Source organism: Stenella coeruleoalba (assembly GCF_951394435.1).
Source record: "Stenella coeruleoalba genome assembly, chromosome: 19".
Taxonomy (NCBI): Eukaryota; Metazoa; Chordata; class Mammalia; order Artiodactyla; family Delphinidae; genus Stenella; species Stenella coeruleoalba.
Genome location: NC_137165.1, coordinates 44,271,827 through 44,325,477, shown reverse-complemented (window position 1 = coordinate 44,325,477; position 53,651 = coordinate 44,271,827). Strand labels below are relative to the sequence as shown.

At 42.3% G+C, this 53,651-nt stretch overlaps 4 protein-coding genes across 4 annotated transcripts; all 4 read left to right on the top strand.

Annotated features, from left to right (window-relative positions):
• Positions 1–747: 747 nt before the first annotated feature.
• LOC307178011 (NADH dehydrogenase [ubiquinone] 1 beta subcomplex subunit 1-like) lies at positions 748–1,033 on the top strand. The gene has a single exon (XM_079905605.1). It carries the CDS (start codon positions 777–779, stop codon positions 951–953), a length of 177 nt encoding a protein of 58 aa, XP_079761731.1. The 5' UTR covers positions 748–776; the 3' UTR covers positions 954–1,033.
• Positions 1,034–9,224: 8,191 nt separating this feature from the next.
• On the top strand, positions 9,225–12,858 carry LYZL6 (lysozyme like 6; the record flags this gene model as incomplete). Its single annotated transcript, XM_079904694.1, has 4 exons — positions 9,225–9,449; positions 10,675–10,833; positions 11,740–11,818; positions 12,789–12,858. Exons 1-4 carry the CDS (start codon positions 9,311–9,313, stop codon positions 12,856–12,858), a joined length of 447 nt encoding a protein of 148 aa, XP_079760820.1. The 5' UTR covers positions 9,225–9,310.
• Positions 12,859–14,086: 1,228 nt separating this feature from the next.
• Positions 14,087–23,377, top strand: LOC307177761 (RAD52 motif-containing protein 1-like; the record flags this gene model as incomplete). Its single annotated transcript, XM_079905193.1, is given in 5 exon segments — positions 14,087–14,182; positions 14,563–14,576; positions 14,578–14,740; positions 17,781–17,903; positions 23,236–23,377. Coding segments are annotated over 5 exon segments (432 nt in total). The 3' UTR covers positions 23,272–23,377.
• A 94-nt stretch (positions 23,378–23,471) lies between these two features.
• On the top strand, positions 23,472–44,208 carry LOC307177760 (leucine-rich repeat-containing protein 37A2-like). Its single transcript, XM_079905192.1, has 9 exons — positions 23,472–25,246; positions 27,631–27,702; positions 31,966–32,084; positions 34,090–35,900; positions 36,320–36,424; positions 41,074–41,123; positions 42,541–42,595; positions 42,677–42,819; positions 42,903–44,208. Exons 1-9 carry the CDS (start codon positions 23,871–23,873, stop codon positions 43,075–43,077), a joined length of 3,906 nt encoding a protein of 1,301 aa, XP_079761318.1. The 5' UTR covers positions 23,472–23,870; the 3' UTR covers positions 43,078–44,208.
• The last annotated feature ends 9,443 nt before the right edge of the window (positions 44,209–53,651 follow it).

The window sequence follows — 53,651 nt, the reverse complement described above, 5'->3', positions numbered from 1 at the left end:
CGCAGGCTGCAGTAGTTGTGGCATGTGGACTCAGTAGTTGTGACTGGCAGGCTCTAGAGCGCAGGCTCAGTAGTTGTGGTGCACGGGCTTAGTTGCTCCGCGGCATCTGGGATCTTCCCGGACCAGGGCTCGAACCCGTGCCCCCTGCATTGGCAGGCGGATTCTTAACTACTGCGCCACCAGGGAAGTCCTCCTTGTTTCATAATAGGAGGGTTTCAGGCAAGGTGGAAGGCCAATACAGAGGGTACCTTGAGCCTGAGCGGCCTTCTAAAGGCACCTTGAGAATCACAACTCTTTGATGCCACCTCCAACTACTCCATGTCACTTCTGTGGATGACAGACCTGGAGCTCAGGCTGCTGCCTCACTGGAGATAGGACATATGGTAGCACAGGGAGGGCTCTTGATGTTGAGGGACCAACAAAGTGGAATCAGGAGCCAGAGAGACCACAACCCAAATCCCGGCTCTACCACTGCATAAATCTGGGGTATTAATGCCCAGCTCCCAGGCTGGCGAGCATAGAGGAGGGAATACTTTTACGTGTTGGTGTCCCCGCAGCCCCTGCCTTCCTGTACCTGGACCTCTGCTGGCCTCTAGTGGCCACTTGGATAAATTGCACAGAGAGTTGGCCTGAAAACCGGCATGTGGGAGAAACTTTGCCCCAACTTCTGAATTTTCCTAATACTGGGATTCTCAGCCATGACAGACCCATAACTCCCTTTCCACAAAATATATTTTGTGTGTAGTGTCGTTGTTGCTTCCGAGGCTTCAGCATTCATGATGAACTTACTTCAGATTGTGTGTGACCGCTGGGTACATATACTTGTCCCTGTGGGATTTGTCGTTGGATGTTATCGAGACAGAAAGAATGATGAAAAGCTAATTGCCTTCCGGAACAAGAGTCTGTTATATAAAAGGGAATTAAGACCCAATGAAGAAGTCACCAGGAAGTAAAAGTTGCTGCTGAATTACAGAATGTTCACATTTTTTAAAATATAAGAGAAATAAAAACACATTCATCACTTAAATATATATATATAGTGTAATGATAGTAATTTTTAAAGATTTTAAGCACTTTATTGACATATTTATAGTGTACAATTTGCTAATTTTTGATTTATGTAAATTCTCATGAAGCCATCATCTCAATCACCCCCCAAAATTTCCTTGTGCCCCTTTCTACTCCCTAATCCTCCAAAAAACTACTGATCTGTTTTGTCATTATAGATTAGTTTACACTTTCTAGAGTTTTCTATAAATGGACTCATACAGTATATACTCTTTTTTTGGTCTGGCTTCTTTCACTCAGCATAATTATTTTGAAATTTATCCACGTTGTTGTGTGTACCAGTCATTCATTCCTTTTTTTTTTTTTTTTTCTTTGCGGTACGCAGGCCTCTCACTGCTGTGGCCTCTCCCGTTGCGGAGCACAGGCTCCGTCTGGACGCGCAGGCTCAGCGGCCATGGCTCACGGGCCCAGCCGCTCTGTGGCATGTGGGATCTTCCCGGACCGGGGCACGAACCCATGCCCCCTGCATTGGCAGGCGGACTCTCAACCACTGCGCCACCAGGGAAGCCCCATTCATTCCTTTTTATTGATTTGTTTAATCCATTCATAATGATGGTAAATTTAAAAATCAGCATAATGCTTTAACCATAATATAAAAGAGAAACTGGGGGAAAGTAATAAAATAATAGGTAAGTTCTATGAAGATGCACAGGTATGATTACACTAAAACATATAATGATGTAGTCACACGATTTACCTATACATGCAGTTATATGAGCCCAGTTCTTTGCCAGGAATTTTGGTTTGACTCCAAAGGCCAGCAATTGGCCACCCAATGCAAGAGGGTCCGAAGCTGGGTGGATGACGTGTGGGGACTGAGTTTAAGCAGAGAAAGTGGACACAGGCAAATTTTAGCTCAGTGGAAAGATTCACTTCTCGAAGGGCTGACCATCAGGGTGGCATGCTTCTTTTTGAACTATGTGAATGATGTGTCTGGACTGGACCACCGTGGAATTTCTCCAGTCTATTAATTACTCAGACTCATGGACCTGCTAAGGTCCATATTTGATTTTTCAAAGGCAGGTGTGTATTTCACTCATCTTGCATTTCACAGCACAATCTAGGAGCTTCCATTGCACTTTCCTGAGCAGAGACATGTCTCCCTCCTTGCTCCCAGGTCCAGCAGCAGGCAGTGGTACTTCTCAGACCTGCTGGGGGTCCCCCCTTGGGACAAAATATGATTTTATGGGAGAAAGTGTTTGGCAATGCTTTGGGGTATCAAGGCTTTAGAACCTTCAGTTATATTTACTTTCTTGGATAATCTACCCACTGTGTTTTTATTAAAGAAATCTGTTGCTTGCTGGTAACCCTTGGCTTCCGAGTGGCCAGTCCTTGCAAGGAATTCACTCCAGAAACTTTGAAATATTTAGTTTACACAACACTAATGCTACAGAGAAGGATCCAAAGTCCACAGTGGGACACGTAATATTCAGGTTCTCTAGTCTTTGCTTCTTAACTTCGTTTTTAACTCGTCACCCAATATTTCCCCCTGAAGCCAATTAAACACGTTACACTTTCATTCTTATGTTTCGCTTCCTTCTGTTTTCCTTGGGAATGTTTTTCTTCTACTTTTTCTAAGTTCTTGAGTTGAATGCTCAGTTTGCTTGTTTTATGTGAATGAAAGCAGTTAAGGTTATGAATTTACTTCTAAATAAATTTCAGACACTTAATATATTAATGTCAGTTTCATTGTTATGCAAACCTGTTATTCCAGATTTTAATTTGCCTTTGACTCAATAATTATTCAGAGGGGAAAAAGTGTGTGTGTGTGTGTGTGTGTGTGTGTGAGTGTGAGTGTGTGTGTGTGTGTGTGTGTGTGTGTGTGTGTGTGTATGTATGTTTCTGTTAAAGTTATAAGAAACTGAGGTTTTTAAATTATAGCCAGAGTACGGAGCTTACGTAATTCCTCCTTTGGGGACAAATTGTGGTATTATTTGTAGCCTAGTTTATAATCAATTTCGTCACTTTTCCTGAAGTATTTGAGAAGGTATATGTTCTGTGGGGTAAAGTACAGGCCTAAAAGTAAAGTCAAAAATTCAGTCTTATGAATATATGGTTTGAATATGTCTCAGTAGTGACTGTCTTTTCATGTATTTTTCCTGGAACACAGGTTACCTGTCAGATCTGCAAACTCACCTTTTTCAGCTCTGGTGTCTTTGTCCCAGTTTAAGGCTCTAATCTTTATCATCCGTATCCATCCTTTTTTTGTCCCATTGTTTTCCACACGTCTTTCTGCTCTGCATTTGAAGAACTTCCCACGTGTGTGATTCCAGCCTTGATTGACTCTTCTGCCCTGTGGATTCTGTTCTTCCTGCCTTCAATACAGATTTCATTTCTGTCACTGGATTTTAGTTCCTTGTATTCTGCATTTCAGCCAGCGATATCATTTGGGGGTTTTCTCATATTTTATTGAAAACTCAAAGCAGACACTTCCTTAACTTTTCCTCTGGTTTCTATAGCAATTTATTGCCAGAGCATACTTTTCCAGTATTGCCATTAAAACTGACAAGTGGAGCCCCTAGCTGGGCCTGTGCTTAGTGCACCTGCAGACAAGATAATTAAATTAAACCACAGGATGCCTCTGTTACTCCAGATCTGGCACTCAGCACTGGCACAGCACGACTTAACCCGAAACATCCACTCTCTTGACTAACAATGTTTAGGCCCTGGGGAGATGCTTCTTTACATCTTACCCTATGTTCATGGGGAAAAATGCAACTGCGTCTAAAGGTTTGATGAAAGCTTAATGACTCCTGCTTGGTACAATTTCAGAGTCCAGAGACGCTTTGAGCAGAAAAGAACTTAGGAAAGAGAAAAGACTAACTTGTCAGAGCTTTCCTCTCAGGTAGCTTGAACGCAATAGATTTGAACACAATGAAATATCATTTTCTAGTAGTGCTGAGTGGTACCATTCTTATTTTCATGTTTCTACTCATGGTTCCGGAAGTACACAGGAATTAGTACAGTATTTGCCTCGGTTGTAAAAAGCTGAGGAAATTTTTGTAATATTGCATAAATCACATTACATATTACTCTTAAATTTTTATATATGTTTAGACTTCAGACATAACATGATACTAATTCTTTACATTAGCAACAAGATGGACATTGAATGCTAGACTTATGAATTGTAACATTTTCATTTTAAAAGTTTTAAATTAAAAATAGTTTTAAAATTAATTTATAATTTAAATAAAATTTAAGTTAAATTTTAAAATTAAAAGTTACTTAATAAAATTTAATTAAGCTTTCAGAGAGTAAAAGAAAGTGTTTGGATTTATATAAATAATTTGATATAAAAATTTAATATTCATTCATTTTAATTTGTATTTTGCCTTTTGAATTATTAGATACCTTTCAATATTTTAAAACTAATTTTTGGAAAACAGAAAATTAATACATTTTTCACATAAATTTATATTTTTGATGAAAATATATTTAAAATTTTGTACTTTGAATATAATTATGTTTTAAATTCTTAAATATATTGAAAAATCTTGATAATAGTAATATAATTAGTGATTGTATTGAAAGGGAGATAAGAAAAATAAATTTCATGGAATAGTTATAATCCTTTATGGATTATGTATCTGTTTATTATTCATCCCAACATTGTCAGCCCATTAACAGAGCATCTAGACATGTGGAATAAAAACTAAATTCATTCATCTTTGACATTTTGCTAACCTTCAGTCATATATAAACCATAGCTTCATACACATTTTAAAATTTTATCCTTTTAAAGGAATGTTTGTCAGAATATGAGGATAGAAAATATTTTAGTTAACAGCTTGTTAGTTTGATTTATAACTTGTAAATATTTATTTAGACCAATGATCTGTGGCTTCCATGTCTTCTTGTCCCAGGTTGCAACATTCAGAATTTATCCTTGGGTCCCAAGTTGGGTCCCAGGTTGGGTCCCAGGTCCTTGAATGGGTAGGAATCCTTTCAGGGCTCATGTCTGTCACAGTTGGGTGGTGGGGGTGGAGGGTCCCTCTGGTCCCCCTTTGAGTGCTGCCATCATCCCCTCTAAGACTTTAAGCTGCAGGGACACCCTCCCCTGGCCCAATTTCCAGCATGTGGTCCTGGGCTATGGAAGCCTCTCCTCCTACCCAGGTCTCTAATTCTACACAGACATGGTAGTTTGGGTCATCTGAGGCACCTGCATATTTTTGGCCCCAAACGATACTTCATAAAGTGGTACCCAGAGAATACCCTCCTCCCAGAGTTCAACCTCCACCAGAGCTCCGGCTGCCTTCACATCCCAAGATGCAATGCGCTGCTGTCCCACTGGGGAGGGAAGTCCAAAGCCAGAGGGTATGGGGCATCACTGCCCACTTAGAAAGCTCTTCCTACTTCCTTTCTGTCAGACCTTATCACCCTGTTTCAGAGGGTGGAGTGAACATCAGTAACAGAATTTTCTCTTGCTTCCTTTTTGCTATAGTTGGTGGAAATGTCTCCCAGACTTCGTTGACAAATGATACTAAGATGTGTGGCCTTCATGGGGAGGTGACAGGTTGTCAGGTCACCACTCCGTGGATGGTTAACCCCATGCTTTCTCTCCTGGATGGTCTCTTTTGGTTGTAAGTGACAGAAACTCAACTCAAACATGTTTACACAAGAAAGGACATTTATTGAATCATAGGGTAGTAGTAAGGGCAAAAGGGTGTTTAGGTTGCAGAAAGGGTGGACCCTGGGGCTGGAATCCTGTCTGGACTCTGATCCCTGTTCAAGGAGGCTTATTCTCTCGGATGGGCCGTATCCACGTGATTCCAAACTGTCCGCCTCTGGCCCCACACCCAAAGTCTACCTGGGAGAAGCTGAGCTGCTCTGCCTAATTTCAGTTCAAGATACACTGGTTGGGGCACGGGCACACCCTGTCACCTGGAGTGCAGGGCCCTGTGACTGTGGCACTAAAGCCCCATGGGGGAAGGAGTTCCCTTAAAGGTGGTACTGTTCCCAGAAGGGAAGGGAGGTGCGCAGACAGAACAACCAGCCCCCTCTACCCTATCCCACAGTTGTCACCAATCCCTCCAGGCCCACCTACCATTTCTGCCTGAAATTTGGCCTCAAGACTGAGCCAATTTGCATGTAAGACCAGAGTATTTCCAGGAGAGTGATGACATCACAGAACTGGGGTTCCAGAAGTTGGGGATGGCTGAGCACTCCCGTCTTCTTTAGAATATGGAGAGCGGTGAGCTGGGCGGGGCCACAGGGTAGTCCATGAGGAAGAGGAGGCTCCTACCCAAACGACTTTGTTCTACAGATTCTTCCAGAAAGCCCTAGGCCGGCTGGGACCTGGGGTCAGAGAGGGATAGGAGAGCGGTAAGCTCGGGAGGGGAAGTTGGGGGTACACCTGCCCGAACCACTTTTTCCCCAGGGAACCCCAAGAGGGGCCTTCATGGGCAGAGATGGAGCTCCCTGCTTTCCGAGGTTCAGTGATACCTGTCTCTGTAGGACCCTACTGAGTCAGGGCAGAGTAAGGTTGCATGAGACACACTTATACTAAAAACTTATTTGTTGTTTGTCTGAAATTCTAATGTAACAGGGCATCCTGTAATTTTATTTGCTAAATCTGGCAACTGTAGGGTGGAAGAGAGAGGCAAAAGAATGGTCGCAAGCTCAGGCTGCAATGGAGTGAGTCTTAGGAGACAAAATAAAACATCCGTGAGGAGACAGGCATCAGGGTAGCCATGTTGTCCAAGAAGCTGCCTGACTCATGAAGCTAGTGGATGGAGGAATCCTCAGGAACATACACCTAGTTTAATGGGAAAGATACACACACACACACACACACACACACACACACACACACACACACTCACACCCCTAGTGATAGAAATAGCCTCATTCTTTGCTTTCATGGCATTGATCATTTTGAAGAACGTAGGCCAGTTATCTTGTAGATTTTCCCTCCATTTGGCTTTGTCTGCTGTTTCCTCAAGATTAGCTACAGGTTATGCATCTCTGGCCAGAGTGCTGCATGAGTGATGTGTGTCCTTCTCAGGGTATCACATCTGGGGGCACATAATCTCTCTCTGTCCCTCACTGGTGGTGTTAATTTTGATTACCAGGTCAAAATACTGTCTGGTTTCTCCACTGTGTTGTTACTGTTTTTCTCATGCAATCAAGGGGAGATACTTTAAGACCATGAACATACTCAGCTCTTCACCAAGCTTCCCACCCCCTCATATTTAGCATCTATTGATGATTATTTCTTGCTCAAACCAGTTTAGGATGGTTTCAAGATGGTGATTTTCAAACTTCATGACTACCAACACTTTTATCAGTCAGCATTTTCTTGTCAAGAAGAGCTCCCCTTTAATCCCCATTATGTATCTATTTATCTATTACTGTTATGAACTCATGGATTCCTATCTCATTCAGTGGGTTATAATCTGTCACTATCATCATTTATTTTGATGGTCAAATTGTTCCAAATTACCTTGGAAACCATTATGCATTGGTTTCACATATATGATACCAAAAGCATATGCAACAAAAGAAAAAAATACATAAATCAGTCTTCATCAAAATTTACAAATTTTGTGTTTCAAACAACACCATCAAGAAAGTGAAAGGCGGGACTTCCCTGGTGGTGCAGTGGTTAAGAAACTGCCTGCCAGTGCAGGGGACACGGGCTTGAGCCCTGGTCCGGGAAGATCCCACATGCCACGGAGAAAAAAAGCCTGTATGCCACAACTACTGAGCCTGCGCTCTAGAGCCCGTGAGCCACAACTACTGAGCCCACATGCCACAACTACTGAAGCGCACGTGCCTGGAGTCCATGCTCCGCAACAAGAGAAGCCACCTCAATGAGAAGCCCACGCACTGCAACCAACAGTAGCCCCCACTCGCCACAACTAGAGAAAGCCCACGCACAGCAACAAACACCCAACGCAGCCAAAAATAAATAAATTTATTAAAAAAGAAAAAGAAAAGAAAGTGAAAGGCAACCCACAGAATGTGAGGAAGTATTTGCAAAGCAAGTATCTGATAAGGTTCTAATACCCAGAATATATAAAGAGCACTTACAACTCAATAATGAAAAGACAAACAACCCAACTGAAAAAGTGGGCAGAGGTTCTGAAAAGACATTGTACCAAAGTTACACAAATAGCCAATGAGCATGTGAAAAGATGATCAACATTATTAGCCATGAGGCAAATGTAAATCAAAATCATAACGTGATACCAGTTCACACCCATTAGGATAGCCTTGGTCAAAAAGACAGTTAATAACTCTGTTGGTGAGGATGTGGAGAAATTGGAACCTCCATACATTGCTGATGGGAATGTAAAATGGTACAGCCGCTTTGGAAGTCAGCAATTCCTCAAAAGTTTAAACTTTAGGTCACCATGTGACCCAGTAATTCCCCTCTTTGGTATGTATCCAAAGGAATGGAAACATTTGTCCACACAAAAACTTGTACACGAATGTTCATAGCAGCATTATTCATAATAGCCAAAAAATAGAAACAACTCAAATGTCCACAAACCGATGAATGCATAACCATATTGTGATATATCCTTACAATGGCATATTATTCAACCGTGAAAGGGCATGAAATATTGGTACATGCTACAAGATGGATGAAACCTTGAAAACATTGTGAAGTGAAAGAAGTCAAACACAGAAGACCAGATATTGTATGACTTCATTTATATGAAATGTTCAGAATATGCAAATCTATAGAGATAGAAGGTAGATTATTGGTTGCCAGAGGCTGGAGGGAAGTGGAACAGACAGTGAGTGCTAACGGATATGGGGTTTCTTTTTGGGTTGATGAAAATATTCTAAAGTTGACTGTGGGATTGGTTGCACAGTTCTGTGAAAAATGATTGAATTGTATACTTTAAATGAATTAAGTGTATGGTATGTGAATTATATATTGTGAATTATATCTCAGTAAAGCTGTTACCCGAAAAATGCTGTCCCAGATTTGGCCAGTGGGTACCCCTTTGAGCTGGCTCTCATTTCTATTTGACATGCCCCAGCATCGTTAATTTTATACTAGGAAAAACAAAAACAGAAACAAAACAACAGGAGACCCCCCCCCAAAAAATGTATTTATAAAATAATACATGAGGGGAAAGAGAAACAGCCAGGAGGGGGGCAGTGAGTAAGCGAGGACATGTGGTTGCTCTCTCCAGATTCCCCAGAAGACTCTCTCTCCTGGGAGACCCTAGGACCCGCAGGCCTTCCTCTGCTCACCCTCCACTGCGTCTCCTCCCCTCTGAGGATGACGACCCTGCTACTCATCTCCTTGGTCAGCTGTCTCATTGCCATGAATCAAGCCAGCCTCATCAACCGATGTGACTTGGCCAATGTGCTGCACCAGGAGGACTTGGATGGCTTTGAGGGCTACTCCCTGAGCGACTGTGAGTGCCGTTTCCTCACACCCTCACACCCCTTTTCTCCTCCTCTCCCGGTCATGCCCTCCGTGGCCATCTTTCTTTTTCTCTCATTTGTTTTTCAAAGTCAAGTTCAAAAAGTAGCCCTCTCCAAGAAGCCTTTCCCAACATTTGATATTTGTTCCATGATTCTTAACTGAGCACTTATTATGTCCCAGGAACTACTTTAGGCGCTGGGGATACAGATATCAACACAGCTCCTTCTCTCATAGTGTTCACATTCTAGGGGAAGAGACAGCAAGAAAGAAACACACAAATATATGAAGTGCTTCCTGGTGGTGATAAATGCTATGCAGAAGAGTAAAGCAGTGGGGAGTGATGGGTGACACTGTTCTAGAGGGGGAAGTCAAGGAAGGCCTCTCTGAGGAGGTGACATTGAGCAGTGCTGAATGGAATAAAGGACCTAGTCCCCCAAACATCTGGCGGAAGAGCATTCCAGGTGGAGGGAACAGCCAGTGCAAAGGTTTCGTCCTACTCCATGGTAGTGATAGCTCCCTCTTGCCCAGAATTGTAAGGCACGACTGCCTTATAACACTCTCTCCTTTCATCTTGCTTTGTGGTTTTTTTAGGTACATATCTTCATTCTTATTCTATAGGCACCTTGAAGGCAACCTCTGCATTTGAGCCAGCTAAAGGTCCCTCACTGGGTTTTGCACAGTTTCTGGCACGCAGTAGGTGATCATTAAGTGCAGAAATCATGCATGGACAGATGGACGGATGAGTGGTTGTACTGATGGGTGGATGGACTGAAGAATGAGAGGAGAAGCTAATGGGTGTTTCTGGCCCACTAGCCCCATCTAGCCTCTTAGGCTTTGTTCTTTTCTTCTTTTTTTTTTAAAAAAAAATTAATTAATTAATTATTGGCTGTGTTGGGTCTTTGTTGCTGCGCGCAGGCTTTCTCTAGTTGTGGCGAGCGGGAGTTACTCTTCGTTGAGTTGTGCAGGCTTCTCATTGCGGTGGCTTCTCTTGTTGTGGAGCATGGGCCCTAGAGTGCGTGGGCTTCAGTACTTGTGGCTCGCTGGCTCTAGAGCGCAGGCTCTGTAGTTGTGGCGCACGGGCTTAGTTGTCTTAACCACTGCACCACCAGGGAAGCCTGTCCCTTTCTTCTGATTCCTCGTCTCCCTTTCTCCTCCGTCTTCCTTGTCCGTCAGCTTGGCCCCCCGTCTAAAAACCCTCTTCTCCCTGTTCTAAGGGCTGTGCCTGGCTTTCGTGGAAAGTCACTTCAACATAACAAAGGTAAATGAAAATACAGATGGCAGCTTTGACTATGGCATCTTCCAGATCAACAGCCACTACTGGTGCAATGATGACAAGAGTCACACGGAAAACATTTGCCAAGTGGACTGTCAAGGTCTGGCCAGGGCCCCAGGGTGGGAGAGGTGAGAGAGATGACCAGGCTCTGCTCACGGGACCAACCTTCCCACACACAGCCTGGAAACAACCCCAGAGGATTGGTTCAAGGAATCAGGGAATCCCTTTACTGAGCAGAGGGTTGACTCGTGTCCCTAAATGCCTATAGGAGGTTCTGCAGTGTGCTAGCAGGGTCCAGAGAAGCTCTGCACAGGCAGTAGCAGTAGAGCAGTGCAGCAGACAGCATTTACTGAGAGCGTATTATATACTCAGTACTTTACATACATAGCTCATTTCATCCAACTTGCCGTGCAGTAGAAACTAGTATGATCCCCACTTTATTGGTGAGCAAACTGAGGCTCATAGAACCAGTGCTGAATGCCCAACTGGTGGCCCTGAAGGCTCAGCTCTCACCACCAAGTAGAGCTGCCTTTGGCTAATGGTCTGACCGAAGGCCAAGTGCAAACTCCCACCTCAGGGCTAATCCAGGAGGCTCCACAGGTCCGTGATTGTGTCCCCCATCTCCTCCTTTATATTCTGATTAATGGCCCTGGGCTCTTCACCTGAAGAGCCTCCCTCCTCAGGCAGGACTTTTCCTTCGTCTCTGTGCTGCCTCTTTTGGCATTTCCTTTCCCTAGAATCCTCCACACTTGGGGTGAACTACCATCCATTAGGAAGTATGGCAGTAAACAGGCTCAAATCTCAGACCTCCTGCCCCTCCTGCCCCACCCCCCAACCATCCCCAACCTCCAGCAGCCATTGTACGGATGTCCAAATGGGCCTCTGAGGGGGAAGACTTGCCTCGTCCGGAAGTTCTCAGCCACTGGGTGGCACATGCCTTGCAGGGAGAGCCAGTCTTCGGGACTGTCCCCTGTGCTCTGACGGGTATTCTCTTTCTCCCTTTCAGAACTGCTGAGCCTCAATCTTCTTTCAAACATCAACTGTGTGAAAAAAATTGTGTCCGGAACAGGGGGGATGAAGAACTGGTAAGGAGGCCATGGTGGGACGAAGTTAGTGGGCGGAGCCTTAAGAAAGATGTAGTGACAGAGAAAGGGACAGTAGGCCAGGACCTGACCTTTTCTACAGCCTAGAAAAATGTGGGATGTGGAAGGGCTTGGAACTCCGACTTAGAAGACCTGGGATCTGGCTCTTCCTCTGACACCGTATTAAACAAAACTCTTTTGGTTGCAGGAATAGAGCAACTTGAGCTAGCTGGGGGAGATTTATTCTGAGAGGACAAGGTGTCTTGCTGAGCCCACACGAGGGGTGCAGCTGGGCCTCAGGAAGAGGGTGGAAGCAGGGCTGGAAACTTTCCTTTGCAGGTTTCTGCTTCTCTTTGTGCATTGGCTTCATTACTCCCTCTGCAGACCAGCTTTCTCTGCTCTACAGTCCACCAGACAGACTATGTCCGCCCTGAATCTATGGGCTAATGTCCTAAGCGACCATAGAGACTAGCTAGGCTCAGTCCCAGTCCAAGTGCCTGGCAGGGAGGATCTGATGGGTTCAGCTTGGACCCTGTGTCCCAGCTCCATTCATTCAGCTACAGGCATGGAAGAAATTAAGCAACATAAACACGGCTGCCACGGGCCCTCTCTACATAATTGGCAGCAACATTTTCTATAAAAAGTGTTGCTGGGCTTCCCTGGTGGCTCATTGGTTAAGAATCCGCCTGCTAATGCAGGGGACACGGGTTCGAACCCTGGTCCGGGAAGATCCCACATGCCGTGGAGCAACAAAGCCCATGTGCCACAACTATTGAGCCCACATGCCTGGAGCCTGTGCTCCGCAACAAGAGAAGCCACCGCAATAAGAAGCCCGCGCACTGCAACAAAGAGTAGTCCCCGCTCACCGCAACTAGAGAAAGCCCGTGTGCAGCAACGAAGACCCAACGCAACCAAAAATAAATAAAATTGATTCTTAATAAAAAAGAAGAACCAATCTTCTTTCTCTCCACAGGGTAAAATGGAGGTTGCACTGTGCAGACCGGCCACTGTCCTACTGGATGACAGGATGCCACCTGGCATGAGACAGGGAGCAGGCCTGTGGTGGAGTCATTCCAGAACTCCTCTCCTCACTTGGGAATTCTTCATTTCTTCTTCCTCTTGCCTCCACCTCATGTTATTTTCTTCCTTTCCCATTTACAAATAAAACTGACCAAAGCCCCAGGAATAAATAGTTTTCTAGGGCTTCCTCCTTGTTCCTATCCAGGCCCAGGCCCCTGGTTCCTGACTGTCATTTGCAAACCAAGAAGACCACGATGAAGAATTTTCTATATTTTTGGAATTATTAAAGCATTCCTTGTGCAAAGAATGTGTTAATTTAGTCGTGATTAATCCCAGGTATATTTGAGTACATAATAGAGTATGAGTGTGCTAAGTACTAGAAAAAGGGTGATAAATCTGTAAATATTGTTCATGAGGTGTTCATAATCTATCTGGAGAAGATTATGGGGATCTTCTCCATACACAGATAATGGATACAATGAATAAATGGATACATACAATGAACGCAATGGATAATGATATGGATAATAAATCTATAATTATTGGTTTGAAACAGTATCAAGATCTAAGTAATTCCTCCAAAGTCACCAATTCTTGAAGTAAAAGAGCTCAGAAGTAGGTAATGGGTGGGGCTAAGTGTCTGCTATATTGAGGTGGAGAAAGTCGTGGTGGGGATGCAGAAATGTGCTGGATGATTTGGTGGTACTTTAGGAAAATGGGCTAGAAACCAGCTTTTTAAGAATTTCATACTAGACTGTTGATGGCTTTAATGTTATGCCTTGATTTGCCTATTTAAGACTCATGCAAACACTCAAGTCGAAGGATTGCATCTTTGGTGGTCATTTCTCACACAGAGTCGGGAAATCTAAGTTTTTAAAGTTCAGTGGATAGTTAGCGCTAACTACTTAGTACTCTAGTCTTCTCTGGGAGTTTGAAGATGAAGCCAGCTGCTGTAAAGATGTCCGCACCATTCGATCCTGTAAACTCACACTTTGGACTCTACGCTAAAAATACACTTGAATAGAAACGCTAAACTTCAAAACTTCTGGGCGCGCGGGTTGCGGAAGGGGAACTAGAGGCAGAGGCAAGCCCGGAGTGGGAGGGGCGAGGGAGAGGTCCGAGCACCGCCCCCGTCCCACTCCCACCGAGCTGGCTCCGCCCCTCAGGCTCCCATTTTTGAAAAAGCGCGGGCGCGCGTGCGCAGGCGCAGTCCGCTTGCGCCCCGAGCCGCGCACGCGCGGTAACGGTAGAATGGTGGAGTTGGTACCTTTTGCGGTTCCCGTCGCGGGTGACAAAACCTTGCTGGTGTGGGAGCCGAGCTCTGGACCCACGGCCGAGGCCTTGCAAGTGAGCCGAGCCGGGGCGGAGGGAGGGGTGGAGGAAGCCGCCCCGCGCCCCAGTAACTGGGCGCCCCGGGGTACTGCTTCAGCACCTCATCTGCCTGTGGTCTCCGCTGAGAGGAATCTTAGTTCTAGAGCCGACCTGAGCAGTCAGCTCGCCCCCAGAGATTTTTGAGAGATAGTTCCCAACAGACGGCATTGCCTCCTAATGCTTCTCGAAGCTTAGGATTTCAGAGGGAAACTTGTTCATAAAATGAGAAGTGTTTGGAGTTGCCGGCTCACCACAGTTGCCTGTGGCGAAGGGCTGGGGGAATATAAGGGAATGGGCGGTTTGTTTTCCTGGGCGTGAAATTTCCTGCACTTACTTAGCATGGGACCACCCTACAGCATTCTGTGTTCAGTCTTCTCCCAGTTTGGCCTTCTGTATTCGGTCCGAGTCTTCCCAAACGCAGCAGTGGCCGGTCCTGGGTTCTATGGCATCATCAAGTTTTATTCAGCAAGGGATGCCCACAGAGCCCAAAAGGCATGCGACCGGAAGCAGCTTTTCCAGACATCTCCAGTGAAGGTGGGTCCAAATGTGGAATTCCTCGCTCTACTGGGATGAAGTGCTGAATTTAAAACTAATAGGCCATCGGGAATTCCCTGGCGGTCCAGTGTTAGGACTCTGCACTTTCACTGCTGAGGGCCCGGGTTCAATCCCTGGTCCGGGAACTAAGATCCCAGCGGCGGGGGCGGGGTCGGGGGGGGAAAGGCCAGCGTTTGTACAGCACTGTGGTGTACAGAATGCTCTCAGATTCACTGCTCCAGTGATCCCCCAGTTCCCCAGATCTTTCTTTCTTTTTTTTAGATGAAGAAACTCGAAATCAGGATGGTTAAGTGACTTACTTAAGGTTCATGACAGTAAAGGTGGAAACTAGAGGCCAAACCCAAACTTAACTGATGTTAAACCCCATGTCATTTTATGCTGCCCCTTAATTTAAGAAATCTTCACAAGAGTCTTCCTTATATTTACTTTTATGTGGATTTCAAATGTGTGAGGTTGACAAACTTTTTCATGAATTAATTAATTAATTTATTTATTTTTGGCTGCGTTGGGTCTTGTTGCTGCGCGCTGGCTTTCTCTAGTTGCAGCGAGCGGGGGATTCCTGTTCCTTGTGGTGTGTGGGCTTCTCATCGCGATGGCTTCTCTTGTTGCGGAGCATGGGTTCTAGGCACGCAGGCTTTAGTAGTTGTGGCATACGGGCTTAGTTGCTCTGCGGCATGTGGGATCTTCCCGGATGAGGGATCGAACCCGTGTCCCCTGCATTGGCAGGCGGACTCTTAACCACCGTGCCACCAGCGAAGTCCGGAGCTTGAGGAACTTTTGTCAGATGTAACATAAAGGAGGCTTCATCATCACTCTCAAACTGCCTATTCAGAACTCCCTTCACATTCCAGAAAATGGTTAAAATATTCTCTCATGCATTGTAGAAACCTTATTCCATATTAACATGCCATCCAATCTTACTTGCCCAGAATTAACATTTCATTATGTGCCTCCATTCAGCCACCATTCCTTTTTCAAGGACCTTTTCAATTCCTCTGAATAAGTGAGTGAGGCTTAGATTTCCAGACCTTTCCCTTTATAATTGTGTGTCTTCTCTGATTGGTTTCTCGCTCTGGCTACTTCCTACTGACCTTGCTGCCTGTTCTCACCCATATTTCTTTACTCACTGAGTTCACCTTTATTGAATCTGAGAACTCTCCTCAGATGTGACTCCAGGTACACTACCTCCCACTTCTGTACCCTGTTTAACACCCTCTTCAATCGTGTACTCCCTGGGATTGAAATGATTTTGTGTCAGGCATTCTTTTGTTTGCACACCCTGCGACCATTTCACATAACCACTCAGATATTACAGATGGTCCTGGAAAGATTATGAAACAGTTACTTGGTGTCAGTTGTGAGTAATGAGTTCTTTTCTCATATTGGACATTAAGACTATTGCATAAGCTTAGGTTCTGAGATTTTCACAGCATAAAGCTAGGGACTGATAGAATGTTCTACAAGTCACTGTAGAGTTGAGAGGAAAGGGCATTCGTATTAGATTTCCTTATTTAATGCAGAGCCTTAGTTTACTGCCCACACGCCCGAAATAGTTACTACTTTAATTATGCGTTCTTTTAAAATTTTATTTATTTATTTACTTGGTTGCACCGGGTCTTAGTTGCAGCAGGCAGGCTCCTTAGTTGTGGCTCGCAGTCTCCTTAACTGTGGTGTGCGAACTCTTAGTTGCAGCATGCATGTGAGACATAGTTCACTGACCAGGGATTGAACCAAGGCCCCCTGCATTGGGAGCATGGAGTCTTAACCACTGCACCAGCAGGGAAGTTCCAATTATGTGTTCTTTTATTCATTGGCAGGTATACATCTTATCTTTTTTCCCCTGTATTTTTTATAAATACAGAAAAGATAATAACATCTTAAAATAAAATGAAGGAAAGGCCTAATGTATCTGAGTTTTTCTCAGTAGCACGAAGGGATATGTTTGCCAGCAAGAACTGTGGCAAGGTTATCCCAGATGTCAACTGTCTCTACTACCCAGGGGCTCGGAGCCCTTCTGAAGCTTCCTAATTGTCCAGGACAGCTCCATTATGACTCACCGTACAGGGCCTAGCCTCCCATGCGACACTCAACATTTAAAAATTAGTCTTCATTTCTCCTTCCCAGCAGGCAGCTTCAGTTGGAGGAAATAATTTCATTTTCTTATGTACTCATTCATTCACTCAGTCAACAGACCATCACTCCCCTATTATATGCCAAGACCTATGCTTGTTTCTGGTAACAAGGAAAGAATAATATACGGTTCCTTCAAGCACTTAAGGAGCTCATAAACTAGTGACGGGGAAGATGCACAAACAAATCAAAGAATTAACAATGCTTTGACTTTCTTTGTATTATTTGAATTTTTATGACTGTATTTATATACTACACGCTGTTCAAAATGGAAATAGACATTTAAGAAAGAACTAGTGATGTAAAAACTCCACAGTAATATGTAAGTTATTGAGAGAGTTAAGACTGGAAATATTTGCACTCTCAAAGAAGCTTGTTAATGCAGATGAACCTCTAATTCTTTTGGTTGCTTTATTTACATTTAGAGAGGTATACGTATTCCCTCTTCTAACAGGGGTTAGTAACTTGGGGAGGGGGTGCTACAGATTAAGGTCCTAATTCAGTGGCAGGTCCATCTTATCTCCTCTTCAGCTCATATTCTCGAGCAGGAGCTACAGGATGAGACGACTAAAACAGTTCACTTCCTTTGCTTACCTCCAGCCCCATAATAGGCTTCTGCTGGGCTTCCTTGGTTGCTTTCATCATCACTTTCACCACCAGCCGTCAGGGAACCTTCCGGTTAATCAGGGGCCCTGGAAATGATGCAGAAAAGTACTGACCTAAAAATAATAAATAACATTTATTTAGGGCTCACTGTGAACTCATTGCCTAAAATGTGCTACTTAATCTGCACAGCCCCTCTATGAAATTGGTATTGATAAATCTCAGGTATATCCAAAATAAGCCTCTATGTAGGGTTGTGATATTTTTAGGTCTTTTATGTCTTTAGGTTCGTCTCGGCACCAGTCATAAGGCGGTTCAACATAATACGCCTGCCCTAAACAGCTCCAGATGCCAAGAATTGGGAAATTACTACTTTGGTTTCAATGGGTGGTCAAAAAGGATCATCAAGGTAAACTCTGTAGACTTTCTTTGACTAACCAGACTCCTTTCAACATTGAACTCCTAGACTTTAGAGGGAAGAATAGAACAGGGCTATGGGGAGGAGATGTGAGAGGCTTCCACATGGAAGTATCTGAGCATTGGCCTGCCACCTAGAATTAGTGATAATCTCAATGACTTGGATGGTGGTGTCCATAATTTTCTCCAGTATTTGCATGGTGTATAATAAAAAATAGTTGACCATATCGAATCATTCATTTGCAAGTCTCACTTGATTTTGAAGCTATAGCATACCTAAACTATTACCTGGGGTTGCTGGAGTTTAGTTTTTATTTCTAACAACAGGATATTTTGAAGTCTAGCCTTTAATTCAAAATCCTAACAGCTTCAGGATCTTTCTAACCTTGAAGAAAGGGAAAAGGAAGATATTGTGACACCACTTCAGAAGCAAAGCCTCAAGTTCTTCTGTGCTTTAGAGGTGGTGTTGCCCTCCCACGAGTGCAGGAGTCCTGGAGTTGGCATGGCTGAGGAACCTTTGGATAAGTTGGAGGAAGGTCTGTTTTCCAGTATGTGTGTGTATGGGGAGGTGAGGGAGTGGGATTTCTCTTTTTTCCTTTCTTTCTGAAACTCAACTTTTCAGATACATCATCACCTTTTCTAAGCAACTAAAGCCCTGGGCAGAATTTTTCTGCCTGACAATATAGGTTTTTATCTTAGGCAATACCTGACAGCACCTTAAACTTTAGAATTTTAGAACTGACTGCCTGCCAAGAAGCTTAGGAGGAGGGAAAATTAGTTAGTTTTTGTGGTTTTTTTTGGTTAATAATTTGTTATGTGCTAAAATAGTCCCTCAAATACAGATGTCTTCTGGCCTCCAGTTATCCCAACAAAACCATTGTCTAAAGATTGAAATAAACTCTTGTGTAAATGTTCAGTCCTTTGCTCCCATAGAAGGGCCTGAGCGGAAAAAGTAAATATAGATCCCTAGAAAGGGGATTCCGATTGGTACTGAGTTTTTTCCTAGAATCCATGGCACTTGGGCTTAGGGTTTTAAGTTAGAGGCAGGGCTGTTAGCGAATAGAGTGGAGGAGGCTACACCCTCCACCTGAGTGGGTGATGCTTGAGGAGAGGCCAGATCATCTGCACTACCACCAAATCTATCTCACTGTATGAATCCAGCCCTTCACGCACAGGAGAGCAGCGTCTGTAGCAGTGTAGCCTCAGCTTGTCCACTTGAAATCTGTGTGTCATATGCGATTTGTGCCACGTTCTTGGTTTGCATTTCCCATCGAGTATTTTAGGAACTTCCAGAATAGATCTGAGCAGTAAAAATGTGCCAAGCCAGGGTATACCTACAGCAGAGACATTCAACCGCACCCCACTGTAGTGCCTGCCCTTGATCACTAAGATAATGATCTAAGAATCACAGATGCATTTTTAGTTTTAAACACATTACCTAGAAATCAGTTATTCAGACAGGCATTTTAAATTCATCTGTTTTGGTTGGATTTAGGGTCATTATCATTCCTTATGAAAAGGAAGGTAACCCAGAAGCTTGCTATTCAGAAGGCTATGACAGATGCATTCCAGAAACTGCTGATTGTGGTTTTAGGTAAGACCTTTCTGATTGTCCTTGAAGTACTTCAGTTTCAGTGAGCAAATAAACTTATTTGAAAAGTTAGTTAGATGGGACTTCCCCGGTGGCGCAGTGGTTGAGAGTCCGCCTGCCGATGCAGGGGATGCGGGTTCGTGCCCCGGTCTAGGAAGATCCCACATGCCGCGGAGCGGCTGGGCCCGTGAGCCATGGCTGCTGAGCCTGTGCGTCCGGAGCCTGTGCTCCGCAATGGGAGAGGCCAGAACAGTGAGAGGCCCGCATACTGCAAAAAAAAACAAAACAAGTGAATTGGATGAAAATAATGGTTATCTAAAACATTACCTATTCTTTCATTCACCAGATGCTTTCACAGCAGCAGTCTTAAATTTGTTCTTTGTGGCATTTATGAGAAAAACGACAGTGAATATTATTGTCCCCAGTGTTTAGATGTAGAATGACTTGCCTCAGTTCATACAGAAAGTGTTTGGTCCAGTTCTTCCTCAATTGCTTGCTTATCATACAGAATAGTGTAGTGATTATAAGCCTTTGACACCTGTGTTTGAGTCCTAACTTTGTCTCTTAGATTTATTTGTTGTTGTTGTTGCAATTTTAGGTTTTTCTAGCCAGAGAAATTTGAAGGTGTTTAATATCTCTAAGCTGCAATTTCTTTATCTGCAACTAGGGTTAGTAATTCAGCTTACCACCTAATGGGGGATATTGTAAGAGTAAATGAGATGATGAATGTAAAAAGCTTAGAACTATGATGAAACATAGTAAGTAGACAAAATATATGGACTATTATCATTGTTGTTTTCTTGTTGAACAGTTTATTAGATTATGTTTTTGGAATCAGTTTAATTTCAGCTTTCATTTCTGATATATTGGGTGAATATGATTCTTATATAATTATCGGATACGTTTCTGTGAGCCTTGAAAGTGGTCATGCTACTGAATAGCGTTGATTGTGTTCCCTATCGAGTTATACAGCAGTGAGAATGTCACAGGCTGTGCCCAAAGGAAACTCTATGATTAGTAGATTCCCGGAACAGAATTGCTCCCCTGCTTCACAGCGCTGCAGGCTTAGAGACTGAGAAATCCTAGCTAAGTTTCAGAGACCTTATTTGCTTGTAAGAGTTGACCCTGCATTGGTCTTGGCCTTTCTGCCTGGGCAGTCCTTCCAATGAAGTTTGACTTCCCTGGTCATCAGGCTGAATCTCCACCAGCTGTCAACTCTGGGTAACAACCTTTAAGAACCAAACTAAATGTCTGGGTTGTTTGTCCCTAATATGCCAAGGTATTCCTTATATGTACTCAAAACTCCTTAGACCAAAAAGCCTGGTGGCTCTAGCTTGCCTTGAGGAAAGCAGTATTGTCCAAAGGGTACATGGGCCAGTTTCTGCCAGTAGAGGGTTCAAATGCTTTCTGTCTCTGTCTCCAAAGCTTTGTTCATTGTATCTGGTAGAATTTTGGTCCCAAGGACTAGGCACTTGCCTTGCTTCTAACATGAAGTATCTATTATAGTCCAGTGGTATCTATCCCAGGTTTGAACTCACTTTGACCCCCACTAATGCCTTCCTATTTCATTGTATTGTGATTGAACATTTTTGTTTCTACAGCTTTTAATTCCTATGTCATTATTCCTTAGTTCTTATTTGTAAGATCATAAAGGTTTTTGAACCAAAGTTGATACTTGTTATATATTTTTTCACAAGTAATTATGATAAAAACGGAAGTGTCAGATGAGGGAACTTCTAGGAAAATGCTCTTATTTTCTGCTTTTGGAAGTCAAAAGAATGTCTAATTATTGGGTGCTACCATTGTATACAGGAAGTTTTAGAACAAGAAACCTTGTGAATTGATCCTTGTTAGCTTTATGTCAGAAAGTGGTAAAGTAGCTGTGGCATATAGACCCTGTGAAGAGGCCACAGATGCTAGAACCGAAGAGGAGCTACAGGATTTCATTCAAGTATGTGGAGATAAAAACTCAAGGGGTACACAGCCAGTGTAGCCGTAATTCAAAGCACCCAGCAGGATTTGGAAGACTTTGGCATGTCTACTCAGCTCTGTCATCCTCAGGAAAAGGTGAAACTCTGAAACTGCTTTTGAGGCAGGGAATTTCTAGGACTTTTCCAAGTCCCGAGCCTTGTCTCTGGCCCCTTATTTGAAGTTTGGAGAGCAGGATTGAGGGCCATCAGTGTACGTCTACAGTTGTGGACACAGGAGAAGACACAGGCCTTTTAGAACTCCCCTCAAATAGAATTGCAGGGATTTGGGAACAAAGTAACGATGGCCTTAAGTGTGATTATGCTACAGTGTTTAAAAACTATTCATGCCGGGCTTCCCTGGTGGCACAGTGGTTGAGAGTCCGCCTTCCGACGCAGGGGACGCAGGTTCGTGCCCCGGTCTGGGAAGATCCCACATGCCGTGGAGTGGCTGGGCCCGTGAGCCATGGCCACTGAGCCTGTGCGTCCGGAGCCTGTGCTCCGCAACGGGAAAGGCCACAACAGTGAGAGGCCCGCGTAATGCAAAAAAAACTACTCATGCCTTTCAAGTAAGGTATATTACCCAGCTCTCAGCATCTCATATATATCCTGTGTTAAATATTTTGCCGAAGAACCTTACTGTAAACCAATTATATGAATGCCTCAAATTAGGGATTAAGTTGTCAACGTAATTTCTAAAAGAAAACATTAATGTACTGCGTATAGGATTTTTATTAAAAAGGAGCAAAAAATGTGTTTCATGTCATTGAGAGCTGAATTTGGGGCTAGATTTCTGATGATTTAACTCACCCCAATGTTGCAAAGTTTGTTCTGAAGGGAAGAAAGTAGAGAAAGAAAAGGTGGTTATGTTCTGAAAAATGTAAAAATTTTGAAAGTTTTTCCTGTACAATATAATTATTTTAATTCAATTTAAATCAGTCAAGGAAACTTCAGACGTATCCATGTTTGGGCTTTAAGAAGTCTAGCTTCCTGTGAAATGTGAGAGGAAAGGATTCCGTATTGATACTAAAGATTTTGGACACCTGATTATAACAACAGATCCATTCCTAAATGAGGCCAATCTTGGAATCAGTTCCATTTAGAAACCATTATGTGCTAGGCACTGGAAAGAAGACGAAGCTCCTTCTCTCTTGGAGTTTAGGTGTTAAAGGTGTACCAGACAATTAAAAAGGACTAAAATCAAATAGATTATGAAAAGGACTGTGAAGAAAGTAAATAGGGTGCTAGTTACAGTAGTTCAAGAAAATTACTTAACATGCTGACTTTAACATTCGAAGTGTCTTCTCCATGTGTGCACACAGGGTTGACCTCTGAAAAGTGACACTGTAGTTTTTTCTAGATTAATGGCTCTGTTGAGACAAGGTGGGATGTGGGAAGTTTCCCCATGCTAATGTAAAGGGCCATTCACTTGGTTTTAGACTCTCTTTCCCAGAATGAATTGCTCACCTGCCCCAAACCCCTCCTCCAGAAGTTCTGGAGTCATCACTGATTCAGTGGTAACCCCTAATAACAGAGTGTTGAATGAATAATGAGACGTGAATACTGAGAGTTTGGAGGAAATGGCAAACATTTTATTTTATTGTTTTTTAGTTTTTTAACATCTTTATTGGAATATATTTGCTTTACAATGGTGTGTTAGTTTCTGTTTTATAACAAAGTAAATCAGTTATACATATACATATGTTCCCATATCTCTTCCCTCTTGCGTCTCCCTCCCTCGCACCCTTCCTATCCCACCCCTCTAGGTGGTCACAAACCACCGAGCTGCTGTGACAAAGTGAGAGAATGGCATGGACATATATACGCAACATTTTCGAATAATTGTAAGGTGTGTTCCCCTCCCGCCACCCAACTGGTGCTCATTTTGCTGGTCAGCAACTCTTCTTGTCAGCCGTGTGGCCAAAGGGAGGAAGAATGTGTCTCAGACTTCAGCTCTGAGGAGGAAGAGTTCAGATTGCCAGAACTGGCTTAGCACTTTTGAATTTCCCAGAATGCTACGTCCTGTGGTTTCCTTGGGAAGCTCTGCATCCTTCCCAACCCCTCTCCACCCCTGGGCTGCTGGAGTTTGGGGCTACTCGGGTCTGCAGCCCAAATCCGGCCTCATTGTTTGGGGCCAGGGAGGGCAGGGAGGGGTTGGGAAGAGGGCCCGGCAGGAGGTAAGTGTCGCCTTTGCAAGGGGAAGGATGGCTTGGGCCCTGGGGACTCTGGGCAAAAGGCCCACTCTGGTGGCGCGGATTGGATCTCCGCACTAACCTAATAAAGGTGGCGTAACTAAAGATGTCATAAATAACGGGTGGAACGTTAGGCGGGGGAGGGGCGCGCGGTTGCTAACCTGAGCGCTCGCGTCGGCGCTGGCATAGCGGTTCAGCTCGGACACAGGATGTGGCTCCGGCTCCTCACTGGCCTGGGTCACTGTGCCTGCGACCCGCCGCACGTTATGTCCCGGCTACGCCTTTGGTTGCCACGGCTCTTCCTCACGTGGCTAAAACTGTGGCTTCAAGTCCAGGCAGTTCAGCCTCCGGAGTGGGCCCTGGGCCCCGTCCAGGTGACCCCCAACCCCCCGCGGCTGACAGAGGCTTGGTCTTCATACGCCTCAGACCCCCCTCCCAAATTGCCCCATGCCCTTACACCCCTGGCAGAAGCCGGGGGCTTTAATTACTTGACGTCCTGGTCTCCATTCGAGATGTTGGCCCCGCCTCATCGGGAGTTGACTGAGACTGAGGCTCCATACCCGGACACGGATTCCGTGACTGTAGTTTTCTCTCTAGAGGATCCTGTGCCGACAGTTTCTCCTCCAGGTCAGGATCAAGCTCAGCTTCTGCAGCGGCCCGATGTCACTGTTAAACCTGTGGGTCTTGCACTGATCGTAACTCCAGCGTTCACTAATGAGCTTGAAACTCCTCCACCCCAACAAGAAACCTCGGCTCAGTCTACAGTGTCCTCTGAGCAGTTGGAACCTTTGTCAGTCTGGCAGGAATTTTCAGAGCAGCATCCAGTCCCCTCTGAAAATGTTGAACTTTTTCCAGTTCACCAAGGAGCCCCAATTCAACCACCATACCCCGAGGTGACATTTCCAAATCCAGAGCCAGTTCAGGCTCGCCACCCAACTTTGATTGAGGTCACGATTCAACCATTGGACCTTGGACTGACCAGAAGGCCAGAACCCACTAAGGAGGGTGAACCTTCTCCAGTCATGCAGGAGACCTTAACCCAGCCTGCAGAACCACCTCAGGAGGTTTTTGTAGCTCAGCCTCCAGTATATCACAATCCAATAGTTCCAACACCACATCAGGATCACACTGAGCCTCCAACATCACCCAGTATCACAGTTAAACCTTTGAACCTGGAGCTGACCACAACTCCAGAACTTACTACAGAGTCTGAACATTCTACAGCCCGGCAGCAGACTACAGCTCCCCCTCCAAAACACCCTGAGGTGACGCTTGCACAACCAAACCTGTCTCAAGTCACAGTTTCACCTGTGGACCTGGGAGTTAACGTATCTCAGCAACCAAGGCCATCTGAGACGGTTCCTTTTCCTTCGACTCAGTATTCAGTATCCACAGGTCTTCCTGGTGTACAATATACCCCAGAAAATAAGCAACCAGGGCAGAATGCCACCACAAACGTCAGCATATGTGAGCTCTGTACCTGCAAAAATGAGACGCTGTCGTGTGTTGGTCTCAGCCCAAAGCAGAAGCTCCACAGAGTGCCTGAGCCAGAGCCTGACGCCTACAACGGCACCTTCACCCTCCTGTAAGAATCCCCTTTCCTCATTTGTTCTCTGCATCCTGCCTGACATGGCAGCCTTTCCTCAGGTCTTCCTGGGTCCTCCTTATCTCCCCAATCCACATTGACTGACTTTCTGTTTCCACCTTTTGTTTGTCAATGATTCCTTATCTTCATTCTCCTTCTTACTATTTTTCCCTCTCCTCCAGTCTTGTAATTGCCCTTATTTTTTCCGTCTCCATTTTTTACCCCATTATTTAATTCCTTAACATCTACTCTTCTCCCATCTTTACTCCATCCTCTTTAGAGCAACATGTCCCTCTCCCCATCTCATTGGTGGTAATACAGAAAAGTCGTTAAGAGTAGAGATTCCGGAGCTAGACTACCTGGGTTTGAACCCAGGTCTGTCAATTATTAGCTTTATGACTCAACTTCCTCATCTGTAAAATGGGGATTATGGTAGTCATCATCTCATAGGATGACTCCTATGGCTGCTAAATCTCCCAATGACTCCAATCTCATTGGGAGATTTAGATGAGTTAATATTGGTAAAGCTCTTCTATCAGTGCCTAGCATATATTTTAGTGTTAGCTATTATTATTATTCAATCCCTCAGTTATACCTAGAACTCATCTTTGTCCCCTGGCTTTCTATATGTAGCACCCATTTTGTGCCCAACCCAGGGCTAAGTACTGTGGGAGCCACAGAAGTATATGTCATTGTCTCCAGTACATGACAATGACAAGTGGGAAGAAAGGGGATATGCCTTAAAAGGGAGGTAATATATAATTAAGTATTAAGAGAAATACAGATACGTGCTGTAATTCACCAGAACCTGTAATCACAGGGGTGTGGAGGTGACAGAAGGCTGCATGTATAAGCTAAATCTTTAGCTGGGACTTCAAGATTGGCTGTGATTTGTCAGAAAAATAACAGGCAGTACAGTCTAGGCAAAGGTGTGACTGCAGGGATGATCAGAATTTAATAGATTAGCCTGGCTGTAAAGAATTGGGTTAGGCAACAATGAAAGATAGGATTATAAAATATCTTGACTATCGGCAACGGGGGTTTGAAAGTTATGCTGTGAGATATGGGGAGCTACTGCAAGTATTCAAGCAAGAGAGACAAATGATTAAAGCAAGAGGCTGATTTTAGATTTCATATGTAGAGCGACCTAGATAGGAAAGCTTGGTTCCAGGAGACCAGATAGAATGCTTTAGCAAAATCTAGGAGTAAAGTGAGAAGGGGCCAAATTAGAGTGGTTGTGATGGAAGTAGAAAGAAAATCCTGAGAGTACTACAGAGGAAAACCTGACAAGATGTAGTAATTGACTAGAGTTGGGGGATTGTAGTACAGCAAAGAGAAAAATCACATGTGTTGAGGGGCAGAATGATGGTGGTATAACAGGTGGAAATACAGCAGTTGGGAAGCAGAGTCAGTTTGAGGGAGATGAGTTCAGTCTTAGGCATCTTTTATTGGTGAGCATAAAGCAACCAGAAGGCTCTGTTAGAGTGGAAATGTCCCTCAGGCAGATGGGCAGACAGGTATCCGTTTTGACTTATTTCTGACTCCCGTGAAAAATGTGCTTATAAACTGAATAGTTCCATTGTTGCTGAGGGAAGAGGACAAAGCTAAAGCGAAAGATTCAGTCATCCACTGAGTTAGTGGTGCAAACCGAACCTCAGGCATTTAACAGCTTCTTTTAAACATGTCTAATTCATGGACACATTCTCACTGTTTAGAAAAAGAAATGTGACAGAAGTATATAGGATAAAATGTGAAAATTGCACCCCACCTTCCCTACCACCAATAAGGTAACTCCTGTTACTGTTTTGATGTGTGTCCTTCCTTCCGATCTCTTTCCTTTGCATTTTGTTCCCCTAATGAGGTAATAACTTTACTCCTTGTTCAGTGACTTGTGCTTTTCCCTAGGCAATATGTTTAAGAGATATTTTCGTATTAGTCCCTCTAATGTCTAATTGCCTTGCCCGTATCCTTCTAACACCTGGAGAGAATCTGAGGGCACTGAGCCAAAGCTTGGTGTTGCCTGCCATAGGATTTCTTAATATTTATTTGCTTATATTGATAAATGTTTGCCATTTTTCTCATTGATTTGTAGGAGTCATTTTAGACACATAAGTGATTTTGGGAAAAAAGTAATTGGCATTATGTATCCAAGAATTTGGACTGATAGGAAGTCAGGTTCTGAGGGGATGCCTCATTGTTTGTGCCAGTGGCCTCACAGTATGTTTTTATTAATTGTGCACACTGGGAAGCTGGGAAGCTGTGGGAATTAAAAAGCTGGTCTTTTCTGCATTTGAATATTCCCTACATGGTGGCCATGATTCTCTTCTTTATTCTCTACATTCTTTTCCTACCTATTCAAGCATATGAACTGTGTTTCTTCACAGAAATTTCCAAGGAAACTCTATTTCTTACATTGATGAAAGTATATGGAAGGCATACCACTGGGCTGAGAAGCTGTGAGTATACTCTCCCCAAATATGAATACAAAAAGCTAACTGCATTATAAGATCCTTCTTGGTCCAGAATTTTGAGGTCAATACCTGTGAGCAAAGGTACTTCCCCTTCCATATCCCAAAGCAACCTAATGATTGAAATTCTATGTTTATTTAAAAAATTAAATTTGGCAGGACCTCTTGAAAATCAGTAAGAGACAATTTAAACTTATTTTCCATTGTATAAGTAATACATGATTATATTCTCAATATATAACAGTGAAATAAGAGGTATAGTGAAAACCCTCCTTTTGCCCTAATCCCACACCCACTACTTTGAGTTTAGTATTAATCCTTCCAGACTCTTTTCCATACATTTGAGTACATACATATTTACAGATAGCAAAAGAGGTTTGTGTGTTTTTCTTATCTGTTTTTACATAATTAACATCCTGAAACTTGATTCCTTCATTTCCTGATATGTCTTAGATTTCTTTCCTTCCCAGTACATAGAGGGTTACCCCATTCCTTTAAACTCCTGCATATTATTCCATAGTATGAATGTGTTACAGTTTAATAATGCCCCTATTGAATGATGTTTAGATTATGTTCAGTTTTCTTGTTACTTGCATTGCTGCAATGAATATCCTCGTACATGCATTTTTGTGAGCCTGGTCGTTTATTTCTATAGAATAGTTATCTAGAAATGGGATTGTTGGGGTGAAGACTATTTAGATATAAAATTTTATTTGCCCTCAAAGAAGTTGTGCTAGAAAAAGAAAAAATTGTTGTACCAGCTTATCCTCCAGTCACCATGCTGTGATGACATTGATTTCCCCACACCCTTCCACCACTGGAGATTCTCACTTTTTTTTTTTGCTAATCTGACAGATGAATACAAGGGGTCCCGTCTGAATTTGAATTTTTCTTATTATTTGTGAAATTAAATATCTTTATATGTTTACTGAACATTTGTATTTTATCCCTGAATTGTCTGTCCTTTGCCCATTTTTCTGTTACTATTTTTTTATTGATTTGTAGAAAAAGTCAGTTTAGATACGTAAGTTATTTTGGAAAAAAAACATTCCAAGTAATTTTCATGACAGTCTGTGGTCATATCCTTAGTTCAGCAGTTGTGGCACACAGGCTCTAGAGTGCAGGCTCAGTAGTTGTGGTGTACGGGCTTAGTTGCTCTGCGGCATGTGGGATCTTCCCTGACACGGAATCGAAGCCGTGTCCCCTGCAATGGCAGGCAGATTCTTAACCACTGAACCACCAGGGAAGTCCCAATTCCAGTATTCTTAATCTTTTTTATAGATACATATTGCAATCTGGTGACATTTTCCTTCTGCTTAAAAATACTTCTTTTAACATTTCTTATAGGGAAAGTCTACTAGTAATGAATTCTTTCAGCTTTTGTATGTCTGAGATAGTCTTTATTTTGCTTTTGTTTTGACAGATGTGGGTACAAATTCTAGCTTGATAGAATTAATTCACTATTTTAAAGATGTTATTCCACTGAGTTCTCGTTTACATTGTTTCCAACAAGAATTCTGCTGTCATTGTTATCTTTGTTCCTCTGTATGTACTGTATAGGTTTTTCCTCTGGCTGCTTTTAACTTTTTTCTTTATTGCTGGTTTTGAGCAATTTGATTATTTTTTGTGCCTTGGTGTCGTTTTGTCCATGTTTCTTATGCTTAACGTTCATTGATCTTCTTGACTTTGTGGGTTTATAGTGTTTGCCAGTGTGGACAAATTTTGGGTATTATTTCTTCAATTTTTTGTATTTCTCCTCTCCTTCATGGACTCTAAGTACACATGTATTAGACCACTTGAAGTTGTTGCACAATTCGCTGATGCTCTATTCATTTTTGTTGTTGTTTTGTTTTGTTACACGTTTTGTTTCATTTTGGATAGTTTCTATTACTGTGCCTTAATGTTCACTGACCCTTTCTTCTGCAGTGTCTAATCTGCCATTAACCTCATTCAATGTCTTTTTCATTTAGACATTGTTTGTAATCTCTAGAAGCTCAATTTGGGTCTGTTTTACATTTTCCGTGCCTCTACTTAACATTTTCAGTGTTTAGTCTGGGTTTCTTAACAAGTGAAATATAGTTCTAATAACTTTTCTTCATGTATAATAACTTTTTTTTGTGTGTGTGTGGTACGCGGGCCGCTCACTGTTTTGGCCTTTCTCGTGGCGGACCACAGAGTCCGGATGCACAGGCTCAGGAGAGCCCCATGTGTAATACCTTTTTAAATGTTCTTTTCTACCAAGTCTAACATCTGTGTAGATTATGGGTTAGTTTTGATTGGTTGCCTTTTCTCCTCAGTATGGGTCATATTTTCCTACTTCTTTGCATGCTTGGCAATTTTTCATATGATAACAGATGTTGTGAGTTTAGTTTATTGTGTGCTATATATATTTATATTCCTGTAAAATGCTTGGGCTTTGTTTTGTCTGAAATTAAGTTACTCAGCACAATTTTATTCTTTTAAGTCTAGCTGTTAAGATTCGTTGGGTAGCAGTTCACGTAGCCTTTAGTCTGGAGCTCATTATTTGCAACTACTGAGACAAGTCCTTTCTGAGTATCATGAGGTTTTCCAGTCTGACTTGTAGGAACAGGTACTATTCCTACAACCCTGTGTGATAACCAGTTATTCTTATTATTAATGCTTTCATGTGGTTCTTTTCCTGGCATCAAGTAATTCCTCACACAAATGTACTGACCAATACTGTGTTGAATTCTCAAGAGATCCCTCTGCATATCCCCAGAGTTCGTTGTCTGTGCACTTCTTTTCTCTCTCATACTCTGCTTTGTGAACTCTAGTTACCTTGGTTTTCCCAGACTCTCAGCTCCATTTCCTCAGTCAGGGAGTCCACCAGTCTCAGCCTGGACTTCTCTTCCCTGTACCATGACCTGGAAACTCTCAGAGAAGTAAGTTAGGGCTATTATAGGTATCACTTCATTCATTTTCCATCTCCTGGGGCTCACTGAACTGTATTGCCTGAGGTCCAGTTTCTTGAAAACTGTTGTTTCATATGTTCTGCCTGATGCTTTCATTGTTTCAGGTGGGAGGTTAAATTGGTCCTTGTTACTTCATCTTGGCCAGTAGCCAATAATGTTTTTTAAGTCTGTTTTATTTTTATACAGGATCCAATTAAAGATTAGGCATTGCATGTCACGTCTTTGTTTCCTTTAATCTAGAATATTTCCCTGCTATTCTTTTTTTTTTTTTTTGGTCTTTTATGACATTGGCATTTTTGAAGAGTCTAAGCCAGTTGTCTTGTAAACTGCCCCACAATCTGGATTTGTCTGTTTCCTCATTTGATTCAAAGTAAATATTTTGGGGAAGAATACTATATAGGTGATGTATTCTTCATACTTCATCACTTCAGGTGGCCCAGTGCTAAGTCTGATCCCTTGATTAAGGGGGTATCTTCCATATCTCTCCATTGTGAAGTTATTTTTCCCCTTGGTAATTGATAAATAATATGAGGTCCCATACTTTGGGATTAGTGGAGATCCTACTTTCAAACAACTCTTCACCCAACTGTGCATCAATGATAATCCTTGTCTGAATCGATTATTACATTGATACTTGCAAAATGACACTTTCCTAATCTATCATTCCTTTTGCATTTATTAGTTGACATGATTCTATAGAGAAGAGCTCCCCACTTTTCATTTTGAGTATCATTATGAACTCATGTGCTTTTTTCTAAATTAACTATGTTATACCTTATTATAATGATCATGTTATTCTTTGGAATGTTCCATTTGTCTAGATTTGGCCAATGTGATATCTGTTATTGTTTAAGCACACGATGCTTTTTTATTACTAGAATAATTTCTAATATCTTATACTGACAAATAGGAACTGAGAAAGGGACTCCAGAAAGTGCGGCCTTATTCAGACTCTTCTTAGAAGTCTGCCTTCTTCCTGTGTACTCTCAACCCAAAGTGAGGCTTTGGGGTTGGTACGAGATACTTCTGAATTAAATTACAGATCAATGTCACCCAATTCTAATCCCTATTCCCTTTTTTCTAGGCATACCATACCTACTGCCATCCTAATCCTTCTGTTGGGCACCTCTCTCCTCCACTATATTTATTTACAACAGTCAAGAGCAGCAACTGGCCAACCGGCCCCTATCCTGTTCTCCAGCCCATGAGCCCCAAGAACTCCTTTTTGCACTGGTCTGTGGGGGCCTTGGACTCCCCCTTCTACCTACTCAAGTAACTGTTTTATCACAACTTTAATGACCAGTGTTTCCATTTATAGGATCTTACCTAGCCGTATGGGCTGCTGCCTCTGCCAATTTAAAAATACTATTGAGGTTGTCTGTAAGACAGTCAAGCTGCATTGTGACAGTGAATGCCTGACAGACGTGACACCTTGTGGTGAGTCTCAATTGCGGGATAATACATTTTTAATTTAATTTTTTAATGTTTATTTTTAATCAAGGATGATAGATTTTAAAATTAATGATGTAATTGCATTATTTTAATTCATTCATTCAGAGTTCCAGATCCCTAAGTTTCTAAGAACTACCCCCTTGCTAAAAATCAGATTCTTGGTTACATTATTAAGCTAGTAATAGCTCAGGTACATTGTTAGCTTAGTAATGTACCTGATCCGCATACATAAAGGAACAAGAGAAAGGAATGGAAGGGGGAAGGGAATTCATATTAATGACCACATATCCTATGCTGTGCTCTCTGCAAATGAGAACTTATTCATATAGCGCATCACATTTTGTAAACTGATTTTATATACATTAAGTCTCAGGTACTCTTTGTCTCATAGGAGAGGTGTAAATATATTTTTGTTTATTTTGTGTGTTTCTGCAATTTTTTAAACAGTACAAGTGATGCTATTTGGAGCCTGAGATTTTCTGGTTCCATAACCAGAAGCTGCTACCTAGCCCTTCTAATGGATGGGAGAGCTAGTTTATTCTTAGACTGTCTAGCTCTGAGCTTGCTCTGAATCTCAAGCTTTTCTATCCACAAAACACTCAGGGGGTTTCAACTATTTTTCTATATATTAGATTTATTGGTACTAAATTGATGACTTCCAAAATGTACTTTCATGCCCAGGTAGCTTGAATACAAGTCTCTTTCAGTGATCTAGAGCACATCATACAAATAACACTTTGCACCTTATATAAAGGCAAAATTGCTGATTTTTCAACACGGTTTTTTTTTTTTCTGGCCGTGCCACACAGCTTGTGGGATCTTAGTTCCCCAAACCAGGGATTGAACCCGGGCCACAGCAGGGAAAGTGCCGGGTCCTAACCACCAGACCACCAGGGAACTCTCCCAGACAACTTTACTAATTATATTACTCCCTTCTCCCCCAGATGTGGGCAGAAAAGGCATTTTTACTCTCCTTTTACAGGTGAGAAAAAACAAGATCAGAGGTGTTAAGTGCTATGACCCTAGTGCCCCATCTCCTGTCCCCAGTTTGGGGCTCTCTGCAAGCCCATGCCCCTCCTTTCTCATGACCCTCCGCTCCTCCTCTGACCCTCACCAAAACTACTTTTAATCCTTTTGGAAGAGAAGCCCACCTGCACAATGGTACACATTGCCTTCACACAGTCAGAAGCTTTGGACGGTTCCCCAAGTAAAGCTGGAAATATTAGAAGTAAAATGAAATGAAAGCAAAGTAGCCATCTGACAGAAGTTGCTTGTTCCCTTCTGCAGTTGAAGACCTCAAGTATTATTCCATTGATTTGTTGAACATTCCACATTGGCATATAATCTGGCAAATCTCTGAATTTATACCCCAGATCCCTGCCCAAACTTTACCAAAGAGACAGGGTGGACATAGTGGTTTTTTCTGTATAGATCCTTGTGTTATGGGCGCTGGGATATATGGAAGCAGGGACTGAGCAAAGGACTCGGTGGGCGGGTGGAGAAGGACATGTCCAGATGACGACCTGTTAGCGGCGGTTGTTGTCGTGGTCATCTGTGATAGCAGCAAGAACACAAGCACACTGAAGAGGTGGAGAGAGGAAGCCTCACACTCCTGCCTCTGAGGCAGGACAGGATGGGGTATATGAATGGGAGGAGTCACAGTAGATCTGCAGAGAGTCCAGCTGAGTAGGGGAATATTTGTCTTCCAGCCTTGCCTTTTCTTGAGTACTGGTCCCTGGGAACCAGTGGAGTAATCCTGAACATAGTTACTATATTTCACGCTACAGAATTTTCTGAGTAGATAGCCACTTTTTCAAGAGATATCTTTTTCACATTTTGTTGTTGCCAGTCATAGGCTTAAGTGTGGGTTTCTTTTACTCCTCAGTGGCACTCAAACTTTGACTGATTCCTAATTTATTTGGCTGTGGACTGACAAAAAGCTGTCCCATCAGTGTTCAATGATCAAAAACAGTCCCTTCTTTTTTGACAGATGAAGAAACATCTATACGGAATGCAGAAGGATCGTTGATGAAGGTGTTACAAGCCCGCAAGAAGAACACCACCACTGAGCTGACTATTGAGTCAGAGAGGGCGTCATCAGATAAAAGTGCTGTCACCTTGTCAGGCTTCATGAATGAGCAGCTGGACTTTAAGAATAAAAGTGATATTATCAGTACACTAAATGACATACTGCCTTATACCTCAGAGGGAAATCTAGGAGATGTGGAATCAACATTATTCCCATTCATTCAACTTCGTTTCTCAAATACACCAGATGGAGATATGCCGCAGGGCCTTTTGAAAGGCAATACAAGGAGCCCTTCTGTTAAACCTGTACCCAAGAATTCAACTCATAAAAACAAATTGAGGAAACTCCATTTTGTGGAACATTTGTTAGATGCAGAAACTCAAGAAAAAATTGATGAGGTTAAAAAGGAAGAAAAACCTGCCACGCGTACGCGTTCCAACATTTCAAGTGCCACGTTTAAAAGCTACATCTTTCAAAAGAAATTGCAAACTGCCCAACCACAGAAAGACAGCCTCGCAAACACTGAGAGTACAGAGGAAAGGCTGCTGAGAGTGAACAGGGTCCTCAAGGGCCCAAGGGGCATACAGAAAATGCACCTCAAAGCAGTGGGAGATGAGAGCGTCAGGGGGAAACAGAATGCCCAGCCATCTGAGGTGAACACTGCTGAAGAAAGAAGGCTCAGGAGGCCATCCCCAAGAAAGCTGAAACAGCTTCTCATGGTTCAGAGTCCCAGGAAGCTGGTGGGAAAGTCCTCCAATGCAGAGTCTTCATTCATAAAGGAACACAAGGCAGCAGGCTCCTCTTCCTGGAAACAGTACTTCAAGGGCAGGCCTTCTGCCTCCATCCCTCCAAAATCCCCATCTGAGGTTAAAAGCACATCAAAAGACTTATCCAACACTCTTCATGTTTTAGAGGATGCGAAGGCTAGAACTAGAAACATTAAGGACTTCGAACTAATCTCACATTCTGGAAAAAAATACATCTTCCATAAAATTAGGTCTCATCGGGTCCACAGAAAACCCAAAGGCAAAAGGAGTGGAAAGTTCAGAAAGAAAAGTTCACTCACTAGAATGATGCTTGCAAGCCCTCCGTTCTCTGTACTGAGGAGTCTCATAAATTCCCCTCCACGAGAGGCTGTTTCATCTTCAGGAGAAGTGACTTCTCAGGAAAAGCCTTTTCCAGAATTATTTTCTCTTTCAGACCCTTCTACAGAAAACACTACTTCAGAAAACAATACTGCACAAAATGTTTCTGAAGAAATTATTTCTACAGGAAACTCTACTCTGCCAGGAGGAACCGGCCCTGGAAACACTACCCATAGGAACGTGTCCACTGCACATTCTACTGTTGCTGCAGACAACAGTATGCCAACTGTTCAACACACCAACCAAACACTATGGGAGTACCACAACACGGGCACTGAATTATCCTCTAAGCCCACAGGCTTCGCTTTCCCAGGGCTCACATCCCCGGGTGATCAAGTTGAAACTCAGCTAAACCAGCAGCTACGGTCCCTCATCCCCAACAATGACGTGCGAAGGCTCATTTCTCATGTTATCCAGACTTTAAAAATGAACTGCTTGGAGACCCACGTGCAGCCGGCCTGTGCCAACCTCATCTCTAGAACAGGCCTCCTGATGAAGCTTCTCAGCAAGCAGCAAGAAGTAAATGTGTCCGAAGCGGAGGGGGATACGGACCAGTGGAAAGCTGACAACTACATCAGTGAGAGCACAGAAGCCCAGAGTGAGCAGAAAGGGCAGGAGTCAAGTGAGGTGAGGGTAACCCCTGACACATGGGAGCTGGACTTTTACTCAGTTTAGGACACGCCATTAACGTGCCCAAGCAGGAATGCCACGGGCTCCTAGTCTCTATCTTATCTTCAGCCATGAAACGGGCTAAGACAGTGATCTCCCACTTTGCTCATTAAACAGTGTGCCACTCTTCCTAAGGAAGACGAGAAAATGCATAACACAAGATAAATAAGGTGTAGATAAATAAATTGTAGAAGAAAATGCTAATGATAAGATTAACATTACAATTGGCTTGTTCTTATAGAAGCTACTCGCCTGAAAGGATTGGGTTTTATAGTAGTTTAAGAATAGTTAGCTAGCGTTTAGAATAGGTTTAAGAATAGTCAGTTTTTATCCCTTCTATCTCCTTGTTTTTAAAAAGTTGTTATTTGTTTTTTTAGCTCACAAAAGAAGTTCCAGCATATGGCTATAAGAACAGACTCATCTTGGCAATATCCATATCTGCAGTAGTGACGATTTGGGTTACAATTCTCTGTCTCGTTGAGGTAAGGACAATACTTAATTCAGATTCAGAACTCACAAGCTGAGAATGAAATCCACCTTTCCACCTACTACTACTTGATTCTTCTCTTTAGTCATAAGGACTGACATACACTTTGTTCTTTTACTGAAAAGTATATTTCTAGGATGTTTTTTTGTATTTTTGTTTTGTTTTTGTTTTTTTTCAGGGGGGCTGCGTTGGGGCTTCATTGCAGTTCATGGGCTTCTCACTGAGGTGGCTTCTCTTGTTGTGGAGTACGGGCTCTTGGCGTGTAGGCTCAGGAGTTGCGGCGCACGAACTTAGTTGCTCCGTAGCATGTGGGACCTTCCCAGACCAGGGATCGAACCCGTGTCCCCTGCACTGGCAGGCGGATTCTTAATCACTGCGCCACCAGGGAAGTCCCCACAGGATTTTTAAAGGAACTCCACTCCCAGGAAATCTCTATGGAATTGGATCCATGATAACAAGCCATTGGACTATTTTGACAAGTTAAGTTTATAGGAAGGCCAGAGTTGACATGATAGTAAAATTCCTTCAACTCAGAAAACGATGCTGATTTGATGTACTCAGCAGTCACTCTCATTCTACTTTTGATTTCTTTCCTTGTTGGCTGAAATGATGAGAGATATACGATCTCCAAAGTCATGGAGCTATCAGTCACCCTGGGAGAGGTAAAAGGACATGCCTAAACGATAAAAGTGGGATCTTTGCAATTCCTTAGGTTTACTTAGCATCTTTCTTCTCCGGTGTATTAGGAACTGTGTAGATAGGTTCCATTAAACCACTGCAAGTAAAATCCTGCAGCAGGCTACCCTAAAGTATGTCATATTTATAGTAGCCTATTCCTGGAGGTAGCCTGTTTACCTTTTGTTCGGTTACACAATGGTTTATTACTTTTCCCCACAGGCAGTTGCTAACATTAAAGAGTGGTTTTAATAAGCTGAGAATCTTGATTCTACCCTACGAATCCAACCTACTTTATTTACCTTTTCTCTTGTAATGGCCTCCCTCCATTCCAGCCAAAGCGGCTCCTCACTATACGCTCGTTACACCATACCCATTCCTACTTTGGTCTGTGCCTTTGCCCATCTAAAATTCCTTTATTTTGCTTTGCCTGTGGAAGTCCTATGAATCCCTGAAAAGCCAACTCAAGTTCAGATATCTGTCTTCGTAAAGCCTTCCCTGAATACTGCAGCCCTCCTGATCCTAGTCCTGTGAGGTTTGTCACCATTTCTTAGGGGCCATAGCAAAGCGGTCCCTCCCCTCAGAACTCACAAAAGTGGTAAGCAGTTTTTTAAAAGGCAGCCCCCCAAGAGAGAAACACCAAAGTTAGCACATTATGGAGCTGAGCAGAGGTCCGTAAGGACCAATGGCTTGCGGGCCTATCAGACTTGAATACAACCTGACATGATGTACTAACTTCTAACGAGAAATGTGTCTATCTGCAGGAGGGTTGGTCAGTAGTGAAAGCATAGAAAAGGTGAGGAGAGACCAACATGGGCAGTGCCCATCCTCACATTGCCCGAGAGTAGAGATGGCACCTTAGGCAGCATAACTGACGAGTCAGGGCCCCTAGCCAGGCTGTGCCTGTTGAGGAGCTGGACGGATCCAGCTACCTCAGGCCTTCCCATTAAATTCTGGATTCAGCTGATTCCTTTTCTAATTCTGTTCTCACCACGTAGCCTTCGATCGTGTGATTGTGCTTTAGTGTGCCACGGAGGCCTGTCCCACAGAAGGCAATTCTCTCATTGTGCAGACACGGATGCCCTGTGTGTAGAAGAGATGTATTTCTCATTGTCAAGTAATAATTTGGCATTCTGATTTTTGATCAATCCTGTGATATTGATAAAGTGCGACCGCCACAACAGGAAGACGTGAGTTCTCTCTTGGTGAGGAAGAGTATGATTTCTGAGCCAGGAGGCTGGGGACTGGCATGGGGTCAGCTTGCTAGTCATTGGCCATTGCCCAGACTGTACCCTCTGTATCTCCAGGTGGCATATGGCCTCTTGCCTTTTTAGAATTTCGGGAAAGTCCCCTTTTTATTGTTTTTAACTTCTAGGTAGTTTAACCTTACATTTGTTTTGTTTTGTTTTGTTTTGGCCTGCGGGATCTTCGTTCCCCAAGTAGGAATTGAACCTGTACCCTCGGCAGTGAAAGCGAGGAGTCCTAACCATTATTTCCTCTCCCCACTTATGTGATAAGCTTTTTGAGGACAGGGGCCATGCAGTGTTCTTCCTATGGTAGACAATAATGGGGATCAACGGAAGAGAGATGAGGCATTATGTCAATTCCACAGTGAGGAATAATGTAGCCGAATATTTATTTGAAGTAGCATAGAGTCCAGCAGTAGACCCATGTGTTCTTAACTTTTGAAATGTCATGTTTCAATATTCCAATCAGTGGAAGAAAATGAATAAATGGTGATAGAATAGCTGCCTAACTCCTTGGGGGTAAATAATAGCAGATCCCCATTTTTCATCTTAAATAAACGTATTTCCATAAATGTGAAGAAAGACCACATAAAGGTATTAGAAGAAAATAAAAGCAATATTTTTATAATCTTATGGTGGGAAAGAGCCTTCAGAGCCTGATGCCACAAGCAGAGCCTTTGATACATTCCACCATCTTGTCTGTGACACCAGCTTAGCACTGATTCATGCCAAGTGTAAGATGAAGAGTTTTCCATATATTGTCTGATTTAATGCCCACAGTCCTGTGAGGATGATATTACTATCCCTCCTTCATCGATGAAGGAGATCAGTGTGAGGGCCCAGTGGCCAAACCAAAAGCAGAAGCCAGTTTCACCCGACTGCAAAGCTTGTGCTCCCTACTCCACTCTTTTGTCTTGTCTCCTTAGAGACAAAAAACACTGTAAAGATCTGAAACACTGAAATTTAATGAAAGCCAGTATTTCTTTACTATGAAGAAGAGTTGTTTGTTTGTTTGTTTGTTTGGAGGTGGCGGGATTTGGCCATGCTGTGCAGCTTGCGGGATCTTAGTTCCCTGACCAGGGATTGAACCTCGGGCCACAGCAGTGAAAGAGCCAAGCCCTAACCACTGGACCACCAGGGAACTCCCAAGAGTTTCATGAGTCAACAAGAAGAAGACAAACAGTCCAGGGGAAAGTGGGGCAAGGGCTGTGAAGAGTAGGAGGTGTGTTGATAGTCTGCCACCGTATCTGCCTGTCCTCTCCTCATGGCTCAGGTGGGGTGGGTTTTGTTAGCCAGGCCTTTGTCACCTCATGACGTAAAAATCATCTCTAGGGCTTCCCTTGTGGCGCACTGGTTGAGAGTCCGCCTGCCGATGCAGGGGACACGGGTTCGTGCCCCGAGGATCCCACATGCCGAGGAGCGGCTGGGCCTGTGAGCCATGGCCCCTGAGCCTGGGCGTCTGGAGCCTGTGCTCTGCAACGGGAGAGGCCACAACAGTGAGAGGCGCGCGTACCGAAAAAAAAAAAATCATCTCTAATATTTTCTTCAAGTACTTTTATAATCTATCTAGAATTTGTTGTATTTGTTTTTTAGTGTGGTTGAGGTAGGGGATGTAACTTCTTCCCCCTACATGAAGATCTAATTCTCTTCAAATCTTTCACTGAATGGTTTATTCTTTCTTCCCTGGTCTAATATACTCTCTTCATCTGGACTGTATTCTGTGATCCAGTTATCTTGTCCTGTACCAGTACCAGTATCACACTGCTTAATTCTAGTTGCTCTGTAACATATTTTATATCTGGTAGGGCAAGGTCCTACTCTTTGACCTTCTTTTGCATACATTTCATAACTCTTCTTACATATATTCTCTCCCAAATGTCAGCTGGCCAGGTTTCATTTAAAAATTATTTTGGCTATAAGTGGATTGCATTGAATTTGTAGTTTCATTTGAGGAGAATTGACCTCTTTACAACATTCTAGGAGGATGGTATCTCATGCCATGTAAGTACTTCTTCTTCATGTCCTTCTGAAAAGTTTTAATATTTTCATCACATAGGTCTTACAAATTTGTGGTTAAGTTTATTCCTAGGTACTTTATGCATTTTTATGGATATAGTAAATGGGATGTTTCTTCTGTTGTTTCGTTAGTTATTTGTGTTATATGGGAAAGCTATTGAGGCTTATATGTTGATCTCTTGATTTTGTATGGAGCTATCTTACTCATGTTACTTCCAATAAAATTTCTGTTGATTCTTTTGGTCTTTTTAGGTCCCTCGTTTCATATGCAAATACGTTTGTTTCTTGCTTTCCAATACTTCGTTTCCAATACTTGGTTTTTCTTATCGTACTGATTAAGACCTCCTCCACAATGATCAATAGTAGCAGTAATTATTGGGCATCCTACTCTTGTTCTTGACTTTAAAACAATGCTTAGGTTTCTGCCAGATACTTTTATTTTCTTTTCCTACTTCTAAGAGTTTTTATTAGGAATTATCTGTTGAACGTTATCTAAAACAGTCAATAAAATATATCGCTGGCTGCATGCAAGACCCTAAGTTAGGTACTGTGGAAGAGTCAAAGGAATTTTAAACAGGGTAGAATTCCTTTCCTTAAAAAAGTTATCATTCTCACTGGGTAGATAAGATTTAAAGTAAAAAGGAATGAATAAGGATTTGGAAATAGTTGTAATGGCTAATCATGATCATGTTTTCTTTCAAAACAGATTTATTCTCATAGAATTGCAAATGAGGAGGATAAAAAAAGAAGCAGAAGGTAAATATTGGTCTTTGAAAGCAGAATTTTACAACTAGAGGAAAACATAGAACTCATCTATTTCAATTTCCTCACCAAAGGCAGGAAGAATGTTTAATTACCCTAATGGTTTAACCTAATTTAGAAATCAGCAGAATTAGCTCCCCAGCCCAAGCTGAGTTAGAACAGGACTGGCACAGATTCATCTGCTTTCACTAGTCCTTTAAGGAAAGAGGGTGGACGGGGAGGGGTTTTGGTTGTACCTGTTCCTGCTGGCCTGACGCCTGGTTCCTAGGCATCAGGCCAGGCCAGAGGCCTTCTAGGAGGCTCTGGGGTTGGGAGGGCCACATGGTTGGGGATTTAGGGGCTGGCCTCACTCAAAGCTGACGAAAGGTAGAACATATGAGCCCCTTCTGTAAAGTAGCAAGAAAACTTCCCTTCTCATCCTACTGTTTTTCAGGCCCCTACTCTCTATTCCCTTTATCCAAACCTCATAGAATTTTAACCGGGAGAAACTTTAGACTGTAGTTTGTCTCATCCTTTTAGAATAAGGAACTGGAGAAAAAGAAAGGGAAAATATCTTGCCCCATGGTCATACTGCTAGTGATTATGAAAAAGAAGATGGTCCCTGTCCACTGAGGACTTCTCTACTGATCACACTGTGCTTGGGCTGTGAGCTAGGTTTTTTTGTTTGTTTGTTTGTTTGTTTTGTGAGCTAGGTTTTCTGTCACAATTCAGTAGACACATACTATATGGACAAAAGTAGTTTCTGAAACAAACTTACTGTGCACTCAGATTTTTTTTTCTATTCTATTTGTATTCAGAAAGAGTATTTTGTGTTTCCCTGCTGGTCATGGCCTTTAAACTGATTTCACAATTCACTGACACCTCAGTGCTACCCTGCAGTATGAAAGTCAGAGAGCTATAGATAACTTTGCTTGTTGGGTTCACGTGTTTACTTGGTGTGATTCAACCTATAGGATAGAGCAGCCAGGAAAATAAAAGCACCTTCTCCCCACACCCACAGCCCCAGCAAATGCTGCATGTGCGACTAAGTGCGAAGCGGACTGGTGTGAAGCGCATCTAGAGAGTAACGTGTTTCTGCCCAGCGCCGTTGTGCAGTGTTTTCACTGCACGAGGGCACTTGGCCAAGGGCCAGGAAAGGTGAACGGGGCTGAAAATCCTGCCTATACTCCATGCTAAGCCACATGCAGTGGTCTCCCCGGAGACACTGGGGGTCCACTTTGGACAGACACAGAGAACTTCTGGAAGGCCAGCGTGCATGGAATGAATTTCAAGATCCCGGGTCTGTGGTGATTTTTGCTCATTGTGATTATGGACTGAGGTACCCGTTTAGTCCTAATAAGACCAGAGATAACACATTGTGAGAGAGGTGAAAAATGACATGTAACACTAACTGTGTGTGTTTTCCTCCGAGGGGCTTTTTTCGATTTCTGCGGCGTAAGAGAAGCTCAGGGGAAAGTGAGAGTCAGGTAAATTTGAGGAGGGTAAAGTACTGTGGCCAGAGAAAGCAGGGGAGATGCAGAATTAATACTTCCCTTTCTGTGTTCTAGGAGGGCGATTTCGGGAGAAGGCGGCCACTTTGGCTTAAGGATACCTATAGGCCCCTCAACGCCACATGCATGGAAAACATGGCACAAAAGCTACACGACAGGGAGTCTTCTGATGAGGATGAGATATTCTATAAGGATGCAGGGTAAATGATAGGGGACAATTTAAAATTCTCATCTAAAATGAGGAAATAATGAAAATTATAATTGTTCTTTTCAAAATTAAAAGCCTTGGCATTACTCTTCTCACCCCAGGGAAGTCATCAAAGCCCCAGCAGAGAAGCTTCTGGCTGCCTATTGGATTGATGAAGAGGCGGGTGAGGAAAGTGAGAACGCACACGAGACTGCCACAGAGTGAGCCCTGTTCTGACTCAAGCCACCTGCAAATGTTATTTTCTTCTTAAAATGGCTTCTCATATTGGCTTCTCAGCATAGCCTGTAAAAATACTTATTTTTCTGATATTAAAATGTATAAATTCATAACCAAATTTAACCATGTGGTAAAGGAATTAAAATGTAAATAGTTGAATATTTATATACCAATAACAAGGGCCTGCAAGAAGAAGCGGGGCTGAAACTAGAATCCCTCATGGTAGCCAGTACTTCCACAAGAGGAAATGTGGGCAAAGGAGGATGAGTAGAAGGATGAAGAGGGGCTTCCCTCCCTTGTTTCCCCTGTATCATCTGTCCCTGGGAACTGGAAAACATACCATCCTCAAGGGGCATAGGTCATTAAATCAAATGTGTACCCTGTCTTGGTAGGGGGTTCTCCACCACTTCAAACTGGGGGAAAATTCCCATTGGGTGGTTTTTTTTTCTTTAAAAAAAAATCCCTACCCTTGGATAACTAGCAGGGAGGTGCCAGAAAAGCAGGGTAAAGAAGAACGTGCGAGAGTAGCCATTGCCCAAGACGGCCCTCCTCAGGCCCTGGCCTCTCCTGACCCCACTGCGGGTCAGCTGTGTGCCGCTCGGCTCCCTGCAGCTCAGCCCAGCACCAAACCTACCACCACCTGCCTCAGCCAGCACAGGCCCCGGGCTGCACGATTCCAAGTGATTCTATAATGACAGTGCCACCTGCAGAAGGTGCAAAGGCTCTTCCACTCCTGCCAAGAAAGTCATTAATCACATTTATTAAGTCAGTGAGAGTTAAATACATTAATGAGTAAAAGAAATTCTGAATGAACAAGACTTGATAATCTACCAAAAGGACCACAGATACTGCTGGTGGTTTAGTAATATGAGGTGAAGAACGGTGCAAGCCATGGGGTGATAGTTCACGGTCCTCCAGAGGATCAGTGGGCCTGGAAGACAGCCCAGCAGGTTCTGCCGGTTGGGTGGGGTTCCAATCAAAGTGAACCTATAGGCCTCTCAACGCCACACGCAAGGAAAACATGGCACAAAAGCTACAGGACAGGGAGTCTTCTGATGAGGATGAGATTCTATAATGATGCAGGGTAAATGATAGGGGACAATTTAAAATTCTCATCTAAATGAGGAAATAATGGAAACTATAATTGTTCCTTTCAAAAGTAAAAGCCTTGCAATTAGTCTTCTTACCCCAGGGAAGTCATCAAAGCCCCAGCAGAGAAGCTTCTGGCTGCATATTGGATTGATGCAGAGGCGGGTGAGGAAAGTGAGACAGCACACGAGACTGCCACAGAGTAAGCCCTGTTCTGCCTCAAGCCACCTGCAAATGTTATTTTCTAATATTGGCTTCTCAGCATTGCTTGTAAAATACTTATTTTTCTCATATTAAAATATATAAATTCATAACCAAGTTTAACCATGTGGTAAGGAATTAAAATGTAAATAGTTGAATATTTATATACCAATAACAAGGGCCTGCAAGAAGAAGCAGGGCTGAAACTAGAATCCCTCATGTAGCCAGTACTTCCACAAGAGGAAATGTGGGCAAAGGAGGATGAGTAGAAGGATGAAGAGAGGCTTCCCTCCCTTGTTTCCCCAGTATCATCTGTCCCTGGGAACTGGAAAACATACCATTCTCAAGGGGCATAGATCATTAAATCAAATAACAATTTATTCTGGTGCCCTCTCTCTCCTGGTTCATCAAGTACCAGTTATTTACAACATGCTCGACCTCCTGCCCATAGAGGATCATCTACTTCTGGCCTCTCACGTACGGTCATTGGGGTTGCGAGAATACTTGCATCACTTGGGCCTCCCTCCACTGTGGAGCCAAGGCCTGACTTTTCTCCCAAGTTCTCAAACTCAGGTACAAATGTGTACCCTGTCTTGGTAGGGGGTTCTCCACCATTTCAAGCTGGTGGAAATTCCCATTGGGTTGTTTTTTTTCTTTAAAAAAAGATCCCAACCCTTGGATAACTAGCAGGGAGGTGCCAGAAAGACAGGGTAAAGAAGAACGTGTGAGAGCAGCCATTGCGCAAGACGGCCCTCCTCAGGCCCTGGCCTCTCCTGACCCCGCTGCGGGTCAGCTGTGTGCCGCTCGGCTCCCTCCAGCTCAGCCCAGCACCAAACCTACCACCACCTGCCTCAGCCAGCACAGGACCCGGGCTGCATGATTCCAAGTGATTCACTATGTGAATAAGTTCTCATTTGCAGAGAGCACAGCATAGGAAAAGTGGCCATTAATGTTAATTCCCTTCCCCCTTCCATTCCTTTATCTTGTTCCATTATGTATGCAGATCAGTTATATTAGCTTAATAATGTAACCAAGAATCTGATTTTTAGCAAGGGAGTAGCTCTTAGAATCTTAGGGAGCTGGAACTCTGAATGAATGAATTAAAACAATGCAATTACACCACTAATTTTAAAATTTATCATCATTGATTAGAAGTAAACATTAAAAAATTAAATTAACAATTTATTATCCCGCAATTGAGACTCACCACAAGGTGTCACGTCTGTCAGGCATTCACTGTCACAACGCAGCTTGACTGTCTTACAGGCAACCTCAATACTATCTTTAAATTGGCAGAGGCAGCAGCCCATACGGCTAGGTAAGATCCTATAAATGGAAACACTGGTCATTAAAGTTGTGATAAAACAGTTACTTGAGTAGGTAGAAGGGGGAGTCCAAGGCCCCCACAGACCAGTGCAAAAAGGAGTTCTTGGGGCTCATGGGCTGGAGAACAGGATAGGGGCCGGTTGGCCAGTTGCTGCTCTTGACTGTTGTAAATAAATATAGTGGAGGAGAGAGGTGCCCAACAGAAGGATTAGGATGGCAGTAGGTATGGTATGCCTAGAAAAAAGGGAATAGGGATTAGAATTGGGGGACATTGATCTGTAATTTAATTCAGAAGTATCTCGTACCAACCCCAAAGCCTCACTTTGGGTTGAGAGTACACAGGAAGAAGGCAGACTTCTAAGAAGAGTCTGAATAAGGCCGCACTTTCTGGAGTCCCTTTCTCAGTTCCTACTTGTCAGTAGTAATATATTAGAAATTATTCTGGTAATAAAAAAGCATCATGTGGTTAAACAATAATAGAGATCGCATTGGCCAAATCTGGACAAATGGAACATTCCAAAGAATAACATGATCATTATAAGGTATAACAGAGTTAATTTAGAAAAAAGCACATGAGCTCATAATGATACTCAAAATGAAAAGTGGCGGAGCTCTTCTTTATAGAATCATGTCAGCTAATAAATGCAAAAGGAATGATAGATCAGGAAAGTGTCATTTTACAACTATCAATGTAATAATCGATTCAGACAAGGATTATCATTGATGCACAGTTGGGTGAAGAGTTGTTTGAAAGTAGGATCTCCACTGATCCCAAAGTATGGGACCTCATATTATTTATCAATTACCAAGGGGAAAAATAACTTCACAATGGAGAGATATGGAAGAAACCACCTTAATCTAGGGATCAGACTTAGCACTGGGCCACCTGAAGTGATGAAGTATGAAGAATACGTCACCTATATAGTATTCTTCCCCAAAATGTTTACTTTGAATCAAATGAGGAAACAGACAAATCCAGATTGTGGGACAATTTACAAGACAACTGACTTAGACTCTTCAAAAATGCCAATGTCATAAAAGACCAAAAAAAAAAAATAGTAGAGAAATATTCTAGATTAAAGGAAAGAAAGATATGACATGCAATGACTAATCTTTAATTGGACCCTGTATGAAAATAAAACAGACTTAAAGAATGTTATTGGCTACTGGCCAAGATGAAGTAACAAGGACCAATTTAACCTCCCACCTGAAACAATGAAAGCATCAGGCAGAACATATGAAACAACAGTTTTCAAGAAACTGGACCTCAGGCAATACAGTTCAGTGAGCCCCAGGAGATGGAAAATGAATGAAGTGATACCTATAATAGCCCTAACTTACTTCTCTGAGAGAGTTTCCAGGTCATGGTATGGGGAAGAGATGTCCAGGCTGAGACTGGTGGACTCCCTGACTGAGGAAATGGAGCTGAGAGTCTGGGAAAACCAAGGTAACTAGAGTTCACAAAGCAGAGTATCAGAGAGAAAAGAAGTGCACAGACAACGAACTCTGGGGATATGCAGAGGGATCTCTTGAGAATTCAACACAGTATTGGTCAGTACATTTGTGTGAGGAATTACTTGATGCCAGGAAAAGAACCACAAGAAAGGATTAATAAGAAGAATAACTGGATATCACACAGGGTTGTAGGAATAGTACCTGTTCCTACAAGTCAGACTGGAAAACCTCATGATACTCACAAAGGACTTGTCTCAGTAGTTGCAAATAATGAGCTCCAGACTAAAGGCTACGTGGACTCCTACCCAACGAATCTTAACAGCTAGACTTAAAAGAATAAAATTGTTCTGAGTAACTTAATTTCACACAAAACAAAGCCCAAGCATTTTACAGGAATATAAATATATATAGCACACAATAAACTAAACTCACAACATCTGTTATCATATGAAAAATTGCCAAACATGCAAAGAATTAAGAAAATATGACCCATACTGAGGAGAAAAGGCAACCAATCAAAACTAACCCATAATCTATGCAGATGTTAGAATTGGCAGAAAAGAATATTTAAAAAGTTATTATACACGAAGAAAAGTTATAACTATTTCATATGTTAAAAAACCCGGACTAGGGCTTCCCTGGTGGCGCAGGGGTTGAGAGTCCACCTGCCGATGCACGGGACACGGGTTCGTGCCCCAGTCCGGGAAGATCCCACATGCCGCGGAGCGGTTTGGCTCGTGCGACATGGCCACTGAGCCTGCGCGTCCAGAGCCTGTGCTCCGCAATGGGAGAGGCCACAACAGTGAGAGGCCCATGTACTGCAAAAAAAAAAAAAAAAAAAAAAAACCCAGACTAAATACTGAAAATCTTAAGTACAGGCATGGAAAATGCAAAACAGACCCAAACTGAGCTTCTAGAGATTAAAAACAATGTCTAAATGAAAAAGACATTGAACGAGGTTAATGGCAGAAGAGACAGCGCAGAAGACAGGGTCAGTGAACATTAAACCATAGTAATAGAAACTATCCAAGATTAAACAAAAAGAGTAACAAAACAAAACAACAACAAAAATGAATAGAGCATCAGCGAGTTGTGCAACAACTTCAAGTGGCCTATTCCATGTGTACTTAGAGTCCATGAAGGAGAGGAGAAATACATTGAAGAAATAATTGCCAAAATGTTTCCAAACTGGTAAACACTGTAAACCCACAAAGTCAAGAAGATCAATGAACTTTAAGCATAAGAAACATGGACTAAACTACACCAAGGCACAAAAAGTAATCAAATTGCTCAAAACCAGCAATAAAGGGAAAAATTTTAAAGCAGCCAGAGGAAAAAACTATACACTACATACAGAGGAACAAAGATAACAATGACAGCAGAATTCTTGTTGGAAACAATGTAAACGAGAACTCAGTGGAATAACATCTTTAAAGTAGTGAATTGAATTCTATCAACCTAGAATTCTGTACCCAGATCTGTCAAAACAAAAGCAAAATAAAGACTTATCTCAGACATACAAAAGCTGAAAGAATTCATTACTAATAGACTTTCCTTATAAGAAATGTTAAAAAAAGTATTTTTAAGTAGAAGGAAAATGACACCAGATTGGAATAATGATCTACAAAAAAGATTAAAAATACTGGAATTGGGAGTTCCCTGGTGGTTCATTGGTTAAAAATCTGCTTGTCAATGCAGGTGACACGGATTCGATCCCTGGTCCAGGAAGATCCCACATGCCGTGGAGCAACTAAGCCCGTATGCCACAACTACTGAGCCTGCACTCTAGAGCCTGTGTGCCACAACTACTGAAGCCCATGCACCTAGAGCCTGTGCTCTGCAACAACAGAAGCCATCCAATGAGTAGCCGGTGCACCACAACAAAGAGTAGCCTCTGCTAGCCACAACTGGAGAAACCCCAGGCAAAGCAGCAAAGACACAACGCAGCAAAAAAATACATTAAAAAAAATACTTAAGTGCTTCCCTGGTGGCAGAGTGGTTGAGAATCTGCCTGCTAATGAAGGGGACACAGGTTCGAGCCCTGGTCTGGGAGGATCCCACATGCCACGGAGCAACTAGGCCCGTGAGCCACAACTACTGAGTCTGCACTCTAGAGCCCGTGAGCCACAACTACTGAGACCATGTGCCGCAACTAGTGAAACCCGTGACCATAGAGCCCGTGCTCTGCAACAAGAGAAGCCACCGCAATGAGAAGCCTGCATACTGCAATGAAGAGTAGTCCCGGCTAGCCACAACTAGAGAAAGCCTGTGTGCAACAATGAAGACCCAATGCGGCCAAAAATAAATAAACAAATTAAGAAAAGAAAAAAAGGGAAAAATCACATAGTCATTGCAATAGATGGAGGAAAAGAATGAGAGAATCTAACATCCATTCCTGATTAAAGAAAAACACAGCCCTCAGTAGACTAGGAACGGAAGGAGACTTCCTCAACTTGATAAATGACTTCTACAAAATACCTAACATCATATTTAATGGTGAAGGACAAAGTACTTTCTCTCCAGGATCAGGACAAAGGCAAGGATGTCTGTTCTCATTACTTCTATTTGACATTGCACTGAAGGTTCTAGCCAGTGCAATAGGGCAACAAAAAGAAAAGAGATATTCAGAATGCAAAGGAAGAAGTAAATCTATCTTTATTTACAGATAACATGATTATGTAGAAAACCTGATAGAATCTACAAAAATGCTACTGGAACTAATAAATGAGTTTATCAAGTTTGCAGGATACGAGATCAACATACAAAAAGATTAATTGATCTCAACAAACAATCAGAGATCAAAGTTTTAAAACACTACTTATAATAGGATCAAACAGATAAAATACTTAGAATAAATCTGACAAAAGATGTAAAAGACTTACACACTGAAAACTGTAAAATATTGCTGGGAGAAATTAAGGAAGACCTAAATAAATGGAGAGATATAAAGTATTCATGGATCAGAAGATTCAGTATTGTTGAGACATCAATTCTCCCCAAATCGATTTATAGATCAAAATCCCAGTAGGCTTTTCTATAGAAATTGACAAGCTAATTCTAAAATTCATATGGAAATAAAATTTAGAATAACTAAAACAACTTTGAAAAAGAACAGAGTTGGAGAATTAACAGTAACTGATTTCAAGGCTTATGAAGCTACACTTTCAAGACACTGTGATAGTAGTGTAAGGACAGAGAAAAAGATCAAAGGAACAGAATAGAAAGTTCAGAAGGAGAGAGATGTGGACAACTGACTTTCAGGTTCAAAGGCATTTAAGTGGAGAAACGATAGTCTTTGCAACAAATGATGCTGGAGCAATTGAATATCCAGCTGCAAAAAAAAAAAAACAGAAAGAAGTTCCATCCAAACCATATACAGAAATGAACTCAAATTGGTTCAAAGATCTAAATGTAAAACATAAAACTATAAAACTTCTAGAAGAAAGCAGGTGAAAAATTTTATGCCCGTGAGTTCGGCAAGATTTCTTAGATACAACACCAAAAGCATAATCCATAAAAGAAAAATATAGATAAATTAGACACCATCAAAATTAAGAATTTCTGCCCTGCATAAGACACTCCTGAGAGAATGAAAAGATGAGTCACAGAATGGGAGAAAATACTTAGCAATCTCTTATACTTAGATAAGAGATTCAAAGATATATGGATGGAAAATAAGCATATGAAAAGATGTTTGACATGATTAATCATTAGGGATGCTACAGTGAGATACAACTACACACCTATTAAACTATCTAAAATTAAAAATACAAAGCATAGCAAGTGTTGGCCGCGACGTGAAGAAGATGCAACTCTCATATACTGCTGGTAGAGATGAAAATGATCAAACCACTATGGAAAATAGGTATTTTTAAAAAACTTAAACATACACTTACCAATGATCCAGCCATTCTACTTGCAGGTATTTACCCAAGAGAAATGGAAGTACACATCCACACAAAGACTTGTACACAACTATTATACTGTGTACAACTATTATATTGCAACTTTATCTGTAATAGACAAAGACTGAAACAACTCAAATGTCCATCATTGGTGAGTAGATAAATTGTGGTACATCCATGTAATGGAATACTATTCAGCAATAAACAGAAATGAATTACTGATATATTGAACAATATGGATGAAGATTAAAATAATCATGCTGAGTTAGAAGCCAGTTAGAAAAAAGTATACCCTGTATGATTCCATTTACATAAAATTCTAGAAAATGCAGACAGAAAGCAGATCAATGGTTGCATGGCAACTGGGAAGGGCGAGGAAAGATGGGAAGGAAGAATTACAAAGAGACATTAAGAAACTTTCTGAGGTGATGGACATTTTGATTTTGGTGATGTCTTCATGGTGCGTATGTATGTGTGTGGGTGAACAAAGATTACTGTATGTCAATTAGACCTCAAAAAGCTGTTAAAAGAAACGATATTATATAAGAGAGACAATTGAGGAAATTTGAATAGCAACTATTTATTAGGTAATATTATTGTGTAGGAATTCAATTTCTTAAATACTGTTTGTTAATAGTATTATAGTTACATAGGGAAATAATTTTTAATATCCAGAGAGGAGGGCATCTAGCTGACAAGACAGGGATTGCAATTGTGGCAGATGCTTTGGGGAGCTGAGGAAGATGAGGCTACAGCAGTGACCAATGTGTGATGGCATGGTGAAGACGGTCATTTGTCAGCTGACCTGACAAAGACGGTTGGAACAGACTGCTAAATGCAGGGCACTTTCCGCATACTAATCTCATGCAATCCCCTCAACTAGCCTTGGCATAACAGGTTTCTATTAGCTTCCCATATTGGCGGGGGGATGGCACAGTTTAAGGTGCAGTGAGTTGTGTAATAAACTGTCACAATAGGGTCCTACAGAAATAGTTTTTTGAAACTGCAAAAAAATGAAACTTGAACCTTCTCTCACAACATATATGAAAATTAACTCAAAATGAATCATAGACCTAAATGTAACTATACAACTTCTGGAAGAAAACAGAGGAGAAAATCTTTGTGATTTTGGGTTAAACAATGGGGTCTCAGACAAAGACTTCTTAGGTAAGACACAAAAAAGCACAAACCATCTAAGAAAAATTGCTAAGGGATTCCCTTGTGGTTAAGACTCCGAGTTCCCAATGCAGGGGGCCCGGGTTCGATCCCTGGTCAGGGAAGTAGATCCCACATGCATGCCACAACTAAGAGTTCGCATGCCACAACTAAGAAGCCCATGAGCCGCCACGAAGACCCACACAACAAAATAAATAAATAAATATGAAAAAAAAGAAAAATTGCTAAATTAGAGTTCATCAAAAATTTAAAACTTCTGGTCCTCAGGGACACTTTAATACAATGAAGAAAAGTCACAATCTGTGAGAAGATATTTACTAAACACATATCTGAGAGAAAGGACTTTTTCCACTGCTTTTTATATAAAGCACTCTTAAAACACAATATCAGTATCCAATGAAAAATGGATTTGAACAGACACTTCATTTAAAAAGATATTTGCACATGAATAGACACTCAACATCATCAGCTATTACAGAAATGCAAAATGTGGCAAAAACCACGAGGTGCAACTACACACCTACTAGAAAGGCTAAAATATTCTTAAAAACAAATATAAGGATCAGGTGAAGATGTGGAGCAACCGCAACTCTCATAGACTGCCCGTGGGGAAGCAAACTGGCACGGGCACTTTAGAAAACAGTTGAGCAGTTTCTTAAAAAGTTAAATATGCACTTAGCATATGATGAAGCTACCCCAAAGAAATGAAAACATATGCTCGCACAAAACATATGTTCAGACACTCATGTGACTGTTTTCAGGGGCTTTGTTCATAACGGCAAAAAACGAGAAAAAACTCAAATGTTCATCAAACGATGAATGCGTAAACAAATTGTATATCCAGTCAACTAGAATACTGCTCAGCAATAAAAAGGAATGAACTACTGACAGGGGCAACAAAACAGATGAATCTCCAAAGAGACTGGCTCAGTGAAAGAAGCCAAAAACAAAGGCTACATACCACATGATTTCATTTATAAGGTATTCTGGAAAAGGCAACATTATACGGACAAAAATCAGATTGGTGGTTGCCAGGGACTGGTAGAGAGAGGAGGATGGATTGACTACAGAGGGACACGAGGGGTCTTTTGGGAGTGCAGAAGTTTTCTTTACTTCAGATGTGGTGGTGGCTACAGAACTATACGTTTGTCAAAACACATCACACCGTATATTTAAAAATAGTGAATTTTGTTAAATGAAAATTATACATAAATAAAACTGACTTAAGAAAATAATAAAACAAACCTAAAAAAACAACTGAGTGAAAATAAATGTAAGAAAAATCAACTTACAGTTTTTCCAATTCATGGGTCATCATGAGGATGCTTTCAATTGTTGTAAGTGACACTTGTGTTGTTCCCATGTCTCTGAAGGAGAAGCCCAAACATGCATGATATAAAACCCAAAGACAAAAGTTCTAAACTTAAAAAGATACTTAACATGTGATTACTTCAAT

Bases quoted from the DNA above. Each gene is read 5' to 3' on its own strand.
- LOC307177760 (XM_079905192.1), top strand. From the start codon at position 23,871: ATGTGGCTCCGGCTCCTCACTGGCCTGGGTCACTGTGCCTGCGACCCG. The intron at 32,085-34,089 runs GTGAGTCTCAAT...CTTTTTTGACAG, and splicing joins GACAGACGTGACACCTTGTG to ATGAAGAAACATCTATACGG. The intron at 42,820-42,902 runs GTAAATGATAGG...CAAAATTAAAAG, and splicing joins ATATTCTATAAGGATGCAGG to CCTTGGCATTACTCTTCTCA.
- LOC307178011 (XM_079905605.1), top strand. From the start codon at position 777: ATGATGAACTTACTTCAGATTGTGTGTGACCGCTGGGTACATATACTT.